At 38.4% G+C, this 72089-nt stretch overlaps 2 protein-coding genes across 3 annotated transcripts; one reads left to right on the forward strand and one right to left on the reverse strand.

Annotated features, from left to right (window-relative positions):
- Positions 1–32842: 32842 nt before the first annotated feature.
- On the reverse strand, positions 32843–38861 carry PLK2 (polo like kinase 2). Of its 2 annotated transcripts, XM_069491943.1 has the most exons (15): positions 38574–38861; positions 38466–38531; positions 37768–37875; positions 37508–37624; positions 37191–37320; positions 36869–36956; positions 36308–36403; positions 36001–36199; positions 35764–35911; positions 35329–35426; positions 34874–35003; positions 34381–34621; positions 34124–34253; positions 33760–33870; positions 32843–33628 (listed from the first exon to the last, which is right to left on the reverse strand). In XM_069491943.1, exons 1-15 carry the CDS (start codon positions 38733–38735, stop codon positions 33437–33439), a joined length of 2016 nt encoding a protein of 671 aa, XP_069348044.1. In that variant the 5' UTR covers positions 38736–38861; the 3' UTR covers positions 32843–33436. The 2 variants fall into 2 exon arrangements, with proteins under 2 accessions (XP_069348044.1, XP_069348043.1); XM_069491942.1 differs by having other exon boundaries at positions 38466–38861.
- Positions 38862–65649: 26788 nt separating this feature from the next.
- GAPT (GRB2 binding adaptor protein, transmembrane) lies at positions 65650–66120 on the forward strand. Its single transcript, XM_069491934.1, has one exon. The coding sequence runs from the start codon at positions 65650–65652 to the stop codon at positions 66118–66120; it is 471 nt and encodes a 156-aa protein (XP_069348035.1).
- Positions 66121–72089: the final 5969 nt, after the last annotated feature.

The raw sequence follows: 72089 nt of genomic DNA on the forward strand, positions 1-72089 counted from the left end.
TTTCTTTAGTTAGACCCTTAGAATGTGCCAGCATGTTTCCTGCTCCTTCTCTCTATCACAGGAACTCTCGAATCCACCCCATCCTTTTCTTTTCCATTGCCACTCACGTCCTGTCTTCTAAATGTCTCTGTCCTGATCTCACTCCTTCAATCCTCCTCAGATTGCTTGCAGAGTGATCTGATCGTGTCAGTCACTTCCACCCAGACAGAATTGAGCCATATATACCAACTACTGCATTTCGCCTCTACCCACCTCACTGCCCTTATGTCTCTGAGCAGCGGCCATGCTGAACTGCTTGCAGGACCAACACTCCAGGGCTCATCTCACCTCCAAACCTGCACTTAAGCTGCTTCATCACCCTCAAAATCCCTCTACCCCATCTGAGCAAGCTGCTGAACACCTCCTAAATATTTGAGGACTCAGTCAGGAGTTATTTTCTTCATGACAACTCCTTCCTTCCTACCTTCATTCTTTTCTTTTTTAGACACAGAGTCTCACTGTCACCCAGGCCAAAGTGCAGTGGCACAATCACAGCTCACTGTAGCCTCAAACTCCTGGGTTCAAGCGAACGTCCTGCCTCAGCCTCCCAAGTAACTGGGACTGCCGGCGTACGCAGTCCCAGTTAATAAATCCTGGCTAATTCTTGCCAGCCTGGTTCCTTGATATCTTTCTTGACCCTTCAGCTTCTTCCTTCCTCTTACTGATTTTTGTTGTTGTTGTTGTTGTTCCATCCCACCTTACTACCCTTTTCCAGTAACCTGTAGCAATTCTACCAAAACACCTGTGATATTTTATTGTCCTTATTAGTTCACTTGTCATTTTCCCCCACTATCCCTAAAATGTGAAGACCCAAAACTTCTCAGTGCAGGCAAAATGTAGTCACTTAGTAGCTGAAAGAAAAATAAATAAATAAAGGAATCCAGGAAGACTGGACAAAGAAATTGTCTTGTTCATATTGTAAAGTACAGCACATGCTTTTTTGTGAAGCATGGAGTCAGAGTGACTTTGTGAGTTACACAAAATATTAGCATTTGTTCTCTCAGAGATCTGGGGATGTTTACTAAGTCTGGCCAAAGATTTTAATAGTATGCAAGGATGAGGGCAAATAGATTTCTTATTTTAAAATTTAAAAAATAGAAATGTATAAAAATAAAATAATGTAAGAGTTTTAAAAACAAACAAATTCAGAAAGAAATAAGGAAAGAACTATTTCTGTAACTTGAAAAAATCAAATAAAACTTAGTCCAATTAAGAGTCAGGATATCTAAATGTAATTGCTTTTTGGCAGCCAGTTTTTATTATTGCTGTATCAAAATGGAATTCAAGATGCATTAGATGGACAGTGGCATCATTGAGAATGTGCTAGAAATTTGTTCAATAAAAAATTACAAGTTTGGAGTTAAAGAACCCTGTGTTTAAAAAAAAAATGACAATTTATTAAACTAGTACCCATTGGAGATCTTTTCTAGATGCCCGTAATACAATTATGAGAACTATTAATAGACAGTTCCAGTTCTTGCTATAATAGAGTTTATAGTTTAGTAGAGAAAGAAAAAATCAACTAAATTTACTTAATATTTATATATTTGTTACTTAGCATGAGCCAGTCACTGTTCTAAGAAGTTCACAAAGTTTAGTTCATTTAATCCTCTTAACAAGTCTATGGGGAAATTGCTATTACCACACTCATTTCCCAGGTTATACAACTAAGCCACAGAAGTTAAGAAAATTTCCCCCGGGTCATGCAGACAGCAAGTAACAGAACCAGGATTCCAATCCAGGCATTTTGGTCCAAGAATTTGTGCTTGTAACTGCCTCACTACGCTATAGCATCTGTACAGGAAATGATCAACTATAAAAGCACCCCCAAATTTATTTTGATGTCCATCAGAGGCCTGAGTCAATGGTCTAGAATGAATTTACTCTTTTTCCAGATCTGAGACCTAATATACCATTGTCATGTTTCCTGTCTGAACTCATTTGTACCATCTATTGAGCCAACATTTACTGACAGCTGGTACGTACCAGACACCGTCCTGAGTGCTGGAAACACAGAGGAAAGATAGTCCTTGACTTTAAAGTGTGTGGAAAGTGAGGAGAGTGTGGCAAGGGTCTAACAATACACAGCCGTTGACTATTATATGCCAATACAAATTTGCCTTTTCTGAGTCCCCAAATTTCTTTTTCACTAAGGCCCTAACCTGCTTTCAGTGGCCCTGCTGATAATATGGATGGAAACAGACAATTGCAAACATAACCAGTTCTGTCCTCTCATGTGCACTGCCAGTTAGAGAAGCAGAGAGGAGGGACACTAACCCAGTGGGTGAGTCAAGGAAGGCTACAGAGAACCCAAGAAGATTTAAGCAGCCTCACAGAACAGGCAAGATCACTCAAGAGAAGTGAAGAAGCAATACTGTTCTCAGGTTCTAGATAAACATATCCCATCTGACTTTTTAGACTTCTTAGTAGGTTCGGACACCATATCAGGTGCAGATACAACCTCAGTTTTTGTGGCTCATTTTTCCAATGATAGAGAAACCATTTCACTGGAGGCATTGTAAACAGCGGTTCAGAGCTTGGGTTTTTAATGGTCACTTGTATAATTCACTCTCACAGCTGTAGCACCTTTTAAATCATTAGACTAGAAGGGAAGATGATGAAAACTGCTACCAGTTCACCATAAACTATTTCATTTCATTTTTTCCACTGCACATATTGAGATGATATTTCATAGCATTCTTTGTGGTTATCTGTGGCCTTGTAAACTGATTTCTGGCCTATGACATGCAAGCAGAAATTATGTGTGCCATTGAGAGGTTAAAAAGTTTAAGACCAGACGACACATGTACTCACCGGCAAATTGGTTTCCCTGATCATCACCGAAGTGCACATTTGGGAATAACACCAACTGGGTATCGGACAGAGGTGGGGGCTGGGGGGAGGGGATGGGTGTATACCTACTTGATGAGTGCAATGTGCACTGTCTAGGGAATGGACACGCTTGAAGTTCTGACTCGTGGGGATAGGGGGTGGGGGGCGGGGATGGGTGTATACCTACATGATGAGTGCGATGTGCACTGTCTAGGGAATGGACACGCTTGAAGCTCAGACTCGGGGGGATGGGGGGGCATGGGCAATATATATAACCTGAACGTTTTTACCCCCATAATAAGCTGGGAAAAAAAGAAAAGTTTAAGACCTGGGTATATGTTTCACACTCTTTCTCTCATTGTTTGCTGGTTCAGTGGAGATCTCCAAGAACCTAGACTGAGATAAAGCCACAAAAAGGAAAAAATCTGGGTCCCTGAATCTCTAGCATTGGACTTCTACCAGACAAGGGAAAAAATTAAGGATTTTTAACTTGAGAATAACGGGGAATCAATGGAAGGTCTTAAGCAGGGGAGTGCTGTAATTCCTGTGGGAGGGAATGGATTGTAAAAAGGTGTGGCAGCCAGTCTCCAAGATGAGCCCTAATGACTCCCACCTCCTGCAGTTCACACCCTGGGTAATCCGCTTCCTCACTGTACCAGTGTTGGGCTGCATGAAGTGATGGCATGGCATGTCCAAGATTAGGTATTAAAGACACTGTGGTTCTCATCTTGGTCACTCTCTCTTTCTAAGATCACTTATTCTGGAGAAAGCCAGCTGCCATGCCATGAGCAGCCCTATGGAGAGGCTCACATGATCTGGAATAATCACATGAGCGAGCTGTCTTGGAAATGGGTCCAACCCCAGTTAAGCTTTCAGATGACGTAGGGCTGCACAGCAACCTGACTACAGCCTCGTAAGTTACCGTCTGCCAGAATCACCCAACCAAACCTCTCCTGGACTCCTGGCCCCCACACACTGTGTGATGTAATCAATGTTTATTGTTTTAAGCAGCTTAGTTTTAGAGTAATTTGTTTCATAGCAATAAATAACTAATATAAGAGACAAGAGTAGAAACAGGATGATCAGGCAGTGATCCAGGGAAGAGATGGTTGTGATGTTAATGGAGATGGAGATAAATGAGAAGATCATGGATTTGTTTTGAGGACTTGCCTGATATTAGTTTGTGGAGAAGGACCTGGGAAACCTCAACCCTTTCAGCGCAAGATATTGAGGTGATCTGGGTGCAGAGAAAGTCAACTGAAGCTTCCCTGAAAAGAGTGACAATATTGATGGGAAAGTGATCCCTTTGTTCCTTGCACTAAGTAGGCCACTCTTGGAGCAATTTATCTAATTCTGAATGATACACTTGTAAACAGAAATTTAAAAACAAGACCTCATGCAGAGGATGTTCCAGAATGGTAGAGAAGTACAGTCATTATGGGAAACAGTATGGAAGTTCCTCAAAAAATAAAATAGAACTACCATAGGATTCAGCAATCCCTCTTATGGTGATATACTCAAAGGAAATGAAACCAGGCTCATGAAGAAATATCTGCACTCCCATGCTCATGGCAGCATTATTTACAATAGCCAAGACATGGAAGAAATGGAAGTGTCCATCAAGGGATAAATAGATAACAAAAATGTGGTATTCATACACAATGGAATCCTATTCAATCTTGAAAAAGAAGGAAATTTTGTTATTTGCAAAAACATGGATGGATCTGGGGATATTATGTTAAGTAAAATTAGACAGGCATAGAAAGACAAATACTGCATGATCTCACTTATATGTGGAATCTAAAAAAAAGTACAACTAATAGTAACAGAGGGTAGAACAGTGGTTGCCATGGGCTGGGGGTTGGGGAAAGCTGGGGTATCTTGGTCAAAGGATACAAACTATCAGTTATCAGATGAGTAAGTTCTAAAGACCTAGTGTAAAACATGATGACTATAGTTAATAAAAATGTATTATTTACTTGAAATTTGCTGAGTAGATCTTAAGTGGTCTCACAAAAATAAATAAATAAATATGTGAGGTGATAGGTTAATTAGCTTAATTGGGGAATCATTTCACAATGTATATCCAAACATCACATTGTACATCTTAAATATATACAATGTTTATTTGTCAATCATATATCAATTTTAAAAAAGAATGATAGAGTCGGGGGAATGGGAGAGTGGAAATATGACACTGAGAAATCATTCAGGGAAACAGCAATATTATGCTTGGGAAAGAGAATACAGATTGAACAAAATGGCTATTTAAAAACATTTTTAAAAATCCAGTCCTCACCAAGTCTCTTTACCTGAAGCTGTGGAAATTTTACTGAGTGCTAAAATTTTTAGTTGAAACTTCTTTCACCTGCTTTCTTCATTATGAAAAGAGTTAGTGAGGAAATCTTGTTTCCAAGATGAAGCCAGAGTTAAAATTGATTCACTGAATTGATAGTTGTACAATATCCACAGGATATAGAGAATTACAGAATTGTCTCTCAAGTTATATTTGAGAGATTAAAAATGTATTAGACAGTTGTGCTCTTTGCTCTAAAAAATCATGGTACTTAAACAGATATTTTGTTCTAATATTATGACCTCATTTTTAATTTGTGTTTTTTAGCATGAATTATGGCATGCTTTCTTTCTCTTATTATTTATAGAAAGTTTTAAAATTATTTTTTCTCAACAGACAAAGGTTTGTTGTTTTGTTTCATACCAGTATAGACTTCTAAGTTCCTGAGAGATAAGTATTCATTAATATAACTCCTGGAAGGTAACCAGGCAGCTCACAGCTGGGTGATGAGAGGGGTCACATGGAAAGAAGTGGATGGAGTTTTTGGTAAAGCATTCACTATTCAATGTGAGAAAGTGTCAGGGTGGGGTGGTCAAGGATGACTGAGCTTTCAGATTAACACAACTGGTTGGATAGGGAGGAAGGTTAGTCACTGACAAATGGGGTAATGAAATAGGCCTGGGAATTAGGGAGGAAGATCATAAATTCAGTTTTGTATATATTGAGTTTAATCTAATTCGAAGACTCCATGTTGACTTTTCAAATAGACAAATATGTGGGTATGAAGCTCAGAAAAGAGGTCAGCACTAAAGATAACTGCTATGCGTTATCTGCATGTATGTAATAATTGAAGCATGCATGGAGATGAGCAGACCTTGAGCTGCATCTTAAAGGACTCCAAAATGTAAAGATGAGACAGAGAAAAGTCTTGTAAGGAAGATTGAAAAGGAGTGGCCAAAGGGTTTTGAAAGTCAAGGAGAAAGATTGTTTTAAGGATGAAGTTGTCATTGTGTTAACCATGGTGAGAGATCAAATAAGGAGACACAGTGAAGAATGGATTCTTCTGTGCTAAATAGAAAGAATTTATACAGCTTCTCTTCCAGAGAAATTTGGTTCTACTTTATCAATTCCCTAAATCTCAGAATTATGGAAAGGGATAAGAAGATTTTTAACTTCATGGTATCATCATCAAAGATCAAATGAGGCTGAGTCTTATATATCCAAATTCAGAAAGATGTACAGTACTGGTTTTTCCCAAATGTAGAAAGTAGTACTTGCAAGTTATGATTTTACTCAATTATTTAAATTAGATTTAAATGGCCCCCATAGTTATCATGCTTATTTCATTTAGAAAACAGAGAGAAAAATGAGCCTGATATTCCTAAAAAGTTCTTCAGTAACACTAATAATGATAGAAACAAATTTAATAGTGTGTGTAGGAAAATGAAGAGGAGGGAGAAAGCTGAAGAATGGTAGAAGGCAAATGTATCATCTGAAGCTTCTGAATCATCTTTATTTATTTCCTTTTATTTGTTGTGATGTATTGGGATATACTGCAAAAGCTGAGCATATTACTGATGCTCAGTGCTTATGACACACTTAAATAGTGAAAGAGAAGATGGGAACTCGAATCAGACAAATCAGAATTTATATTTAATGCACTAAAAAATACACATTTCATCTTCAAAAGGAATATTGGCTCACTCTTCCAACTAAATGAAAAAGGATTGATATTTGGACATAATTTTTGATATTTTTCTAATTAAATAATGCATCTCCTGATCCTCTCCCTTCCTTTTCATTTATTATTATACCAATATATGTTAAAAAGTGATTTACTCTGTAATCCAGGGACAGCATCTCCTATGGAGGGAGGGGGAAGAGGGCAAGAGGAACCACGTTGTTTGAAAAGCTGTCCAACAACAAGAACAGAACTAAACACTCTATAATACACATCTCATTTATTTCTCATAATAAACCCATGTGAGAGTGAGTTAGTCAGAGTCTCCCTCATCTTATAGATACAGAAATTGAGTTCTGAATGGAATTCTCCTACTGCAGGATGCACAGTGAGTAAGTGTTTTCACACCTCTGAGCCAGCATCCATGCTCCTCACGATATATCATGCTACCCACGTGGAGCTTTAAGGCTGCCTGGAAGAATATCCTGTTCCCTCTAACACCATCTTTATTTGGCTGTGGAAGTCTGAGTTCTTCTAAACGAGGGATACATGTCTATTCTAAATTAGACTTAAAGAGGTAATACCTTTGGGTGAAAAAGTGTGACATTGGATTGTTTCCTATGAGCAGATTAAGATAAGATGTAAAAGTAAAACCACATTGGACACCTGAGAGGGACAGGACATGGGATAAGGGAAGAAGAGAGGGTCAAGAAGGACTAGGGGATACCAAACCATTTCCTTATAATTCTGCCTTCAACCGACAGCATTAAAGGCAGAGTCATTGGTTTGTTGCTGGAACATTCCTTCCACCTGGAACAATTAAAAAGTTCATACTAATATATTTTTCCCTTCACATAGTCTCAAAAATAACTTTTCTCCATTTCTGAAGCTAAAACTATAATCCAGAAAATAATGAGGACTCCTGGATAAGTTGCCTTTGAAAAGAATACAAGTTACACAGAAAAGTCCAATACACAATCCATTAATTAACTCTGAATTACATTGATTTTTCCAAGGTTGTGATAAAAAAAAAAATTAAAAGAGCAGAATAAGTTCATGACCAGAGGATGTCAGCTCTAGCTAGTATTTTTCTCAGAATTTTCAAATAGAACCTCCATAAATAGTCACCCCCTGCCCAGCAGAATTGGACTTGGAAATTAACAGCTGCATCAGGGAAGAGTTTTAGCCCCACAGGAAAAAAAATTTATTAAAGAAGCAGCTACAAATTGCAGTACTACGGTTCTAAGGTGTGTGGCTGCTTTTGAACTACAATATACTGTCCCTTCTTGTACATAGCATGGCTATTCCAAAAGTAGGACATTGCATCCTTAAAGTGACGTCAATGTTGTTTTAAAATGCAGTGTCAACATGTAAGTCAGTAAAGTTACACGGCTAGATACCTCATTCAATGACTTGTCTTCAGTGCTCTCAGAGTAATAATAGCCCTAGGCTTGTTTTACCAAACTCGGCACTTTACTTTTCCTTTATCCAGGTTTGCTGCTCATAGACTGAGAGATGGAGGCTGGAGGGGTCCTGGACATCTCCAAAGCCACAACAGGTGCTTGGGGAAGAGCATAAACATCCATACCTTCCTTACTTGGAAAGCCCTATTTTCAGAAATTCTTCCATGATTTTTAATAATCCCTTTTTGAATATATATATATAACATTTACCAAATGACCTATATAATTTAGCCTAGTGGTTTTTAAAGAGTGATCCAGGATCAGCAGCCTTAACAACACCTGGAAATTTGTTGGAAATGTCAAATCTTGAGCCCCACCTCAAGTAATTCAACTTACTGAATTTGAAACTTTGTCGGGGAGGCTGAGAGATCTGTATTGTAGCAAGCCGTTGGGTTAGCTGATGCATGCTAAGATTCCAGATCTACTGTGTAGCCCTTAACTACCTGGGCTATTATTTTGAATATGATTATCCTCTCCCTACAACTATTGCTCTGTGACATCTCTGCATACCCCTACCTGTCCAATTGTGATAAGGTCGTGACCAAAGGACAGTTATGTTCCCTCACCATGCAGATCCATTAGCTTCCCTATCAAAGTTCAGGTCGGAGAGCAGTAGATTATGTCTTGTATCCTAGTCTATCCTCTTCTCTCTAAGAACACTGCGGCTGAATGTTTCCACTGGAAGTTATCAGTCTTGTTTCCAGAGAAGTATTACATAATTAAGAAGTATTTATTAAGTAACTATTTCTAAGTGACAAGAGACATGACCCCTATGCTTAAAGAATTCTTTTTAGGGGATTTAGGGGGCATCTGAGATTTAGTTCAAGGAGGGAAAGATTCTTCTACCTCCCTTCCCTGTCTTAAATCACTGCCATACACAGTAAGGTTCGGGCACCCAGGAGTAGGCGATTCTTTTGTGAATGATACTGGTTTCCTTAAAGGGGTTCCTGGACTTCTTCACTGGGTGAAGGGGCAAGGCCAGTGGTTCTCAACTTTTTGTGTACTTGAGACTCACTTGGTAATATGTTAAAAATGTGCCTGGGTCCTTTGCAGAAATTCTGATTTGGGAGTTCTGAGGTGAAGCTGGGAAATCTAAAATTTTAGCAAGTTCCTGGGTTGACTCTGAGAATCTTGGAGAATGCAACAAAGTTTTATGCCTGGGTTTTGTGATTACTGATCATTTTCCTTTTTTTTTTTTTTTTTTCCTCTTCTCTGTATTTTTCAAATTATCTATAATAAATAGGTTTTTTTGAAATCAGATAAAAATATTATTAGAACAAAGCTAAGGCAGATTCTACAAGACTATTAAAGGCATTTATTTAAGGCAAGTATGGAAAAATATATTGAGCCAAAATACATTTATTAAGCATCTCCTATGTAAATACTAAAATTCCCAGAGCCATATCCTGTAGATCTTCCACTTTCTAGTTGTGTGATGTTGAATTAATTACTGTATCTCTGTGCCTCAGTTTCTTTATCTGTAAAGTGATTCAATCGCTTACATTTGATTGCTGTGAGAATTAAACAAATGAACGCGTGTTAGGTGCTTAGAATAGAACTTGACATTTCAGAAGCCCTCAATAAATGTTAGCTATTACTATTGTTACTGTTATTATCTAAAAAAATATTACCTCACCCCGTCTATGAATCATCAATCTCTGCTGGAATGTGATTTGAGATCAGGAGCTCCTTACTTTCTATGACAGCCTTTTAGATTATTGAATAGCTCTACTTATTGGCAAGCACTGCTTTATGCTAAGCCAAAATATGCTTCCTTGAAATTTCCCTCCATTGGACACTTTTCTTTCCATTACAGCACTACATCACAGACTACCACAATTTCTTATTGTTCCTCAAATGACTTAACAGCTAACACTTGCCTTACACTTTATAAAGCTCTATCCCGTATATTATATCATTTGAGCCTCTAAGTACATAGGATAAATATTATGTAACATCATCACCATTTTATAGGTCAATAAATTCAGGCTTGACAAGGTAATTGACTCATGAAATATCACCTCTAGTGGTGGTGATGCTGAGAATTACACACAGGATGTCTAGTGAGTCTCTTTCCTCTATGCCACATCTATTTTTAAATGCCTCACATTAAATTTATTTTAAAATGCCTCCAATCACCCACTGAAGGAATCACCCATGTCTTCAATTGCATTATTTTATTACTGTAATTTATGTTTATCGTCAGAATCCAACCAGGAAAATAAAAACCACTCCACAACTTCCAAACATGGGAACTATAATACAAGGAATTTGGTTATGCCTGTGATGAAAGAGTTAAGTCAAACAGGGAATGCAGAGACCACCAAGAGATTCACAAAGGCAGGAACTCATGACTATCCCTAGGACACAGAAGCCAAGTCCAAGAGCCAGGACTACACAATAGAATCTAGAAATTAAAACCTAGCATGGACTGCCCATGGGAATGAGGGCCATTAAGACACAGGCAGGGAGAACAGAAAAGCTCTTCCTCCTCATTCCTTCCTGCCTTATAGTCCTCAGTCAGGCCCTCCATTGGCTGAGCATAACAGGAAAACGGGTCCAGAAGGACTTAGGAAATACAGTTCCTGAATGGAGCAGAGGCAGGGAGGAGCAAGGTGTGGATCTGAGAACAACCTGGCTACTGGAGGCACAATTTCTTCGTGACCATATCATACTTCTAATTTATATTGAGCTCATTGTCAGGTTAGAAGACCCGGGCATTTTTCACATGAACTCTTTTAACTAGTTCTCTTTGTATTTGCCAGTTGGCTTTTTGAATGTAAGGATGGACTTGACTTTATCTTGTTTGATTTCATCATTTGACTTTGTGTCAGCCATTTAGATGTTGCAAATCTTTCTCATCCTACTTTGCCTACTGTAACATGAAAATTATTGAATATCATTTATATATCTATGTCCAAATTATTAAATATTTTGAATAGGGTAGGGCTTGAGGTCAATAACTGTAGATTGGCTAGGATGAGACAAGTGAGGTACTCACCTCAGGAGCAAAATTTAAGGAGGTACCAAAAACCCAGTAATCAAGATAAATATTTCAATGCAATATTTTTATAAGATCAAAATTAATGCAAAATTTTATGATGAATGAAATACTGAAATTTTAAATAAAGATAGGACCCACAAGTGATAACATTTGTCAATTAAGCCAGCTGCAAATTCTCTACTTTATACTTTCATCTACCTCATACTTTCCATCTATTACTGAAGAATATGACAAAGAACTTTGTCAAATATCTTTCTAACGTTTTGATACATTATGTTCTGGAATCTAGACCACTAATTTACTACCAGTTCAGAGAAAGACAGAGACAAAATTCAGGGCAGACCTGAAGCTTATATAAATTGGGGGAATGTGTTTAAGAAAAAGAATTCAAAGTTACTGTGAGCCATGTATGTGTATAAAACTGTTTTATACTATATGTATTCCTAACCTAACATTCCCTTTGCCAAAGTCCCCAAATGAGGCCACTCCAATGCCATCTGACAAGAGGGAAAGTGTAACACAGGGTAGTGGAGCTGGAAAAAGTGGTCTTAACTGATTGTGGTTAAAGTATTTTGCAAACTGTATAAAGCGTATGTTCTTATGATCACATTCTGCTGCTGCCAAAGCTGCAGAAGGGGCCCTTACAAGTGAAGCTTTATTATTAATTTTTATGGTAAATCCAACTCTGAATTTAAACAAAGCTTTAAGGAGAATTTCAGTCATACAAAATAAATCCCAACAGCGTCTTCCATTATGCATCATTACACAGATGTGATGTCTTCCTATATCAAATCCCACCTCCTGAACAAAATTCCTTGCCTGGACATGAATAGATTGGAGCCAATGGTTTTATGGTGCCTTAGAATTTTAACATCCTATCCATTTTGTAAACTAAGAGCTAGCAATTTCAGAGGTAGTACAGAACAAAGGTGAGAATCAATTTTCACAACATAGGTTTTGTAAAAGGAAGGCTGATTAAAAAGCATCTTTCTTTTGCAAAATGTCTCATTTATAAAAGTACTGTCTTAAATAGCAAGAAGAGCTAATTTCACAGTCAATTTTTACTAAAGAAGACAAATATTTTGGCATAGTTGTATCAACTAACTAACTTCAAATGAGAAAAAGTGCCTGAGTATTGAATTTCCAAAAAGTGGCCATACCATTGGTATTTGCTCAATGCCCAGGTCTCTAGATAAAGATTGGGGATTTTAAAGACACGATTTTAATATGCTAATATGGATGCTGTAAATCAAACCTATAAATGTCTTACATTTAATACTTTAAAATTAATTATCTTCTAAAATAGTATCATTGCTTTTTAAATAAATTAAACACAGAGAATGACAAAATTCTCCACAATGAACATCGTAGTCAATGTGTTAGCAGGTATAATAAGTGATAAGAAAACTGAACAACATGATTTATGTATAAGAAAGATAGTTTTGCTCTTTAATCTTGGAAGTGGTAAATACCTATTTTAGAACAAGAAGCACAGTCTGATTCAGCTAATCTAACCACTTTTCCTTATCACTCTGTTACAACCACCCACAGACAAGAGACAGCTCTTCTTTGCTCAAATCATAACTTCTCTTTAAACTTGTAAAATTGCCAGTTGACTCTAATAAAATACAATCAGCATAATTTCCTACTGCTTGATATTTATACAATGAATTTGATTATTTAATTGATACTTATTTTTAAACCTCAAAGTTTAAAAGACAATTTGAAGTATTAAAACTTGATCATTTAGAAGCGTGTATTTGACACCTACAATCCAGGGTAAAAATTAAAATAATGTAAAGTCTATGTCATTTTATAAAGAATGTGGTGTTATTTTGACAAGGACCTTATGTTTTCCAATAGTATAAAAACAGTATTTCTTTTACTTGTTTATTTTAATAAATGTTTTTTCATAAATTTTACAATTCTTCATTTGTTAGTATTATGTCTATAATTCAATATTCCTAGTTGTTTTCAGGAACATCTCTAAATCTCAATAGATCAAGTACAAATAAAATTTGATTTTATTACTTCTCTATAGAACTATACCTTCATGGGTAAATATCAGCAATTTTTACGTAGCTAATAATTTCCTATCTTTAAATCATAGAACCACAATTGTAGCAAAAGTTGGGAGGAATTTAAAATATGCTGAGTTTTGATATTAGCAAATACTATGCAGTGGTTTCAGCTGAGGGAAATGGAGAGAAAATAGACATTGTACAAATGTATTTATAACAACTTGATTCCATGTGCTCTTGTTTATGGAAAAGAGGTCAGGAAAGTCTGTAACAACCCAGCCAGTTCAGCACTCACATTGTGATAATGAACTAGTTCATATGCGGAAGATATTCAATTGCTTGTAAATAGAAACAAAGTTTATATTACCATATTTATCATTATACTTTGAAATAAGTTTTGGCACTCATTACTCATGAATAAAAGAATGTTGACGCACTGAAATGCTCTGAGGCAATTTTCATAACACAAGCGTTTATTTCTTTAACCAAAACCTTCCACTGTTAAGGCACATTTTAGAAATTGAACTTAATGCTCTAAAGTACCTATTAGAAAAGATGAAATTTAATTTGGAATTTAGTTTTATTTTTTTAAATAGATTTCCCCTCTAGAAGATGTAACAGATGGGAGTAAAGAGATAAAAAATAACCAGTTTGATTTGTGCTAATGAAATGTCAAACCAGTTTGATTTGTATTCTGACCACAATTCATATAATGTCTGGTATTCATGAAAAAGGATCATATTTCAAATCTGACTTAATCATAAGGTAATTTCTTACCTCCTAAAATATTAGTTTATTGGAAATGCTTATTTTAGGGGATAAAACAGGGTTCTCAATGTTATACCTACCATACATCATCATTATTTACAGAGCACTTTGCATTTCAAAATATTTTGATGAGTGTTACTAGTCATTTCTCATTGTATCCTTGAAATCGTTTGATTATTCTCATGATACATAAAGAAAATCTTAAATAGGAATATTAAGGCTATGGTTTACACTGTGCCAAAATTATTAATTTCATTCCATCAGTACAACTGATTTAGTCATGAAGGAAAAAAATAGCTGCTTAATCAAGACATTTGGCACTATATGAACAATAAGGAAAATCAACCAAAAATAAGTAAAGAGATTTGTAGAAATGACCTAAATGAATTGACTAGGGTTACACGATGTATAAGTGTGTTACAATGGAATTTCAGACCTAGCTCCTGCCCAACATATCAATTACTAATAACTAATGGGGCAAAGGTAGCTCTCTGAAGGCTACTTCCCCTACCCCCAGCCAAAGAAGATATATGTAATAAATTTCATCATGTGCATACAAAAAAGTTTCCACAAAGGGAGTTTTTATTATGTTTATTTGAAATTAGTCTACCTCAATGTCTTTCACATTAAGAATATTTCCCCCACCTGTGACTAGGTTGAAGAAAAATGCTAGCTAATATTTATTTGAGTCTTAATTCTGTGCCAGACACTGTTGTGGATTATCATATTGAATCCTTAGAAGATTCATTGTTCTATGGCATAGATTTTATGCCTAATTTAAAGGGGACATGATAAAGAGCCAGAAAAGGAAGTCAAGGAACTTGATCAAAAATCACAAAACTAGTTACGATATATCTGGGACTTGGACTCAATGATCTGACCTTAGAACCTGTGTGCTCGACCAGAGTTTGACATAATGTCCATCACTCAGATTTGCCCTCACCCCTGACCCCACAGACACTGTGAATAAAACTTGAAATAGTTATTTTCACTAAAAATTCACAAAACAGCAATACTTTGATGTTTATATGACAAAGTGACACACAGAATGGGGTAAATGGGCTTTCCTCCCCCTTCTGCATGCCACACACCATGTGCATCATGTCTTCAGCCACAGAAGGTTCTGGAATATATACTCTAAATTTGTCATCTGGAAGGTTACAGTACAAGAGCAGGATGTTGCTTAGGATGGCACCTAGGAGCAGTGATACTGAGTAGATGGACATCGTGGAAGTCTGGACATTTCTTCCACTGGAAAATCAAAAGAAACAAAATGGCCTGTGACTAAAGCAAGTAGAGGAACCGCATGACAATGCTAGTGAGATATCCCCTGCAGACTCCAAAAATAAGTAGGTAGAGAAGAATTTCAATGGAAGTTGAAGGTTCTGTTAATACAGTAACAGGTAGGGGTGAGATACCCAACATTATAACTGTTCATCTTACTCCACGTTTACCTTCCCCTATCTCTCCCAAGACTGGAGCAACTAAGAAAACACAAAAACTACATTAAAAATGGGTTTAGTCCCTACTACAGTCTGAAGATGTCCCCCCAAAATTCCTCTGTTGGAAACTTGGTCCCCAGTGCAGCAGTATTGGGAGGTGGGACTTCTTGGGAGGAGATGTTTAGATCATGATGGCTCCATTTTCATGAATGAATTAATGCTATTACATAAAGGGCTTGTGGGAGTGGCTATGCTCTCTTCTGCTCTTCTGCCATGTGAGGACACAGAATTCCTCCCCTCCAGAGGACGTAGGACTCAGCATTCAAGACCTCAGCCTGGAAGCAGAGATCAGCCCTTGCCAGATGCCACTGCCTTAACATAATATTGAATTTCCCAGCCTCCAGAATTGTGAAAAATAAATTTCTGTTTTTTGTTAATCACCCAATCTGTGGGATTCTGTTAAAGCTTCACAACATATATATTGCGTACTGCAGAGATACTTCAGGTTCAGTTCCAGACCACCACAATAAAGGTAGTCACCCAAATTTTTGATTTTCAATGCCTATAAAAGTTATGTTTATGTTATATGGTAGTCTAGTGAGTGCACAGTAGCATTATGCCAAAAAAATGTACATACCTTAATTTAAAAAACACATTATTGCTAAAAAATGGTAACAATCATTTTAGTCTCCAGTAAGTTGTAATATTTTTGCTAGTAGGGGATTTTGTTTCAGGGTTGATGGCTGCTGAGGAGGGTGGTGGTTGCTGAAGATTGGGGTGGCTGTGCAAATTTTATAAAATAAGACAATGAAGTTTGCTACATCAATTGACTCTTTCTTTCATGAAAGATTTCTTCGTAGCATGTGGTGCTGTTTGATAGCATTTTATCCACATTAGAACATCTTTCAAAATTGAAGTCAGTCCTCTCAAACCCTGCTGCTGCTTTATCAACAAAGTTTATGTAATCGTCTAAATCCTTTGTTGTCATTTCAACAATGATCACGGCATCCTCACCAGGAGTAAATTTCATCTCAAGAAACCACTTTCTTTGCTCATCCCTAAGAAGCAACTTCTCATTCATACAAGTTTTATCATGAGATTGCAGCAATTTAGTCATAACTTCAGGCTCCACTTCTAATTCTAGTTCTCTTGCTATTTCTATCACGTCTGTGGTGACTTCCTCTAGTAAAGTCTTGAACCCCTCAAAGTCATCCATAAGCATTGGAATCAACTTCTCCCAAACTCCTGTTAACGTTGATATTTTGACCTTCTCCCATGAATCATGAATGTTCTTAATGACATCTAGAATGGTGAATCCTTTTCAGGTTTTCAATTTACTTGGCCCAGATCCATCAGAAGAATCACTATCTATGGCAGTCATGGCCTTATGAAATGTATCTCTTAAATAATAAGACTTCAACGTCAAAATTACTCTTTGATCCATGAACTACAGATTGGATGTTGTGTTAGCAGACATGGAAACAACATTAATATCCTCGTACATCTCCATCAGATCTCTTGGGTGACTGGGTACATTTTCAATGAGCAGTAATATTTGAAAGGAATCTTTTTTCTAAGGAGTGGGTCTCAGCAGTGGGCTAAACATATTCAGTAAACTATGCTGTAAACAGATGTCCTGTCATCTTGGCTTTGTTGTTCTATTTCTAGAGTACAGGCAGAGTAGATTTAGAAAAATTATTAAGAGCCCTCGGATTTTCAAAATGTTAAATAAGCATTGGCTTTGACTTAAAGTCACCAACCGCATTAGCCCCTAACCCCAAGGGTCAGCATCCTTTGAAGCATTGAAGCCAGGCATTGACTTCTCTCTAGATATGAAAGTCCTAGATGGCCTCTTTTTCCAAGATAAGGCTGTTTCATCTAAATTGAACATCTGCTGTTTAGTGTAGCCACCTTCATCAGTTATCTTAGCTAGATCTTCTGGATAACTTGCTACAGCTTCTACATCAGCACTTGCTGTTTCTCCTTATACTTTTATGTTCTGAAGGTAGCTTCTTTCCTTAAACCTCATGAACCAAACTCTGCTTGCTTTAAACATTTTTTTCTGCAGATGACTCATTTTTCTCACCCTTCATAGAGAAGGTTGAGAGGCTTTGGCTTAAGGGAATGTTGTAGCTGATTTGATTTTATATCCCGGCCACTAAAACTTTCTCTATATCAACCATAAGGCTGTTTTTCTTTCTTATCAGTCGTGTGTTGGCTGGAGTAGCACTTTTAATTTCCTTCAAGAACTTTTCCTTTGCATTCACAATCTAGCTAACTGTTTGGCACAAGAGCCCTAACTTTCAGCCTATCTCAGCTTTTGACATGCCTTCCTCACTAAGCTTAATCATTTCTAGCTTTTGATTTAAAGTGAGAGACTTATGACTCTTCCTTTTACTTGAACACTTAGAGGCCATTGTAGGGTTATTAATTGGCCTAAGTTCAATACTGTTGTTTTTCAGGAAATAGGGAGGCCTGAGGAAAGGGAAAGAAATGGGGAATGGCTGGTCAGTGGAACAGTCAGAACACACACAACATTTATGAAATAAATTTGCCATCTTATATGGGCAGGATTCATGGCACCTAAAACAAATACAATAGTAATATCAAAGATCACTGATCATAGATCACGATAAGAGATATATTAGGTCATTAAATATGAAATGTCTGATTTTGAATCAAAAGCTTAGTTTACTTTTGTACCCCCACAATATTCTGAGATAATAATAAAAATAAAATAAAATAAAAAAAGCTTAATTTATTATATCTCAAACAAGAAGCAGTACAATTAATCAAAGTATGCACCTAAACTATCGACACAGTTTTGCCATCTTAACAGTAGCTTGTTTATGCCAGCAGCAAAGAAGCCTGCAGAGCAAGTGGCAGTGAAATTGTGAAATGTGTTTTCGACAGCTTGTTGAGAATTGAATATTTTTCCTTATAAGAAGTGGTCCAAAGCCTGGAAGAAGTGGTAGTCAGTTGGTGCAAGGTTGGCTGAATACAGTGGATGACAGAGAGTTTCCAAGACCAGCCTCTGTAGTTTGAGCAGCATTGTTTGTGCAACATGTGGTCAAGTGTTGTCTTGCAAGAGGATTGGCCTGTCTCTATGGACCAATCTTGGCTGCTTCATCACAAGCATTCTCATCACTGGTTGCAGAAGACATCTGCTGTCATTGATTGACCAGGTTTCATGAAGCTGTAGTGGATAAAACCAGTGCTGGACCACCAAACAGACATCATTAGCTTTTTTTGATGAATATTTGGTTTTGGACTATGTTTTGGCACTTCATCTTTATCCAACCATTGTGCCAAAAGCTTGTGATTGTCAAAAATCCATTTTTCATCACACATAATACTACAGTGTAGAAATTGTTTGCCTTTATGTTGTGACAGCAAAGAAAGGCAAACTTTGAGACAACTTCTCTTCTGATGCTCATTTAATTCATACAGTACCCATCTATCCAGCTTCTTGACCTTGCCTATTTTTTTATTATTATTATTTTATTTCAGAGTATTACACGGTACAAACATTTTGGTTACATAAATTGCTTTTGCACAGTTTGAGTCAAAGTTGTAAGTGTGCCCATCACCCAGATAGTGTGCATTGTACCTGTTAGGTGTGAATTTACCCAACCCCTTCTCCTCCCTCCCATCTGCTTGATTTATAATGAGTTTTATTTCCATCTGTGCACGTAAGTATAGTTCGAAAGGTTCCAATTTAATGGTAAAGTAGTATGGAGATACCTCAAAGAACTAAATGTAGAAATACCATTTGATCCAACAATCCCACTACTGGGTATTTACCCAAAGGAAAAAAGGAAATTTTATAAAAAAAGACACCTGCACCTGAATGTGTATAGCAGCACAATTCACAATTATAAAGCTGTGGAAACAACCCAAGTGCCCATCAATACATTATTGGATTAATAAAATGTGATATGTGTATACCATGGAGTACTACTCAGCCATAAAAAATGGTGAACTAATACCTCATGTATTAATCTGTATGGAACTGGAGACTATTCTAAGTGAAGTATCACAAGAATGGAAAAATAAACACCACATATACCAATTTGTTTCAAATGGTCCAATATTGTTGGAATAGTAATGTCAAACCTTGCTGCTAATTCACGTGTAGGTTGAGATGAATTTGCTTCCCCTAGGCTTTCAGTTCATCATTGTCCACTTTGGTCTCAGGTCGCCCACGTGGCTTATTTTCAATATTAAATCACCAGAATAGAACTTCTCAAACCATCTATGTACTGTGCATTCATTAGCCACATCCTTCCCAAACACTTCATTGATATTTTGAGCTGTCTGCCCAGCATTTGTTCCACAAGGGAACTCATATTCGAAAATAGCACAAATTTTTGACTTATCTATGGTTTCACAAATATTGCACTAAAAAAAATTTGAAAGATAATCAAAAGCCAAACTGTGCTCTTGAAAGAATGAGGATAATAATAAAAATAAAACAAGAATTATCAAAGTGAAATGTCAGAGATATCAACTATCAAACTTAGTACTTAAGGATATTGGATATTTCATACTTAACCTAATACTAATAATAATAAATGTTGAAATGTTGCAAGAATTACCAAAATGTGACACAGAGACACAAAGTGAGCACATGATGTTGGGAGAATGGCACCAATAGACTTGCTCCACACAAGGTTGCCACAAACAATTTTTGTATGTATATGTATATTTGATATATATATATCTCCAACATTGTCCTTTGCACACCGTCTGATAAGTAGTGTTTTAAACATTTCTCACTCTGCTTTTGATGTCTTTGTTTTTCAGTTTTTCATTATGTGTGGGTTCACTGTGCATTATCAGTAGTATGTCATACTTTGATTAGCAAGGCCTGAGTTTATCTCCTTAATACAGCATGTAATTGTCTCTGGCCCAAGAAGTCAACTGACATTGTAATTACATTCAAGTTAATACATAGTTTAGGAAGCAATCCAAAGAAAATAGGTCAACACAATAGCAGCCACGTAGGTGCCAGGAAGGGGCTAGACAGGGGCTGTTACTCGGACCTTATCATTTGTTTTCTGTTTTCTGTTTTGCTTTCTTAAATGTTATGCTTTTGACATCATTAGGCCTGTAGATGAGAAAACTTTCTCATTGCTTCTGGTGGCTATGACCATTTCAGGGATTCCTAATAGAAGGAAGAAAGTATAGGCACAGTCTGAAGGATTTTATCTTTAAGGCCAAAGTTGTAAGCTGATTGTGACAGGATATATTAAGGAGAATAATTGTAGCATACACAAACGCACACATACACGCACGTGTGTGCATGGTTTTGTGTCCCTTGGAAGAGGGACAGGTAGCTTTCTTTGTTCGGTGTCAGCAGTACCAGAGTTGTCATGTTGGTCATGATGGGCAGCTGAGACAAAGGAACCCAAAAGAGAGCCTTCTGAGTTCCCAGGAATAATGCCAAGGTTAGGACTCTCCCCAGGTGTGGAAGTCAGGCTCTGGGATTTGCCCTAGATCCACACCACCTGCCCTGGCCAATGAAGAGTGGTCCAGCCCCTCTTGGCCCAGTCTTTCTTTGCCCCTAACAGGAGCATGCACTTCGGGTTCCTCATAGCTCCACATGGGTATCCTCACAGTATCCTCCCTAGGTGCCTCAACATGAGAAGCTTCTGCCTACCTTGGCTTTGCTATGACACCCGTAACAAAGATTATTAACCGTACCTCATTTTGGTACAACACTTTGCATTCTACAAAAATATTTCAAGCCTGTTACCCAGTGTGATCCTCACAATACCCCTGACATAGAGTTAGTGTGGTTTTATCCTGATTTGCAAATGAGAACCCAGACTCAGGAAATGTCTTGTTTTAGGTCAAACAGCTCATGAGCGGCAAAGCCAGCTCTGGGGACTTCCAGCAACTTCCCTTACCACAGCCTATGCTGCCCTTCTAGCTGTGGCCACGCTTCTGAAAAAAGTTAACACCCACGCTGCTGGGGAGATTCATTTTTTAAGCTATGTTTATCCCAATGAATGCAGTGGAGGTATGGCCTCTTGAAATTTTTGGATGAAGTGAACAAAGACATGAACTCTCTATTTTATTTGCACTCTTTGTCTTCAGGTTCTGTTTACCACTGACTCCGCAATGATGAATAAATTGGTCACTTTCTGTGATGATCAATTTCTGTCTTTAAAATGGAGAGGATAATGCTTGCCACCCACTGCCATCACTACATGAAGGAACTAATGCTTTTAAAGTATTGTGACAGAGATGCTCTAGAAATAGAAATGTGAGATTTATATTGAATATATTTTAAATGTGATTTTTAACTGAAATTAAGATTTCACCAAAGATTCCTGCCACACTAAACTGACCACAATTTGTGTTATTATTATTACTATTTTTTTTTCTTTTTCACTTTAAGTGCCAAGACAGTAAATGGACTTTCTAACTGTATAGATTGTGCCATTTTACAGCCCGCTGCTGATGGTTGCAATCTCCTTACCCTGTATCCTCCACCCAAGAGTTCATCTTACTTGGTTTGTACCAGCTATAAACATAAACATTGCCTATCTTGCTCTACACAGGTAACAACATGTTCTTTAGACACTGCCTGGCTCAGAACAGAGTGCAAAATGATGAAGCAGGCTTTGCTTTGACACTAAAAGTGCCACATTGCTACATAATCCATCATGGCACAACAGTATTGCTGGGCCTGGTGACCGTCTTCATTAGTCAGGTTGGCAGGCCTTCTGCTCAGGGGAACTACAGGATGTGCAACCTCTCCAAAGAGAGCCTGAGGTGCAGCAGCCAGACAGCTGTGGCCTTTCTAATGAATGACTCCACTTCAACAAGCCAGAGTTACTAGGGATAAAACCATTAAGCCATGGAGACAGCTATGGCTTACGAATTTGATGTGGTATGCTAATGCTTGAGAGGACATTTTAAGATAAGAAATGCAAACTTTCACACTGGATTGGATTGTCTAAAGCACCTGAACCAACAAAATGTTTTCCATAAAAGTACTATTGACTATCAAGGTTGACTTTGAAATGATACAGAAGCATTGTAATCTGGGAAGTCCAAATGAAAATTTTAAATTGCTGTATAGTACATTACACTGTATTATCTACTTTACTAAAGCAAACCAGCTGTTATATGCCTGAAATAAAGCACATTCTTACTTTTAATTATTAGTTAAGCCCATAAAATATGTCAATTGAATTGCAATTTTAAATGTATCCGTAAATGTTATTAAGTCCAAGGTGAAATTCTTTTGATGTATCTAGGAACTCAGAAGAGCATTATTTTATAGCTTCCTTTCCTGGATAAATAACTATGACATCTTGTTATGTTTAGTTAGCATTGGCATTTCAGCTAATATTGACCAAAGAAGCTAGTGTGGCTATGTTTAAACTCTTATCTCCATAAGAGTTTCACTGCCACTCCACAGCATATTTTAGGTATTTTAAAATCAACAAGACCTATTATTCCCAGACCACAATTCAAATTCATTCATTTTTCCTCTCAAATTATTTTTCCAGTTGTGTTTACCTAAATTGAGGAAATCACTTTTATTTGAAACAATTTCTATTTCATTTCTATTTCATTTCTTCCTCTCAAAGTCAGGATGAAAAAATATTGCTGTTTAGTACAACCAACCATGTGACTCCAAGTTGAAATAACAAGGAATTTTTTTTTATTTTCAAAGTATTATGGGGGCACAAATGTTTTTGGTTACATGGATCATTTTTTTAATATTTGAGTCAGGGTTTTAAAAGTGTGCCCATTACCCAGATAGCATTCATTGTACCTGCTGGGTAGGTTTTCACCCATCCCCTTCTCCCCTCCTCCCCCCTGCTTGATTTCCATTGGGTTTTACTTCCTCTGTGCACATGTGCGCTCATCAGTTAGTTCCAATTTAATAGTGAGTACATGTGGTGCTTGTTTTTCTGTTCTTTAGATACTTTACTTAGGATAATGGTCTTCAGTTTCATCCAGAGTGTTGCAAAAGGCATTAATTCATCCTTCTTCATGGCTGAGTAGCATTCCACGGTATACATATAACACATTCTGTTAATCCACTCAAACATTGATGGGCATTTGGGTTGATTCCACGTCTTTGCAATTGTCCTACTGCCAAAAAAAATCTAGGCTTGCACTCCAACCTATCTGACAAGTTCAAGATCTTTTAAAGCTAAATTTTTCATATAGAGGACAAGTACTACATATATTGATAAACTATGATCCAAAAACATTCTTCGTGATCTTAAAAGTTATTCTAAGAAAAATAATGTACCAGCACAAGTAAGTTTGGACAAAACTTCACACTCTACTCCTTTCTTGGAGATTCATAATGCAGATAAAAGACATTAAAGTTGCTGAGCAGTCTTGACTTAAAGACATTTGTTTTATTTTATTGAACTCAGCATTTCCTAAAAGAATTTTCCAGTAAATACATTTTGATGGAAAATGTTATGATATCAAATAAATTTGGTATTCCTTGGCACACAGCTGGGGAATCTTTTTTGAAGATAGTTGAGAAGGGACTGTAACAAGAGAAGGCAAGTAAAAACAGCTCAAAATGCAAGAAATGTTTATGTGACTTTCCTTTGATTTTGTTAGTCATAACAGAATAAATCTCTCTCACTTTGGGACATTCCTTAACTTGGTTTTCTAGGAGCATAATGAATAAAGCAATTAATAATTGAAAATCTCCAACAAAAATTTAATTGTTATGTATGAGATAGACTCTTTACTCAATGACAACAGCATAATATGGTATGAATATCAATAACTACTGATGATATAAAACAAACCGGTAATATACACAGAGAAATGTTAATATAAGACATAATATTAGAGAAGGGAGAAAGCTTACATTGTCATTTGTCCTCTTTTTTATTTTTTTTCCGTAAGAAATGGGTTTTGTTGTAGGTCGAAAATGGGCAAGTACTATCAATATCATATTGCCCAATTTAATGGTGTCTAATATAATTTTTATTATCCTTATTTTACAGAAAAGAAAAATAAGAATCAAACAGTGTCTTGTTCATGATTACTCAGCAAGCAACTGGGCCAGGTACTTCAAGCTTGATATACCTGATTAACATTCCAAGCCTTTTCTGCTGTATTGTATATTTTCATAATTTGCTTAATTTGTTTTTATCTTGACCACATGTTTCTTATTTGGAGAATTGAATTTTTGCCATAAATTTTGTATCTTAAACAAAAAATATGATTAGCATATTTTCTTCAAAGTTAACCATATTTCTTCACACATTAGGACTTTTAAGAGTATTAATTTACATACTTCTATTCATATCAAACAATTTGGTTTTCATTGCTATTCCTGAATGCGTTTATAAAAGTCCATTTCCAAATATATTTTTAATTGAGTTTTTGAATTACTGTATCAAAGTCTTTTTTGCTATTGACTACATGGTTTTAACTTGAGCAATTATAAGATGATTGACTTAAAATATGAATATGTGTGTGCGGGGGGTGTGTGTGTGTGTGTGTGTGTACACTTAGGGAAGGAAAAACTTGAGAGAAATGTATCAGATTCTACAAAACTCAAAAGATTTTTTTTCTTTAATAGTTTAAGTAGAAGAGTTATATTTGGAGGAAGATTTAGTTGCCTCCACTCAAAGTATATTATTTTAATGAACCAAAAATCCTGGTGCTTCTTTTGGGCCTATTTTAGTCACTTGCCCTTCCCTATGACTAATCTATATTGGGAGTATTTTTTGGAGCTTAATCCTTAATCTCTCTGCAGCAGAACTGTCAGTCATACCTACAGGACAGTGAATAGAAACATGAAAATTTGTCACATTAAAGGATTCATGAGGTCAAGTCCACATGTGGCGGGTGCAACTTGCTGCCACACAGCTGCTCCTTCATCTCCATGTATGTTGCTTCACCTCTAACAATTATGTTACTCTGTCGTTACGGTCAAAGGAATGAAGAGATTAGCCACACCAGCCCACACACCTGATCCAGATATTTCAGATCAGTTAAGTGAGTCTATCAATAAGCCTAAAGATTATGGCAATTGTTAATGAGGTTTCTATTTGAACAGTCAGTATAATTAAGCAAGCAACAATCTCTTATTTCTAATCTACTAAACTTACACATTCACCTTTATCCTACATTTCATCATGAGTTTAAGAGAATGTTATGAGATGAATTTAATAACCTTGGGGGTGGGGGCAAAAAAAAAGAATTTAGTAATCTTATGTTGATTGGATGAGAATCCATGAAGAAAAAAAATCACCCATGTTTTGGTGGAACTTATGAAGACTTTGGTAGGTCTTCATTCGTCAGACTTACTCTTTCACTTCTCTTCAGCGCTACCTGGCCTTTGACACTACTTAAACCAGTAACACTTAAAATGCCCAGAAAGGAGCTTTTAATGAAGCCCATACCTTCCGTAAAATCACCCAAAATACACTTTGTAGAAATAAAACCAACTTTTGTAAACAGAATTTGAAAATAGACAGGTCCCCTGAAAGTTTCACCTGACGCTATGAAATGGATTCACGTTCAAATGGCTGGAGGAATCAGCCGAGCGAAGCAGTGGGGGGAAGCCCGTGGAAAGGCCTTGCGCCTTCTCTGAGAGCTGGTGCCTATCAGCTACAGCTGGCTGTTGATACGTAGAAACGCAAATTCAGTATTGCCTGATCATGACGTTTTTCAAAAGAAGTTGGAAATTTTAATTTTTTTTTTCTGAAAGTGCCCAGTGACTAAGTGATGACAATTACTTGAAAATGTTTTAAAAGCTTCTCTAAAACTTTTTGTACTCCAACCAGATGTCTATTCTCTGGCAATATCCAATCTCGGCTCTAAATGTTTGCCTTATTCTTTATTTGGATTCCACTTTCCCCTTTCATTTCTACTTACTTCATGTTCTCAAAAGCATATTACTGGAATAAAATTACATGACTGTATTAGAATATTATATTGAAATTCATCTCCAGACACAAATTCCTAGGAAAACAGTTTGCCAATGAGATTTATTGGTAGAAGTACATTTGGTTTAAAAAAAAACTAACTTTGGGATCTTTAAACCTCTAGTTCTTCTTTGCACTTTTAACTTTAGTATTAAAAATTCACATTCTATTTTTATATTTCAATAAAAAATTTTAAGGAGACTTTAATATATGATCCTAGTTATAAACTTAATTAAACTTTCTTAAATATTTTATATTACATGTATAATATATTTTACATTCTTTTAAAATACTGTATTGTAATTGTCAGATGTAGCAAATATTCCCAAGTATGTAAGCGTCCTTATTAATTAAATAAATTAAAATTATAGGCATGAGAAATTTAAATTCTTATACAGTATAATACTAAATATAAATGTCATAAGATTTCAATTTAAGATTCTAAATCTATATACCTACTAAAATTTCACTTTTTAATTTGGATTATAGTACAAATGCATTACTATGTATGAAGTAATAACATGCAGCTCCAATGTTGGGCCTAATATGTAGAGATTCTTTAACAAAAGTTATTAATTCCATGATTTTGATTATCTTAAATACTTATGTGCTTAATGCTAAATATTCTTGAGATTAAAAAGTACTTCACTACTAAAGAAACTATTATGTCATCTAAACAATTTGTTTGTAACATAGGTTGGCTGAGATTTTTTGTATAACCAGAACTATAGACCCAGATACTTACTGCAGTACCCTCTGAGATGTCAAAAGAAAGTATCAAGCCCTATTAATTATTCAGAATATAGGGGTGTTATCCTGGTCCACATCCTTGGGTTTGAGTCATTACTATTGCTATGCTGGAGCCGGTGTACACAGGTTCGTGAGAACTCATTGTTAAAATTTCAAGAATTGTGCAAGCCCGTTGTTAAACACAGCCATTATACAAATTACATAAACTTACAACTAAATAAATTATATTAAAAAAAAGCAATAAATACTCAAAACTCATCATTAATTGTTTTGCTACATTTTATTGTTATCTATTCCTTGAGGTTGTTTATGTCTGTTGTATCTGTGTGGTGGAAATACTTTATAATGGTGTACTACTGTGCATCACTTTCCAACTCTTCATTCAATGACATCAATCTGGTAGCTTAAAATCACTCACGGTAAAAGAATTTACACCACAGAAATTGGCAAATGCAACAAATAGTATTATCACCTCCAGAACAGCTGGTTATAAAACATTTACTAGTGTACCACTAGTTATATCATTATCTAATTCTCTGCCTACAATCCTTTACAGATGTTTAGATTTTGCATTTCTTTAGCTCTTGAAATATTTAAACATCTTCCATGTAGTTCCAAAGTTCTTTGACATTCACATAATCCTACATTTTTCACTTTTTTTTTCTCTTTGGTAGGATCACACAAATTATATAATAAATTGATATCTCAACAAAACTCTTTTGACATGTCTGACTATGTGATCATAACTTTTAAGGTCATTCTGCTGACACTTATTTCAAAAGAGTACAAAAGAAAGCCATTGTTCACTTTATTTCTTGTAGGCCTGTTGCCTGATTTTTCACAATACTAATTTTTTACAAGCCTAAAAGAGAAAATTTGTTCTAATTTGCATGGTTGGGTTAAAATATCATTCAGTGTTTCATAACAGAAATAGATCAGTAACTTTATCTCAACTTGGAAGTGAAGTTATTATACCTCAGTCATTAAAAGTCAATTTTGCTATATATATAAAGGTATTATAAGGCTAATCCCAGAGGAAAAATCCATATATTTTATTCAATTGAATTCCAAACATTGATGAACCATGATATTATATTTTAACACTGCATGTGGAAGTTTAATTTTTTAATTTGAGTTCACTACTATAATTAAATTGTAGTAATTCAAAGAGATGCTTTCCATTACAAAAATTAATAAGGCACAATAAAGAAGTGCTAAAACAGGCCGGGCGCGGTGGCTCACGCCTGTAATCCTAGCACTCTGGGAGGCCGAGGTGGGCGGATCGTTTGAGCTCAGGAGTTCGAGACCAGCCTGAGCAAGAGCGAGACCCCACCTCTACTAAAAATAGAAAGAAATTATATGGACAGCTAAAAATATATAGAAAAAATTAGCCGGGCATGGTGGCGCATGCCTGTAGTCCCAGCTACTCGGGAGGCTGAGACAGGAGGATCGCTTGAGCTCAGGAGTTTGAGGTTGCTGTGAGCTAGGCTGACGCCACGGCACTCACTCTAGCCTGGGCAACAAAGTGAGACTCTGTCTCAAAAAAAAAAAAAAAAGAAGTGCTAAAACAAAGCATGAATCTAAGCATGTATCGGCCAGAATCTTTTCCAAGTCAAGGAAAAACAAAGTAGAATCTACAGGTTTCTGTTTATAGAGAAGTTTATTACAAGCGTTAGAAATGTACTGACGCTCTCATATGTGGAATTGGCATAAAATACCAACATTGATTTTTCTGTGTACTTTGTGAAAATGCATCTATTCATTTTTAGTCACACCTATTTTCATTAGATCAAAATCTCTATAATTTAGAAAAGGTCTGAGGATGCTACAAATCACAGAGGCCTAAAGTGAGAATGACTCTAGCCTTAATGCCCCTCCACCCTACTTTGTTCCTTCTTCAACTTTCCACTTCCTGTCATCTTGCCACCGAGCAAACCATAGCTCTTAGCAATCACATCACTTTGAGATGTAACAGAAAGAGAAGACAGAAGTGGTACAAAATTAGGCTGGGTGCAGTGACTCACAAATCCTAGCACTATTGGAGACCAAGGCAGGAGGATTGCTTAAGCTCAGGAGTTTGAGACCACCCTGAGCAAGAGTGAGACTCCGTCTCTACTAAAAATAGAAAAATCAGCTGGGTGTGGTGGCGCATGCCTGTAGTCCCAGCTGCCTGGGAGGCTGAGGCAGGAGGATCACTTGAGCCCAGGAATTTAAGGTTACAGTGAGCTAATGTCACCACTGCACTCTACCTGAGGTGACAAAGTGAGACCTTGTCTCCAAAAAAAAAAAAAAAAACAAGAAATGAAAAAAGAAAAAAGAAAGTGGCACAAAATTAATGGAAGAGAAAAAATTAAGAAAGGAAGGTGGGCCATTCATTTGCCTGTTAAAGCTCAGAAACATTCTCTCCCCTTCTGCTTTGTTCTGCAACATAAGAATGACCCTTGAAACTACATTTCTCAGATTTCTTTCTACTGGCTTCTAGCTCATTTGGTCAGTGGAAGATTGGAGGACAAAGGAAAGAAGAACCAGAATATTTTGTCCTTTTTCTTTCTCACCAAATATGTACAGGGCCATCTCAAGCATTTGCTCTATAATCTCAAAATTCCGGAGAGCAGTGACCACCATGATTCCAGCTGCTGCCAGAAGACCCAAGTTCTGGATTCTGGCAACCACTGTTTCTCTGGGTCTCTCTCGCCATCGGGAGTGGCTTCGTGCAGCTGCAAATCTCTAGGTTGCCTCACCATCCAGCTCTATAACCAGTGATACCCGCCACGTTCCTTCTCTGTATAACCAATGATCTCCACTATCTTCCTTCTCTCTGAAAGTCTGCAACTGAGGCCTTGAGAGTTGAGGTATTTACTGAAGACTGCATTGTTAACACATGGCTCGACAGGAATTTGAACTCAGGACTGATTCCGAAGCTTTTCCACTGTAGTATGCTTTCTCCCTTGTAGACATAATATTACATGCAGAAATAGTTCTTGAAGGGTTGAGGGAACTAAGATATAAAAGTCATAAATATCAAATAATCTGAGATCCAAGCTTACCTGAAGATAGCTAGTCTATCTTTTAAGGATTGCCCTTTTTTTCTCAGCCTATACCCCGTTAGGGTTTGCGAGGACTAATGCATAAACACTTTGGGGGATCAAAGGTGTTCATTAAAGACATCTGTTATTTTGGGGTCATTTTTTTTTAATTCAGGATCCTTTTATTTATAAGGGTAATTTATTAGGGAATTTCTTATTCTCCTTCTCCTGTGGCAAACATTTATCAACACTGTTGTTTTATAAAGATGTCTTCTATATCAAAAAAATGCTTTTGAGTGGAAAAGATGACAGGAATCCACCCTTATGTGTGCTCATCTACTCCTACGATGTTATCCAAACCCTGGTTACTCCCAAATCTTGCTCTGTCTTGAGATATACACATGTATATCCAGCTGCTTTCTGGATATATTTGGATATCCTAAACTCAGTACATTTCCCTGAATATCAGGCTCCTCCATCTATATTCCTAATTATTACAGCCAATGGCCCCACGATACATACGTTTCTCCCACAAATCATTGCTTCAGCTAATCATCCTACACCTCGCCCTCTTTCTCAGGCTCTATGTTCAATCAGGCTCCAGATTCTGTTAAAATCAACTTTCTAAGTCCCTGCCAAATGTATCCTTATTTACTCATTCATTCAATATTTGCCCCATGCCAGGTCTGGTGCCCAGTGCTGGAAACACTGAATGAACCAGATGGGCCAAAGGAGATGCTGCCTAACTCTTCCTTAGCTCCTTTTCATCAAGTTTCAGGTCCTTTCTCACGTGAATCATGGCATGAATTTCTTTACTGTGTGAGCTCTCTCCATCTTGCTCGCCCCACCTCTGACCTGTAGCCCCAGAATGAATTTTATCAATCTTAAATGCTATGTCACTCTCCTCCTCAAAATTTTTCAGTAACTCTACAGTCTTCAAGATACGGCCTAAAAGCTTTGGGAAGCATCTCTTTCATCTCTTCCAGCCTTTACCTCCAGTACTGCAGACTAGCACACCCACGTCTGCTGTGAACTCTTTCATCTTCAGGCTTCTGTGCATGCTATTTCCACTGCTTACAACTCTTCCCCAGCTCATACTTCCATTTAACCCCCACTTATCTTTCAAAACCCAATAAAAAGAATTTTCTCCTCTGGAATCTGAGTCCACCCTTCTGAGAAGCCTGGGGCTTCCTCTTCACGATTCCTTGCTGTAGGTTCCCACAACACCCAGTACATACCTTTATCATAAAATCACTGCACTTATCAGACTAATAGGTAAATGAACTGTCTCCTCCACTCCTCAGTCACTTCCTTGAGGGAAAGGAGAGGCTTGGGTTTACTCTACGTCTCCAATGCCAGGCCCTGGATCTGGCACACGGCAGATACTTAGTACATACGAGAATGGGTAAGTGTGTATATATTATGAAACCATGGAGTAATCTACAATCTTACACTGTGAAACCCCACAGTGAAGTAATGAAGTAATATTTTTCACTATTTGCAAACTCCATTGTTCTCTGCTTATAAAAATTAGATTCTACTTTTGCACCTCCAGCTGCCAATTATTCAGTTTTCTTCAGCTATTACTATTAGCCATTTAACAAAGACTGAATTTGTATACATGGCCAGAGAATTCCAGCCAGCAAGAGTTAATCTGGATCTTGTGAAATACCCCTAACACTTTCCCCAGATTTGGCTTTTATTAATACAGTATACCAGGTAGAGTTTGTAAAAATTTTAGAAAAATGTAGTTTCTACACTACACCCTACTGTAGAGATCACAATGTAAACACAGCTTTAATAAATCCAAGCAATTTTCACAGGACTGTATTTTCCTTATAGTGGGATTATAACCAAAAAAAATTTATTTGCATCTTATACAGATCACCGTAAGTTCAGAATAACAGGATAGGCAGCTTTTCTTTACACCTGTCAAGAGTAGATCCCATTGAATGAGAAAACTTCAAATTTGACTCTGGGGTAATTTAGTATTAATAGCTTAAAAGATGGGTCCCACACCATAGCTTGGTTCCCATACCACTCCTAAACCACCATGCATCAGAAGGAAAATAAAATGACTTATTTACAAAGTATTTCCCACTACTGGAATTATGTGCCAGTACTGCCAGAGGCACTGGAAGTGTTTAGGCAGGTTGGAGCTGAGTAATGCATTTAGGTGGTGCACATATTCTAATTCAGTTTTGCCCATATTAAGATAAACTTCCTGTACCTATTGACACTTAGTAACAGAGGTCTGTTTACACAGAATTACTCTGGCTTTCAGCTCCAAGCTAAATGAATGTTGAGGAAATACTCCAGAGAGAAATTGGTTTTGGATTTTGTAGGATGCCTATATTTTGGTTGTGACAAGAGTGGTCTCCTTAAGCTAGATTCACCCAGAAAGTTTATGATTGGACTTCTGGTACTAAAGACTGACTTCCTAGCAACTACGATTAGAAAAATTAAAGATCTAAGTGCCTAGTGTGCTTCTATATTCAATGTCATGCCAAACAGTGCCAAGAATCCATTGTCGAAGAATGCCATGATGTGGTAATGCATGGTACTAAAGACAGGAGACAACCACCATTTCCACTTTTTCATACTCTTTATTGCCAACAGTTTAAAATGGTCAACATAAAAAAAAATCTCATAATAAATACTGCTCTTTGGGCTGTAATAAATAAAAAGTTTATTAACAAGGAATGCACTTTTCCAGCCACAAGTGTCTTCAAAAACTAACGAAAAAAAAATTATATATGGCCATAGTTCACAGTTAAGCAGCCAAAAGCTGCTCCAATTACAGCCTTTAAACAACATGGGAGCTTCCTCCCTTCTCCCTCCCCTTCAGGAAGTATATTCACAGTTCCAAGTCCTCTGGCTGAAATGCTCTCAACAGAGAGAAGTTAAGAGTCAATGCACCTTTCTGCGATATTGTCCGAAAAGCCTCTTAAAACAAGTATCTCAAGGAAAACTGCATTCTGGTTCACTCTCGGATTGTCCGAAGTCAAGAACGTATACCTCAGCCTGGTCTGGTTCCACCCAGTCCAACAGGCCACAGAGGAATTGTTTTCGTACCACCACCTGTCCATCTTCTTCAACATGCTCCAGATCGTTCTACTGGCTTCCCTGTAGATCTCACAGTGGAAAAGAGGAGTCCCATAGGGTCCATTCAAAAGTCTTTTAGTTGCATCTCTGTAAGAGCATGTTCAGGGCATATTCCATTCGATTTTTTAATTCTAATGAACAGCCAGACATCAGCAGAGTCGTCAGTCTGAAAGTTGTAGATATCCTATCCTCATTGATGTAAGTGAGAAGGTATTCTTCATTTTGGCTGCAGATGATTATTTTTGTATGATCGTGGTAGAAATTCACCTTAAAAAATAAACGTAGCTATTAGATCTCTCTAAATATTGAAGAATAAGAAAAGTTCAATGACTAAACTGGTTAAGTAAAAATAATTTTTTTAGGACCTAAACATGCACTTTGCTGAAGGGTTCATTTACCTGAAAGGTGCCATCATTAAAGAGCATCATTAGGGCCTTATCAGATTTTAGCCACTGAAGGAGGTAGAGCCGAGGTCTTCGAATATCAGTAACACTAGGTAGATCTCCACCCTGGAAGAGATGAGCAGAGTCAGTTAGTGCCTATGAAGATTTTGCAATGTGCACTCTATATTCTTCAAAGCAAAGGCCTCTCAAACGTAAGCAAGCATCAGAATGGCTCCACCTCCCAGAGATTCTGATTCAGTAGCCATAGGGTAGGACATGAGAATCTGCACTTCTAACAAGCTTTAGAATTACTCAGATGCTACTGGTTTGTGGGCTACACTTTTTAAATATATCACTGCTCTACAACCATAGTACTTACATCCATGAGGTTCTCCTCCATGTAATGAGAAAAGTATTTCAGCACCGTCACTTGACTAATAAATTGCTCAGGGGCATCTGTTGCTGGGAAAACAGAGCATTGGCCAAGCTCTGCGTAATAATGAACTGTTCTAAAAAACAGGAATGATAGGGAAAGAGGAGAAAAAAAAAAAAATAAAAGCAGTTAGTCACTGTTTTTAGATTTCTTTAGTGCAAGACTAGAAAACTGACAGGATTTCATTAATTGCATACACCTACTTTTTGTCTGGAAGGAGGCTCATGTGAGCACCGTTGTTGAAAAGGACACCAACAGTGTGGTCTGAGAGCTGGTACCCAAAGCCGTATTTGTTAGAGTAATCAACCCATTTGGTGACCCACTGAAATGATGTGCTCAGCTGCTCTTTGGGAATGGAGTCAGCTTCTGGCATGTTTTCTAGACATCCCCGAAGAACTCTTGCTACTGTGTCTGCAACACTTCCCATGGTACTGTCTTCGAGGCCTGAAAAGTCAAAGAGAAATGTAAGTTATAAAATATTTAGCAAGAAAACTTCAGGTTTTGGCAGATGCCAAGATTCCCTCCACTAATTCTAAAGACATAGAACTCAGGATTATTCCTTATCTTTTTCAAATTCCTCTAATCTTGCTTCTTCTATGTCAAATTAAGCTTCAAAATAAATTTATTTCAATTACTTTGTATTTAGCACCAGGATTTATAGTTTCATTATTTAAAATATGATTGACAACCACTTACATTCGCTGCTACTGCTGCAGCTGCCAAGAGTCCCTCTGACTATCATTCGAATAGCATCTCCAATCTGCTGTTTGTTTTCTACTGCGGGTGTTCCAGATCTGGCAACGGTAGTGGTAGGTGGCTGGAGCTCCTAAGAAGAGAAAAGAGTCATGCAATGAGTCAAACGTCTAAATTCATTTAAGGTTGAGAATTCCGGGTTATGAAAAGATTGGAGCAATTGCTGGGAAAGGTTATCAAAAAGCAATGGACACAAGCTAGACAAAAGATACTACAGTAACTCAACTGCATGCATTTTAAAACTAAAAGGCACTATCTTTCCTTTTCAAAGTGTTCGAAAAAAAGCTTTAAGTAAATACAACATGCTTGAAGCATGATAATCACAGTCCAAGTGATTACCAACAAAGAACAGAAATAATATAAAGTGTTTATATATGTTTTATTCTTTCCCAACATACCTCATCTGTCCTGTGTTTGCTGGGTTGCTGAGTTATTGAAGTCTTTTTCAAATCATGCCTAAGCTTGTAAATTTCTTCATCTTCTTTAGATACTCTATCTGTAAATCAAGGAAAAGAGTTATAAGTATTATTAGTCTATCTCAACAAGGTAGGAACACAGCTAGCCACATTTCCTCCTTTTTGCATTATTAACCAGCTTATGAGCATCCAAGGCAAAAAACAGCATTTTATCCAATTGCAACTATCCAAGAAGCACACTTAATTGTTTACAAAATACTATCAATCACAAATTCAAGGTGTGGGTTTTGTTATGTTATAAATGTCAAAGTTCAACAGTATGCAAAAATACTGGCTAAATTATACTAATATAAAATCTTTTACCAAATTTAAATATAACATTAGGTACAGAAAAGGGGGAGAAGTCTTGTAACTTACTATGTGTGTCAATATATCTTGCTTTGTCTTTTTTGCCACCAAAGAGAGCAGCAGCTGCTTTCTTAAAGAAATTCTTAGCTGGGCTTGATAAATGGAAATCTGGAACTGTATGACAACAGCTAGAAGAAAGTCTGTCTGGAGTGAAGCCCTGTGGAGTATAAGAAAAGGTCTTCAGTAACCTGTCAGATAATTGGGATCAATAGCACGCAATAAAAAGATGTAAGATGGTGCACCAACCTGCAAAAAGAAGTCATGTCGAATGATGTCATCCAAACTGGGACGATCCTCTGGGTTTTTGGACAACATGCTAGCTATTAGGTGCTTGGCAGGCGCCAGCAATGAAGATGGCATTGTATACCTTGCTTCTCTTATGCACCTGTAAGTTTCTTTCAGATTTGTAGTTTCAAATGGGGGCCTTCCTAGTAACATTGTATACCTGTATGCAAAGAAACATATCTTTAGCAATGGCCATAAAGCAACTCTTTTTGAATGTTAAAATCTAAATTCAAATTTGTTTTTTAATCATTGTGGTGCATTTACTTACATTACACAGCCTAAAGCCCAAATGTCTGATTCACAGCCATGTCCTTGTTTATTGAGAACTTCAGGAGAGAGATAATTTGGGGTACCACATATTGTTCTGGAAAAACAAAATATCAAGAGCTCCTTAGGAACGATTCCAGTGTTTAAACTTAATTCTCTTGATGTGACTTGATGAGAAATAAAACCTTAAAAATACTATATTGAATTTCTATTTGAAAATATTTGACTTTTGGCATTTGACCAAGTGACTTATAATTTTTTAAGCATGTACAATATTTTAGCTCACATGATAAAGTGTTTTCATCCAACTGAGACCAGGGACATTGTGGTATTTTTATATATTTCCAACAAAGATAAGACTTGACTGCTTTAATAATCAACTTAGAGGCATAAGGTGTTCTTTCTAGTCCACAGTAGGTACTTAGTGAGTGTTTGTTTAAATTAACATTGTTGTGGTTTATAGATTTTTAGTATCAACCGACCTCCAAAACATTAACTGCAAAATAATAAAGGTATCTGGTCTCCGCAAAACCCTAGTAGGATGCATCTTTCTGACTCTTACCTCCTTCTGTGTTCCAAGGGTTCCAGCCTGGCTGCCAAACCGAAGTCCCCAACTTTTAGTTCCATGGCTTCATTAATAAAAAAATTCCCTAGATGATAAACAAAACAAAACGTGAATCCTTTTGCAAAGATGTTCTAACCAACTACACACACATTCACTTGGAGGCAGGCAGCCAGTTGGTACATTAAAGTCACCCATTAAAAAGCAAGATTGCGTAGGCTAGATCCCAATTAAGAATATTAATATGTAAAAAGGGAGAGAGAGAGAAGAAAAGAACGCCTCTCTCTAACACAAAACTCAGCATCTGACATCAAGGGCTTACCTAGTTTGAGATCTCTGTGCAAGATTTCTTGTTCATGAAGATACTTTAGTCCAGACACAATCTGCCTGAGGTAGTATCGGACTTCTGGCTCCGTCAACACCTTTCTTGCCTTCAAGATATGAGCCATTGACTAGGAAGAGGAAACGGAGAAAAGAGAATCTGTCAAACAAAGTTACCAAAATTCAGGATGAGCCACGAAAGTTGATGTTGTCGTATAGTAAGTACTGCCACAGCTAAAAATCCCAGATTAAATGCTGTTTGACTACCATGTTAAATTTGAGGGAGGTAAACGGTCTCAAATAGGAGTTAAGGCTTACCCTTCTACTGCAGTATTCCAAGAGAATGTAAATGTTTTCTTTGTCCTCAAAGTAGTGGTAAAACTGCACTACATGCTTATGATGAAGAATTCTGTGAAGCTCTATTTCTTTGTCAATCTAAATGAAAAAGCAAGATAAGGCTTATTAGCTTCCCATCCCCTCTAGAAAGCTAGTGCTTACACATGCAGAAGACATTTTCCTAACAGGGAAGGGCCATCCCTGCACACAAAGAAAATACTTTACTCAACAGTCATACACACCTTTTCCCTTTGATGAGGTTTAGCTACTCTGCTGTGAGGAATAATTTTTGCAGCGTAGACTTTGTTATTCGTCAAATCTGTCATCTCGTAACATTTGGCAAAGCCACCCTGAAAGGAAACAAAGCCAAGACAGAACTGAGTATGGCAGAAAAAATGGACGGCAGAGATTTTAAATAAATAATTAAATAAATAAAGCCATCAAAAGAAAGCATAAAAGAAGCAAAAATTTGAGGAATGGAGGGGTGGACAGAGGGATGCAGTCTACTTTGTAAAAAGCTCCTTCATAAAGGAAAACGCATTCCTGAAAACAGCAAGTTCAAACAGTTTCCCTCCTTCCTTTACAAAGGGGAGCTTTAAGGAGGGAGTTGGGGTGGGGAGAGATGAAAAATAATGTCTGAAGAGACTTGGGAAAATTCCCTGGGGAGCAGGTGGAGAGAGCTAGGTCTGGCACAGAAAGCCCCTGCTGCTAGACTCGGGATGAATTACGCCGGGCTTCGAGAGGCGCACAGATCCGCGGCTACGGATGCAAGCCGATCCCCGGCTCTGCCAGCGCACAAAAGCCGGAGGCGGGCAGGTGAGGCGCCCACGCCGCGCCGGGATCGGACCCCCGAGAAACCGACAAGCGGCGGGCGCTGGGACCCGGCTTGCCCCGGCAGCCCTCCCTCCCGCCCGGCAGCCCGGCGCCCGCCGCTTGTCACCTTTCCCAGCACTTTGCCCCGGCAGTAGCGCTTCCCCGTCGTGGGGTCGACGATAATCCGCGAGATCTCGGGTCCCGAGTGCGAGTGGTGGTGATGGTGGTGGGGGGCCGCCGGTTGTACATGCGCCTGGGGCTGCGGGGCCTGGGGCTCCTCGGGGGGCTGCTGTGGCCGCTTCTTCTTCGAGTCCCCCCCGCACGACTTGCCCAGCGCCTGCTCGCACATCTTGGTGCTGGCAGCTGGCTGGTAGGTGATAGTCCGCAAGAGTTCCATCGTCTCCTCGCCGCCTGGCACCGCCAGCTGCCCCCTTCGAGGCGCGGACACACGTCCGAACCCGGCCTGGACCTCGAGCCGGCGCCTCTGTCCCAACCCGCGCCCGACACCCCAGTCCACTTGTGCGAGTGCGAGCGCTCGGCGACGGCTTATATACGCGCGGGCGGGGAGGGGGCGGAGACGCGAGGCGGAGTGCGGCGTCACGGGCGACGCCCCGCCCACCGCCCGCCCGAACGCGCACGGCCAAGGGCGAGACCGCCCGGCCGCTGGGGTTCCTCTTGGAAGCGGCGGGGCTCAAACGCCCGCGGCCGGAGCGCTGGCTGCCACCCGGAGGCCTCGGGCCGGCTTCGGGCCGTCCGCAGGTCCGTCTCACCATTCCTCGAGTGCTCCGAGCCTCGGCGTTGAAATCAAAAACCCGAAGGCCGAAGCCTGGCCCCACCCCTGCCCCGCCGCCCGGTGGCGGGGCCGTGGAGTGACCCGAGCCCGGTGGGCGCCGGTGTAGAGGCAGGACCATCCCCCCGGCCCCCCGAACAGTCCTTCCTGGCCGCCCACGATCTGACGCGGGGTCAAGGCGCGAGTGTGCCCGGAGCCCACTCAGCCCGGCCATGTGGAATGGTCGGGCGCTGCTGCCCGGCGGCGCGGCGTCCGTTACCGAGCTCGCTCGCGTCTAGGTGGGGGCAGTGCGGAGACGCTGTGCCCGGGAAAGGCCAGGGTCCCCGAGCGCGGAGTTCGAGTTCACCGCCGCCTCCGAATGAGGCGGACTTTCGCTCGGAGGGTGGGGTCCCGGGGGGCGATCGCCCGACCCCACCTGAGGCCCGTCTGGCATCTCCCGGCACCCTAGCAGGAGCCTCTGCCCGAGGTCGGACCCTTAACCTTGGAGAGGGAGGTCGGTGCCCGGCAAGGCTTAGTCCTTGGGTGGCCAAGGATCGGAGAGCAAGGGCGCCATCTCGTGAAAGGTTTCAGAAGTGCGGTTAGCAGTCTGAGGGGCAGTGTTAATAATGTGGGCCCCCTTTGGGAGTTAGTGGTGTTAAAATCGATGCTAATTATGATTTTTGCAATCGAAGTGATCTAGGACTACTTCCGAATGCGTCCGTTCAAATGGATCATTAGATGTCCTGGTGCTGGGAGAGTCGATGCAAGACTTTGTGGGATAGGGGAATCGGTAGGATGAAGAGAGCAGTTAGGCAGGTGAGCTAAAACATGGCTAGTTTCCTACTTGCAGATTTTACTGTGCGGTTTTACTGACGTGGGAGCACATTTTTTTCTTGCTCGAATTACAGTAGCATAACATTGAGTACTGTTCGGTAAGTGACTTATTTAATCTTACAACAATTCTGAGTGGGAAATCATTGTTATGTAAGGGAGGAAAAATAATTTTATGCACTTTTAAATTTGGGCCTGGGTCCCTGTAACCAGGCGGATTAACAAGAGGAAAGCACACAAGTTCATTAACGTGTATATCTCATATGTACATGGGAGATAACCAGGGAAATGAGTAACTCAAAAGAGATGGCTTAAAATTGGGGCTTAAGCACCATTTTTAGCTAAATCAAAAGAAAAGAGTGTGAGGAAGGCCAGTTAAGGAAAGGTGACCAGGAAAAGTATGGTAAATAGGAGTACGGTTTGTATTTCTCCATTGGTAAGAGGCTCTAGTGATTTAGAGTCACCCTTTTCTGGTACAGAAGAGACATTCTTATAATTGGAGATTTTTTTCTTTCAGTAAATATCAGTTTCCCTTACAAAAGGGTAATATACCATTTTCAGAGCTTCTGAACTGTGTCTTTTTTCTCAAAATAATCAGCTCAAAACAATCCTTATCTCAGAGCCATATTTGGGGTGGCACACTCTGGTCTCCCACATTATTATTCGCATTTAACAAATGAGGAAACTGGGGCTTGGAGAATTTAAGTAACTATTCATCATGCATTTTTTAGTAGATCACCAAGTTATGTTAATTAGCAGCATACTTGACTCTTTTCACCTAAGTTAACAAGATACGGTAAACAGTTTTTTGATACTGAGTTCCAGAGACATTTATAATATCAGATTAATGAACCCCTGGAAGGTACTTAGAAAAGTGTTGCTACAATCCACTATCAAGTTTAGGTCTCTGTGGTGTCAACACATCGACTGCCATGTGAGTTGTATTTAACTTAGGCTTGTTTGAAGCCTGAGGCCTTCTGAAGCAAAACCCTGCAGCTGGGTTATGGAAATCTTACTTGTTGATGTTCTTATGTTATAATTAATATTGACAATTTAATTCTAAAAATGCGAGTTGGGTTGCATATAACTCAAGCACAGAAAACAATAAAAAAAATAACAAATTAGAAAGGATTGTTTTGTTTTAATAAAACACCATGGCCCCAGGGAAAATTTTCTTTTTCTAGTGTGGCAATGTGTTAATCAAACGTTTACAAAGATATTCTGTCTCTAATACTTCCTACAAAATGTAGAAAGTCTTCATTAGCATTACAGAGTAGAAAGGGAAAGTGTTTTCAGTCTTTGCTGCTTTTTTTGGTTCTTTAAAGAGTTGAAGGCAAGTCTGGGCATGTTTCTCAGAAGTGACAGTAGACTTTAACCCCAAGATTATCAGGGCTAGACTAAGGGGTGGTGCTGGGGGGTGGAAATTAAGAATTACATAATCCTCCCCTTTATTCATAAACCTAGGAATGACCTTTGCTCCCCAGATTTATGCAAATCTATTCACTAGCCTGAAGAAGGCTTGCCAGTTTGGAAAATACTACCTGAATTTCCCAGAGCTAATTTTATACACCATGTCTTTTATTTTATTGGTTTATAATTATATACATACACACATATACATGTATATAATTATATATGTGCATTTGCTTATGCCTAAAAGGACTGTGAAGCATAGATTGTCATGAATTTTTTAATTAATTATTTGATTATCATGTAATATGGTTTATATTATTACCAAATAGGCTTCAATATTTAAACTATTGAACATTTCATGTGCATTTCAGGTTTATCTTCCATAGCATGCAGGCATTTAATAAAGTATTAACACTGCGTTAAGTCTTAGTGTGTCTTCTAGCTGTGAAAATATGATTTTTCAGGTTGTGCTGCCATCATGTGGACAGAACCAAAATTGTAATCCCTAGAACAAAAAAGGAAATAAATGTACTTTTTGTTGGTGATAAATCTTTTACAAAATATTTCTCTGTGAATCTATAAATTTAATGCAGATGCAGTTGAAATCTTAATGGGATTTTTAGTGAAACTTGACAAGTTGATTTTAAAATTTATATGAAATTGTGTAGGGAACCAAAAATAGAGTTGCTTTAAAGAACAAAGGGAGGAAGATCTCTCTACCAGGTATCAGGACTTATAATGAAGGTACAGGAATTAAGAAAGCAATTGAGAAGGCCGGGCGCGGTGGCTCACGCCTGTAATCCTAGCACTCTGGGAGGCCGAGGCGGGTGGATTGCTCAAGGTCAGGAGTTCGAGACTAGCCTGAGCGAGACCCCGTCTCTACTAAAAATAGAAAGACATTATATGGACAACTAAAAATCTATATAGAAAAAATTAGCCGGGCATAGTGGCGCATGCCTGTAGTCCCAGCTACTCGGGAGGCTGAGGCAGTAGGATCGCTTAAGCCGAGGAGTCTGAGGTTGCTGTGAGCTAGGCTGACGCCACGGCACTCACTCTAGCCTGGGCAACAAAGTGAGACTCTGTCTCAACAAAAAAAAAAAAAAAAAAAAAAAGAAAGCAATTGAGAAAGTTTGGTCCTCCTGCAGAGATAGACAACCTGACCAGAGGAATAGAAAAAGAGCCTAGAAGTAGATCCACATGTATATGGAACTTTGATAAATGACAGAAGAGGCATGAGAGATTAGTGAGGGGAGGAGGGACTATTCAGTAAATGGAATCAGAATCAAATTGTTTTTCTATATAAAAAAATGAAATCCACATCTCACACCATTTCAGTTTGCTAAGACTGTCATTACAAAATACCACAGACTGAGTGAACAACAGAAATTTTCTCACAATTCTGGAGACTGTAAGTCTAAGATCATAGTGTTGGCCGATTTTGTTTCTCCTGGTGCCTCCTGTGTGTTCAAATTTTATCTTACAAGGACAGCAGTCAGAGTGAATTAGGGCCTACCCATATGACATCATTTAACCTTAATTATCTCTTTAAAGGCCCTATTTCCAAAACAGTCCTCTTCTGAGGTACTGGGGATTAGGGTTTTAACATATGAATTTGAGGGGGACACAGTTCAGCCCCTAACACACACCATATGTAAAAAAAAAACCTTACAGATGGAGTAAGAACTTAAATGTCAAGAGCAAAACTTTAGAATATTAGTAGAAAATATAGGCAATTAACTTTTTGACCATAAAGGAAAGATTTCTTATGCAAAAAGCACTGACAGTATAACAAAAGAGTGATAAATTTGACCAAATTAAAATTAAGAGCTTTGATTCATCAAAAGATATTTTAAAGTAAAATGACCAAAGATAGGCTATAACTTGGTAGAACATATGTCTGTTAAAGGATAGACTTGGGCACATTAAAATTTTAACGTTTATTTGAACATCCAATGATTCATGAATCAGGCACCATCAGACTGCAAGCAGCTCTGCACTCTGCTGATGGGTGAGGGGAAACTTACAAGTGGGCAAGAAAGGAGAGAAAAATATATATCTGATTGGTTAAGGTGGAAAGTCCCTCCTTAAAGGTTGGTTGGTGGTTTCTGATTGGTAAAGTCCCTAGTTAAAGGTTAGTTGGTGGTTTCTGATTGGTTAAGCGTAAGTTTCATTCTACTGTTTACATTGGGCTTTGGTTTGCTTCTGTAGGAGCCCAAGGTGCTGAAGCCCTCTCAGCCTAATAGCTTCCCAGTTTAATTTTATTTTTAATACACGTGGCCATAAAATAATTAATACAAGAATATATAAAGGTCTCCTACAAATTGATTAGGGCAAAAACAACCCAATAGAGAAATGATTGAAAGACATGAACAAGCATTTCATAGAAGAGTACCTATTTATAGTCAATAAACAAGAAGAAATTCTCAAAGCCATTAATAATCAGAGAAATGCAAATCAGGACCATTTAAACTCATTCTGTTGGTAAAAATTAGGAAGCCTAGTAATATCAAGTGTTGGAGACGAAGTGCATCAAGAATTAACTTCTACAATTATGCCAGGAGAGTAAATTGATCATTCTTACATTCTACAACTCAGCAAGTGAAATCTTTACATACGTACACCAGAGATATATACAAGCATAGTCATGGCAGGACTGGTAGTAATCCCCAAAACGGACACAACACAAATACTTATAGAAAGTAGAATGCATAAACAAGTCATGTTGAATACACATAGTGGGATATTATGTGAAAATCAATGAATTACAGATATCCACATCAATATGGATGAATCTTAATAATGTTTAGTTAAAAAGGCAAATCAAGAATTAAAGGCAAAATTCAAGAACTAAATTTATTTTGTTTAGACAGGCATATATATCTAATTTAAAATGCTACTTTAAAAAGACATTTTAAACACAAAATTTAGGATGCTGTTACCTTGTATAGATGAGGCAGGGGAAAAGGAGAGGGAAAGAACATACAGGTCCATGTGTATTGTTGGTGATTTAGCTCTAGGGTTGGATTTTGGGAACACTCAAAAGGGGCATGCATACATGTAAAGACCAATGACAACTATGCGATGAGCTAAGGAGTATGGTTAATCCAATTTTGTGTGCCTTAAATATGGATTAAAAAAGTAATTATTTCTGATGAACACATGACTGAGGGAAGTGACCCAATGAGAAGAACATTTTGATTTATGAGTGTGTTGCCAAGAAGTTGGGTGGGCAAATTTGGGTAAATTAAGTCTGAGTTGAAATATATATCCTGGGTGTCTTAATCCATTCCTGTGGTTGTAATAAAATACCTTAGACTGGGAAATTTATGAGCAAAAGAAATTTATTACTCAAAGTTCTGGGGGGTAGGAAGTCCAAAATCAAGGTACCAGCAGATTTGGTGCCTGGCAAGAGTCTGTTCCTCATAGATGGCACCTTCTCACTGCATCCACACATGTAGAAGGACAGGGCACTCCCTTCAACATTGTTTATAAGGGCACTAATCCCATTCGTGAAAGCAGAACCCTCATGACTTAATCACTTACTGAAAGGCCCTGCCTCTTAACACTATCACATTGGATATTAGTTTCCAACATATGAATTTTTTATATTTATTCAGACCATTGCACTGGGCATCTAAGGCTTCAATGTAAAATGTGAAAAGAGCCCAAACCTCATTTTATATTTATCACAATATATGTAATTGATTGGACGTTTCAATTTAATATCTAACTATTTTGAAAAAGAGCTTAACAAAAGTAAAGCAAAGAGTTAATTTTAGGATTTACACTTAAATATTAAATATGTTTAATACCTTTTGTGTGATGCTCATTTTGACATACTGGTATTTTGTACAAGAATAAAACCCTGTGGCAAATCCTACCACTAATCTTCGATGAAGGATTATATTATACAGTTATCAAAATATTTGGCCAAAAGTTTGCCTTCTTTCTTTTATCCATTCATTCAACTATCTACTTATCTATCGATCTCTATTTTCTACACATAGTATAATAATATTTGAGAGCTTTTTCCTCCATTCATTTTTGCAAACTGCTAATTTATTTCAGTAGACTTAGATCTCCCTCTGCTGGTGGAAAATGATAATGCTAATCAATGCTGTTTAAAATGCAGCTATTCCTGTAAGTCATACCTACCATAACATTGTATTGTGTAGCATCAGCATAAAAAGTAATCTCACTTTTTGAATCTATCTTAGGGGACGCAATTATTTTCTAAAGTCAATTCACTTAAATTTTATAATTACAAAAATATGTAAGTGAATATAAAACAAAAGAAAACAAGCCATAAAGGTAGGTGTTTTAGCTTTTCTTCATTCTTGGAAGTGAAAACCTTTTGTAAGTATTAATATGAAAAACCTGACATCTTAAAAATATTTTCTACATAACATCCTCCTCTGTATTCTTTTTGGATTCTTGTAGTTTGCTACCTACATACTTCTGAATTTCCTCTTCGTTTAAGACCATATCTTCAAATGCTTGAACAATAATAGAGGAGAATTTTTTTCCTTATACTATACAGTTCGTTTGAGCCTAGACTTTTCAGAGTATTAGCCCCAGTCTTTACAATGAAATCCCATTCAATTGGAATTTTATGCACAAATCAAAATCAACCTATATAGAGACCCTTAAAAACAATTTCTTGAAAATAAAGAACCCTCTTTTGTTATTTCTATTTTAGTACTGACCTTTTATGATAGCATGTTTTAATATATTAAAAACTATTTTAAAAGATCGATCAATTATTGTTCATTAGCCTTGAAAAATTATTTTATTGGGAAACATATGGGTGTGGTAAGTGGTAAGTCAAAAACCAGAGGCAAAAAAATCTGGCTAGATTTGGTTTTAGCTTCCCACCAAAGTCTTCAACATAACACAAAGACACAGGTGGAGATTATTAGAACTATTGCAAAACACTGCTCTTAACACAAAAGAAATAATTAAAGTAATTACGCTTATAAATGTAGAGATCAAACTCAAACTTTTATTAAACAAAGGATACTGAGCACATGATAACAAAGCGCATGCCGTCTCTTTCAATGGATGGATGTTTTGTTAACTAGTTCTATTCAAAGAGTGCCCACTTTGGTGGCTTCTGTAACCTCAGGGACTTCTTCCCCACTAGAGGAAGTGTTTTCACAAAGGAGGGCTGGCATACGTACCTGTGAAGCTGTTCTTTGTTTCGAATGTCCTACTCCAAGGTGCTGTTTTGTTCCTCCCAGTGAAGCTTCTTCCATAGGAGGCAGGGAGAATTACAACTCAAATTTGCTAAAATGCTTCAGACACAGGCCACTCTGGAACAACCAGAGTTAGCAAAGAAAAAGAATCCACCTGTGCTTGCCTCACTCACCAAACCAAACACTGACCTTACATTTTCTCCTTCCCTTGGGAACTGAGCTGTGTTTTTTAACTAAAGGCTTTCTTAAGAAATATTTATGTTCTCCCTGTTATCTATGGGCTCTTTGGCAAGTTATTTTGATCCTGCCTAGAAACTGGAGATAATAATACCTACCAAACAGGATTACTAGGAAGATTAAATTAAATAGTCCAAATAAAATGCTTTGAAAATGCTGGAATATATTGTGTTCAGCAAATATTAACTATGAGAAACTTTCTATAGCAATGGCTATTAATTTAGCCTTTTTTCCTTTCTAATCCAGGATACCATCTGAAAGAAGAATGAATAACAAAACAACAAACTCCATTTTTAGTAAAACTAGGGATTAAGACTTCAAAATACTTATATGGTCTGTTGAAAATAATGATAGCTTTTCCAGAATTTGCATTTAAAAGTCTATCTTAAATAACAAATGGATCACATAAAAAAATTTAAACCCAAACCTAAATTTTAGAACACATAAGAAAAAAATAATGAAAAGTCACTCACTATCAGGATCTATGGTATACAGCAGTGGTTCTCAACTGAGAATCATGTCCCTCCCTGCCCCCAGGACCTTCACAAATATCCAAAGACATTTTTGATTGTCACAACTGGGGAGGAAAGTACTGTTGACATCTAATAGGTAAAGACCAGGGATGCTGCTCAACATTCTGGAATGTGCAAGAAAGCCCTCCGAACCATGAATTACCTGGCCCAAAATGTCAGTACTAAGGGTGAGAAGCCCTGAGCTAAAATAATGCTCAGAGGCAAGTCGATGGCCTTAAATATTTATAAGTATTTACTTATAAGTAAATAAAAAAGAATCCAAATAATATGTGTATTTAGGAAATAGTGAAACAGATAAACTGTTAGCTAACCCTGACTCCCCTGCCTGCCATCCGCCATCAAAATAAGAGGGAGGCAGAGAGAGAGAGAACATGTATTTAAGCAAAATAAACATAGAAAAAAATTAAAGAATAATTGGAGATTGTTCTATATAAATAACTTAAATCTAAGATAAGATGAATACTTTTCTACATAAATATTTATTAAATCTGATCCCAGAAAAATCCAAAAATCTAAATAGATGAACTTCCACAGAAGTAGAATAAATTATCAAAAAACTGCCACGTAGAAAAGACATCAGGTCCAGATGGTATCACAGTGCAATTTTGTGAAACTGTTAAAGTTAAAATAATTATAAAGTAAAATAATTGGCATTATTTAAGTGGTTCCAGATCATGGAATAAGAGAAAATCTTTGAAAAATTATTTCTATGAAACAAGCAAAACATTATCATCAAAACCTGACAAAGATTACATAAACACATAAGACAACAGATAATCTCACTTATGAACATTTGGAGAAATTTTAAAATAAGACATGAGCAAACAAAACCCACCAGCATATTAACAGAATATTACATCATGATCAAGTAAAGTTTATCCCCAAAATGCAAGGATGATTCCATATTAAGGATTTAAAATCATTTATCTATAAACATAATTCAAAATTAATGGTTTCTATTAATAGACATAAAGAGAAAATAAAATAATCATTTTCATAAATAGTTAAAGAGCATTTGATACAGTTAACATTTATTCTTAATGCAAACGTTCAAATTAAGAATCAGCAGACATTTACTTAAAATGATAAATATAACTCTTTTAACTTAAAAGCTAGCCTCACGCTTTATAGGGATACACTAGAAACACTAGAGCTAAAGTTAGGAAACAGCAAGCATGTTCATTGTCATCACTCTACTGGAAGTATTGAACCTAATAATTACAGAAGAGAGATTACGAATATTAAAATTGAAAGGAAATAAAACTATCACTATTTGCAGACAATGTGACCATATTCGTGGAAACCCTAGAAAATGAACTCAGAAGGAATCACTACGAAGAGTAGAATTCACTGGCAGAGTACAGAAATTAATATACAGAAATCAATAGCAGTTAGAAAATGCAATGAAAGAGATCTTTCATTGCATTCATTCACAGTAACAAAAAGTTAACATGGTTAGGAATAAATAAGAAATATGCAAGACCTATATGAAGAAAACTCTTGAAAAGATATGGAAGAAGACTTGCACAAATGGAAATCTCTTGGATGGGAAGACTCAATATTTTAAAGCTGTCAATTCTCTTCAACTTAAATTATAAATTAAACTCAATCCAAATAAGATTGCTAGCATCTTTAAAAAATCTAGGCAAAGGGATTCTAAAGTTCATATAAAAATTAGTAAAAATGTCAAGGAAAACTCTAAAATAAAGAACACTGGAGGACATTAGTCCTACCAGGTACTGAAACACACCATTAAGTTCTAGTAATTAAAATAATGCAATCCTAGCACAGAAATGGTCAGGCAAATCAATGGAACAAACTGAAAGTCCAAAAATAGGCCCAAATATATAGAACATTTTAATATTTTATAAAGGTATCAACTGAAATCAGTGAAGTTTGCCTCACTGTTTAGGCAGAGCATACTACATTCTAAAGTCAACTAAAATAATTCTTTCCTCTGTATGGTTATGTTAAATTTTGATATATATAGTGTCTTTTAAAAAATTCAAATTCAGGGATTACTTTTTTGAATGTGTAAAACATTTTCATGATTAAAAAGTCAAAATTGCATAAAACTATACTCCAGGAAGCCTTCCATTTCTGTTCACTTAACCCTGTTTATGCCATCCTCATCTCAAACCAGTAAGTATTTTTGTTAGTTTCTGGTCTACCTTTTAGTGTTTTGTTTTGAAAATATAAGCAGATCTCTTTACTTCTACTTCCCTACCTACCAACCCATATGCATGTATTTAATATATGCATATCCCCACACTTTTGCTTCTCCTCTTTTTTCACACAAATTGTGTGAAATGCCTGCTAGTTACTCTGCACCCACATGCTGGTCTGGAATATGATGGTTTCTAATGATGAGCTGCATAGAAGTCATGTTTTTACAAAGACAGTAATAACTGGGCAAGCATACAAAAAATTGGGTGTAAGAAAAAAACACACACACACACACACACACACACGCACACACGTTACCAAATCAAGATTTTACACCAGTAGAGAGAAGCCTTCTCTAGATTTTTGGTTTTAGAGCATTTGCTCCTGAAATGTACTGGCACTTCGACAGTATTTTTTTTTCCTACAGGTGATATCAATGTCAGTGATAAACAAAGCTAAAGTGATAAGGACAAATTGTAATCGGATTTTCATTAGGCCTATTTTTAATACTATTGCAATATAGAAAAGAGCCCAGAATGAACTGAACAAAACTTTGGTTTGTACAAAGTTGACTGAGCATTTTGGAGAGAAAGAAGGAGGGAGTGGGGACTCAGTAGAATCAGGGAGAGTTGGTCCTGGTGAAACCCATCTGAGGTTGCTGTTGGTGCTTATTGAAGTTAAGCTCCGACCCTCCCACAGAGACTGAGAGACCGAGGCCCTGTCTTCAGATGCTGGCTGGAACAGACAGTCAATTCTTCTGGCAGCCTTGAGTATTTTTAAGCAGTATATATTTTTTTACTTTAAGAGGTGGAGGGTAGGGTCATCCTAGGGATATGGCCTTGTTAGTGTTTGTTCTTGTCTTTATAGGTTGAGGTTGATGCCTCATTGAGAAAATGTCCAGAGAAGCCTGGCTAGAGTTTGGTCAAGAAAAGTGTCTTGGTAAGAATGTCAGGCTTGGGAAAATGGTGGGTTAGTGGTGGCCTCCAGGCTCACTGCTCCCAGAGAAGGAGGTGAAGAACTTGGATGGCTACACATAAGTGGATCAATCCCTGCCCCCACCACCCAAGAACAGCGTTGTGAATCTGCACAGAAACAGCGTGGGACACGCAGCACAGAAAAAAGGGTGAAATGGAGATACATTCGCAAAGCCTGGAGCGTGCAAGAAATGCAATAGGAAATAGAGTGCAGCGAGAGGACACCCGGGGCCCCCCCAGACCTCCACACCCACCCAGACAGCGACGTGCCTGAAGTCAGCGCAAAGTCATGGCTCGGGATGACAGGCTCTGTGGAAAGGAGACAATTGCGGGAAACATTTTGAACTCCCCGGTGTTCCGTGCTGGGACCACACTGGGCGGGGGAGGGACCGGTCTCAGTGGTTACTCCCGGTGACCACAACCACAGGAGGGCGTTTGGAGACAGGCACCTTTCCTCTGGTGGGCAGCGGACCAGCGCACAGGAGGTGAATTGCCGAAAAGGGGGCTCTGCCCCTGGAAACCACTGGCGATTCTGCTGGCTCAGGGCAGGACAAAAAGAGCAGGGTCCTGTACTTGACAGACGTGAGGCTGCGGGACTGTGATGCAGAAGGAACAGCTGGCGGACCGTGGTTCAGCCCACTGGACCGGCCTCCGCCAGGTCTTGAGTGGCGCCCCCAACGCTAGCTCTCCAGCGGCAGGCGGCCTCCATCTTTGGGTCCCCAGCCAGGAGATGCGGCTGCATACAGGGGTTTGGGGCAACACCCCTCCCCCAGCCCAGGCACTTTCATGCCGGGCATGGTGGACTCCACCCTTGGAGGTGGGGAGAAGAGAGAAAAGCTGCTTTCTCTGTGTAGCTCGCACGAATCTGTGGGACTTTGGTACTGAAAAATAGTTGGCAGCCTGTTGATTCCGCCCACCGGATCAGCTTAGGTCATCTAATAAGAACATAACTCCAGGAATTGCTCTCCGGCTCGGGTGGCCGCCAACATTGGGGTTTCCAGACAGGGAAGGAAAAACCTGGCCAGAGACCTCAGCAATTACACCATTGACCCCTCCCATCAGGAGCAGCCCTCCAAGAGTGGTGAAAGAGCCCTGAAAAACATTTTGATGGCTTGCCCTAGCGGCAGATCCGGCAACCATAGAAGCACACTCACCCAGGCTTGCAGACACCAGCTGCGATCTGTCTTGCTCCTTCCCCCACCTTAAGGGGGAGCAGGGTCCAAGCAACCCTCGGGAGTGGCAAGGCCTCTCCCAAAGATTGGGGCATTCGTATACCCCATCCGGGGGACCAGAGCCTACCACAGAGACATCAGAATACCTGGATAACTGGCTCCTCCATGCAAACTACAATCAACGGCAGAGAGTGTAATCCAATAGCTTAACACAGTGCCTTCCATCTCAAGTTATTAGAGGGCAGTGGAGTCATACCCACAAGGGCAATCCACCAGCTTGGAGCATAACTCACTGGTCTCCATTGGCAAAAAGTGAAAACAACAGCAAAAAATACAAAGCAACCTCTGGCTCTGACCTTGTCTCCACTGGCCATAAAGTGTCTGGTTCACACAAGAGCCCTGCCAGGTGCCTGACGTGCTGTGTGTTTCTCATGGCACTTTCCAGATCTGTCCCACTGACCCCCAATTCTTCCAGAAATGGCTTTGTAAGGTCTCAGCAAGCTGGGACAGCCTGTGGTCCCCTGGCTCTACGTGGCTTCTCTTCCTCTGAGAGCCTCATCTAAGAGAGGGATGTCACTATTTCTGCACTAGTTGAGCCTGTGCTTGCTCTCCAGTTTTCCAAAACAATTTACAGACACATATTTAGGTGTAAAACTATAAAAAAGGTGAGAATGATTAACAAAAATCCTAGATGGTGGTTACGCTGGAGATGAGGGATGATAATGTCATGGGGTGGGCAAATTGGCTGTTCAAAAGTAGTGGTGATTTTCAATTTCTTTACCTGAAGGTTGATGCATTGGCACTTAGTTTAATATTCTCTAAACTATATATATGTACGTTTGTGTATAAATATGTGATATGTACATACATTTCATATACTTTCTGATGTGTATTTATGTTTAACACCAAAAAAATCTATTGTTTTAGCCCAATGGTTACTCTCTCAGAATAATCCCTGTTTCTTTCATTTGTCAATAAACAAACATTGAACCCCTTCCACCTGACGTTCCAGACACGGGTGAAAAATAGAGCAGGGAACAAGAAAGACATGGTCCCTGTTCTCATGAACTAAGTTCATGAGAGACAAAAGAGTAAACACAAGATATCCAAGTACTAGATACATACTATTATGAATATAAAACAAATAGTATGAAACTGAGCATCAGCGTGTATGGGGTAACAGTAAGTGACAATCTGTGTCTTTGTGACAGTGAATGAGAATGTGTGTATGGGTGATAGTGACAATGTGTGTGTAACATGTATAGAGTGAGTAACATGTATAGAGATGACACAAGGTGACAATGTGTGTAAGGGTGACAGTGAGAGACAATTTGTGTAAGAGTGATAGTGGAAGCACGTGTCAGGGTGACAGTGAATGACATGTATGGGGTGACAGCAAGTGAGAGTGTGTGTAGGGGTGACAGTGACAATGTGTGTGATAGTAACATGTATAAAGATGACAGCAAGTGACAACGTATGTAAGGGTGACAGTGAGTGACAATGTGTAGGAATGATAGTGACAGTATGTGTAGGAGTGACAGTGAGTAGCAACATGTATGAAGTGACAACAAATGAGAGTGTGTGTAGGGTTGACAGTGTGAACATGTGTTTGGGTAACAGTGATTGACAGTGTGTGTAAGGGTGACAGTGAGTGACAGTGTGTGTAGGGGTGCTAGTGAGTGACAGTATGTGTAGGGGTGACAGTGAGAGCATGGGTAGGGTGACAGTGAGTGACAATGTATATAGGACTGACAGCAAGTGAGAGCATGTGTAGGGGTGACAGTGAGTGACAGTATGTGTAATGGTGACAGTGAGAGCAAGTGTAGAGTGAAGAACATGTGTAGGGGTGACAGTGAATGACAATGTGTAGGGTTGACGGCAAGTGAGAGCATGTGTTGGGGTGTACCTCAAACTGCAATGGTCAAGGAAATCATCTCTGTGGAGGGGACGTGGAAGACAGACGCAGGCCTGAGGGGCTGGAAGAAGAACATTAGGGCAAAGGGCACAGCCAGTGCAGGGCCCAAGACAGGAGAGAACGGGTGCTCTGGCAGAGCAGAGAGCAGCGGGTGTCTGGAGGCTAGTGAGCTAGGGGAGAAGCAGGAGGAAATAACAGCAAGAGGCCAGGGCCAGACCACGGGGAGCCTTGTAGCCTGTCGTAAGGGTTGGGGTTGAATTCTAAGATGATAGGAAGCCACTAAAGGATCTTAACACATTAACTGCCATATGAGTTGTATTTAACTCACACTGGTTTTGAGCTGGGGGCCTCGTGAAGCATATGCAACTGCAGCTGGTTCATGAAAATCTTACTTGTTGATGTTCTTATTGTTACAATTAATATTGACAATTTAATTGCATATAACTCACACAGAAAACAATAAAAAATAACAAATTTTTTATTAAATTAGAAAAGATCATTTTGTTTTCAAAGTTTTTATTCTATTTTCATTATAAAACACCCCAGGGAAATTTTTTGGCAGTCAATGTGTTAAGCAGGCAGGGAGCTGATGCGATATGACTTATAGTTTGAGAAATATCACTCTGTCACCTTAAGGATGCGGTATTATAGGATAACCAGGGTAGGACAGGAGCACCAGTAAGAGGCTAATGCAGTTGTTCAGGCAAGAGATGGTGTGGTCTGGGGTATAGACATGCCTTTGCATATGCAGAGAAGAGGGCAGCCTCTATTTGGAGCAGCTCTCTAAGTCCAGTCAAAGCTAAACCTGAGGTGATTTTCATCATTCTGCATAGTAGTTACAAGGGTTACCATAATCCGGCCCCACTTAGAGTGCACCACCCCCAACTGTGAGCTGTACAGAAGAGAGACTCATAATAATGATCTTCATGATCTTACAGCTCAGCCTCTCATTTTTATATCTCCTCAATTACTTACTGAAATGCTCATACTTCCTTAAAACCCAGGCTAGAGTTCTGCTCTAATCTGTCAAACTACAACCCTTCACAGTCAGGGCTATTACCTTTAGCTCAGGTCAAATATTCTGAAATAGGTAGGGATTCAACTGTACACCCTTTGGAATAAAGTGGATTTTAACCTGGACTTCATCACAGGAATTTGGATATATCATTTAAAAGAAAGAGGGAAGTTCATAGTACTGCACAGTTTAAAAGCACAGGCTGTAGACTCCAGTCACATGGTCTATATTTGAATTCAATCTCTGACATAGGCTATAATTAAACCTGTCTATGCCTCGGTTTCTCATCTTCAAACTAGTAAATAGTACTCATCCCTTTGTCTGTTGTAGGGATGAAAAAAGAAAACTCATTCAAAAGGTTTAGAGAAATGTCTGACATGTTCAAATGCTCAATAAGTGTAAATTATTAGTGCTACTTTAGCCAGTATGCAAATTACTGGGGTTTTTTTTTTTTTTTAGTGCATATTCCTCTGATGAACTTCAAACACTTTGCAGATTATTTGCTTTCTGTTGCAAAACTGTCTCTCAAGTTCCCCTTTCACAGTGAAGAAAACCAAAGTAAAGAGTTAAGTGGTTTACTGAAAATGATACAGCAGAGAGTCATAGAATATTCGTTCAAAAACGCCCTCAGTGCTCAACACAGGCTTGCTGGAGACTTTTGAATACCTGGGGAAGTTTTAAACATAATATTAATACTCAAGTTGCACCCTCAGAGATTCTGCTTTAATTTTATTTTTAAAAGCTCCTCCGGAAATTCTAATGAGCAACTAGACTTAAGAATCATTGACCCATTAAAATCCATCTTACAGATGAGGAAGTTGAGTTGCTCTGTGACTGAATGACTGGCCCAAAATTAAATATCAGAGATAGGGAAAGACTCTGGACAAGGAGATAGACTTAACATTCTAATAAAGTAACTAATACAAGGAGCATATCGTGGTGAGAGAAATGCCTTTTAAGAGAAGAGAGAACGATGTCACTTTAGCCTAATCTATTGTTGATGTATCTATAGAGAAGGTGGGGGTCTACATGGATGCACCAAAGCAGGGGTAGCAGGAGCATCACAGTGGCTTTCTCAAGACTATTAACCATTTAGGTCCCACACTGACACTCTCGAGTTCTGGGTGAATGTTTACCAATGTTCATCTGAAGATGTATTGGCTTCCCAAGCATGTTTCCCACAGGGAGAATAAAGGGGACTGTGATTATCAGGGCTGTTTTAGACAGGTCCCTTGCCCTATCCACTCTGTTAGCATTTGTTTTCTTATTTCCTTTACCCTCTGCTACCCTATATGGGAAGAGAGTTACACGGGGCACCATCTCATTTTGTAAAAAGAGTGGATCTAAAACAGTTACTGCTCTCTGCCTTCCCTTCACTGATTCTCACTCAGAAGCACTTTACAGCTGAGATCACTCAGGGTCTTAGAGTAAAGGGTTTAGATTAGTGCTTTCCCCTGATAAAGCAAGTCCCCCACCTGGTCTGAAATGATAATAGTGCCTGACACTGTCCAACGGAGAAAGGTCTCTGTGAATCAAGTAGCTCTCACATCTGGCCTTACTACAGTGTGCAGTTTCAAAATATGCCTAGTCATTTTTAAATTATGATATGTTAAACTATGCCTTTCAACAAACATTGAAAATGTTGGCAGAATCTAACGATGACTGATTTGGTATCTATTATTAATCGTAGTTTACAGTACTTTTTCCCTCAAAATAAAAAAAAAAACCTTGTAATAATTTAATGGTTATATAACTTGTGAAATTGTATACACAGTCTGAGATGAATGGTGTATCTGCTATAGTAATAGTAAATTGTGCAATTTTCAATTTTATTCATGAAGAAGTAAATTGCTTCAAACATTTTTTCATATTCGATGGTTACACAATTTTTTAGTATCCACTTATTTTTATCTTAAGGAATAAAAGGGGAAAGAATGGGGGAAGACGAGGGTGTGTTGTTCAGCTGAAGTTGAAGCAAGCCTCATGTTATGTTATCTGATCTACATAGCAATTAGGAAACACTTATGATGAAAAAAGGGAGTTGGACTAAAAGGAAGTATATATTAAACATGAAAACCAATTTCAAACATTCTCTTCCAAATGACCAGTTTTATATTGGTCTTTTGTACTTAGTAGAATTTGAAGGAATCTTAGGGACAACCCCATTCATTGTTATCTTATGGATGAAGAAAGAAAGATTCAAAGAAGTCGTGCTACTTGAGCAAGATGCCAAAAAAAAAAAAAAAAAAAAAAATTGTGTGTGTAAAATTGCTTTATACCTATGTGTTTTTAGGTTATATATTATTTTGAGGGGAACACATCCCTTGAGTAAGTGAAGGTATGCCAATGAGAGACCATATTCATGATCTCAGAAAGTAGAAACCCCCAGCTTTGACTGGGCTGAAGCCCAAAATTCATTAATAACTCCCATCTTCCTTAACACCAGCCTCACCAACCTTAAGGTCCAGGAAACTTCAGATAAAGTTAGAAATCATTTAGCTCAAAATCTACCTACAATTTAGCAAAGAATTTCTTCACTCAAACTAGTAGACTAGCTTGCCAAAGAAGATGGTAATCTGAATGAATAAAAAAAATCTAATTATCTCAATTTGCATAACTTTCAAAAGAATTTTCTTCCTGTTCACTCCCCATTTTTTATAAATTAAGATACAATGTACATAAAGTTCACAAATACTAAATATATAGCTTAATGAATGGTTACATATAGATACATCTTGTAACTACCACAAAGATCAAAATGTAACATTAATCTGAGATGATTCCCTGATGCACCTCCATGTCTATGGTAACCACAACTCTTCTGATCTCTATCATCAAATATCTATAGATAAGCTTTACATGATTTTGATCTCATGTACATGGAATGATACAGTATACACTGTTTTGTGTAGGCTTCTTTAATATTACATTGTTTGTGAGCTTCATTTGTGATGCTGTAAGTGTAAGTGGTCTGTTCTTTCTCATTGCTATGTAGTATTCTATTGTGTGAATTTATTATATTTTACTCACCCATTTTACAATTGATGGACCCTTGGGTTGTTTCTTGAGCCTGGGGATAGTATGACTAAAGCTGTTGTAAAGAGAAATGGTACTCGTTTCTGTTGAGTATATACCTAGGAGTGGAATTCCTGGGTCTTTTTACTTTGTTTTACTTTCAGTGTCTTTTTTTAGCCCCGGATCATAATCTACCCTTTCTAAGTTGTCAAATGAGCCATTACAAGGTGCATCATTTTAGGCCTGAGAGCTGTTCTGGTTGGCAGATTCCCCAGATTTCTCGGGGTCCATCAATAGGATTATACCTTTCATGGTTCATTGCCCATGGCACCCCTAATGGGTTTTGCTCTCCCTTATCCTTCTCCCCAACTTGTTTTATATACACATCTCCTGACAATGTGTGGGAGAGAAAGAAGACAGACTGCTGAAGGGGACATCTAAGGACTTTCTTTCCATCTATTCTTCACTGAAATACTTTGTGGCATAGCGGAGAAGTGCTCGGTCAGTATGACGGTACTGGCTTCTCATTAGTATATCTGGACCAGGTTTCCACTTCCTAGGCCAGAAGCTGTGGAGTAAATAACATCACTTATCTGCACCTCAACCAGAGGGTTCATTTGCATCAATGCTTCCAAAACCTGGCTGCAAATCAGATTCATCTGGGGAGATTTTAATATTTGTTTTTGTTGCAAAAGTGGAACATGTTAATCGAAAAAGATCGAATAGTACTAAAAAGTGTAAAATGAAAAGTAAAAATCCTTCTCCTCACAGTCTGTGTAATGCCCCATTCTCCTACCTAGAAATTCCTTGGTGCTGTTCTTAACTTTTAAAATAAAGATCCCTGGGCCCCACTCCAGACCTAATGAAGCAGAATCCTCAAGGTCCTAGGAATTTGCATTTTTTTAAAAAATATTCATGAGTGATTTTGATAGACTTTCAGGTTTGGGAATGAATCCCTTGACTGATGTCTGAGATCCCTTCCAGTAAAATTTATTCCCTACGCTCCAAAAACTATGTGATTGAAGTCTGTCAGCCACTAACAGGGTTGGCCCTATGCATAACTTGAGTAACAGTGGTTTTGTCTTGACCTCTTCCTATTTATGGCTTCTCTCTTCACCTTTAGCTGTTCAATTTTCTCACTTTAAAACTTTTATAACTCTTTGGCTCACATAGTGAAACTTTATTAGTTAGAAGGTAGTAATACATTCTATTAAATCTCTAGTTCCTTTTTGGTTAATCCCATAAATCAATCAGTATTAATGAATTTGTTAGCTACTAAATGTATTATCAGTTAACATAATGTTGCTAAAATGTAAACTCCCATAATGCCCTTAATAAGTAGCATGGGATCTGAGAGCTCCTTCCAGAGTATCCAGGAAGATGCTTTTAGCCTCCAAGTTTTCAAGTAAAGTCCACACATACAAACATTTGCCCATGTCTACTATCACTAATGTTATTCAGTTCAAGTATGTGAAAAAGGACATGTTTAAAATCAACAGATACTAACCACACAAAAGAAATTGCTGGAATTTAATTCACAAGTAAAGTGGTTGCTATCATCAGTTAATAGGAGAGGAAGATTTACTTGGATAAACTATCCAGTCCAAATTACCCTATAGAACATAAATTACTTCCTAAGCCCTTTACTATCAAAACTATATAATTGTAGAAGAAAAAGTAGAAAAAAGAAACCAAGACATAAGTGCTGTGATGAAAAAGGAACTATAAGACAAAAAGAAAATGTGCCTTGGTAGGCCAAAGATTAGAAAGTAGGAAAACATAGAATTCAAGACATAGAACTTAATTCATACTAATGCTAATTATATAATAATTCTATTTTGAATTTTGATAGCATTTCTACTATAAATTAGAAGAATGGTCATATTTATTATCTTAAAAATTTCCTATTTGAGTAAGGTGCCAGCCAATCTCTCTCCATTTTATTTATCCATAGAAAAACTTAAGTAATAAGGGGTTGAACAACTTTCCTAAGTTCAAAGGGCAAAATCTGGATGAACACCCAGTTGTCCTGACTTCTAGAGTAAATCCCATAATTTTACACAGATATTATATTTATTGTATTATGTGTAGGTTGTGTGCACAGGCAGGGGTATGTGTGTATGTGTGTGTGTGTATGTGTTATTCAGAGGGGTGGCTAATATTGCAGTTAAATACACTGGTGAGACTGTACAGCACATCAAGTTCGTAGCTTCACAACTTCATAACTTCCTTCACTATGGGATCTTTTCCTAGAACATTCCTATTCTGTCTTGGTTAACTCCTTCTTATTCTATGAGGCTTAGCCTGGGTCTCACCTTCCCCGAGTGCCCTGAGCTGGATGCCTCTTTTGCTTGCCCGCACTGTCCCTGACCATAACCATGTCCTCCTTAGCCACATTGATCTGAAATGATCTGTGGGTGCAGCAGCCCCTGTTAAATCCGGTTCCCCTTGGCCCCAGGAACAGAGAGGCAGAGTCACTGAGGCTGCAAAAAGGCAAAGGAGTTTATTGACTAGCCCGAGCTAGGGTCCAAATTCCAGAGCACCAACACAGTGGCCTCTCCAGGAACTAGGACCCCGCCCTGGGGTAAAGGTTAAGCTTTTATACTTTTCTATATGCTAGTTTTCACATGACACGTTAGTCTGCACACGACACGTTAGTCTGCACACAACACGTTAGTCTGCACACGACACACTAGTCTGCACACGACATACTAGTCTGTACTTCATCCCCCCTTAGTTTATTTGTCCTTTTTTTTAGAAGTGGCTGATCTCGTTGGCTCCCGGTTTGTTGACTCTAAGCTTCGGGCTTTTTGCACTGGCACCAGTTGTAGTTAACGTCATCCAGGGGAAGAGGAGGGTCTCCAACGGGGGAGAGGGGCTGTTGTTGCATACCTTCTAGTTTTTGGTTACAAGCAATACTGGGAACACGCGCCCTGCACAAGCCATTCATGCACTGATCATGTCTTGCTCTTCTTATCTGCTTAGTTGGTTGGAGGGCCCCTGGACTATCCAGCCCTTTATCAGGAAGTAACTTGCGGTTACCTCCCTGGGGCTTTGTTTTCCTTTACTTTAGTGAAGCCTGCCATGGCTCCACTTACGCTAAGCACCAAGCCAGCAAGCCATATCTACAGAAGCAGGACTAGGCTTCTCACATCCAGGAAGCCTAGCCTATCATGGAGTTATCTTTGCTCTTATCCCTGTTTTTCATTCTGATTAACTATATTTATCAAACAATTAAAAGCAAGCATAGTCACAGAAGTGAATAGCATCAGTTAGAATCAAAGAGAGCACACATTTTCGTACTATCAATTCCTGTTCTTCACCCCTCTGCTAGACTGCTTGCTCCAGGGAGCTTATTCATTGTTGCATCCATGTCACTTAGCACAATGCCTGCCACAATGTCAATGCTCAATATGCATTGATAATATGTGCCATTCTTCCAATGCCCAGTAAGTATTTCAGCAACTAAATCCTTTTATTTTAAATCACCTTATACAAAGCTAATCCTCTATGGTTAAAAATGTTCCAGCACAATTTAGAAAGGCAAAATTTCCATTGCTTTTTCATCTCATCTGTCCAATTTATCTATGCTCTAATTCAGCATCTCCCACTTTTGTATTCCATGAAACTTGACTCTGAGAGATGCTGTCAATAAGTTCTATGTGGTTCCATGTGGAAAACATGTTATTCAACCTAGCAGGGCAGGAGGTATAGTGGTTTGGGACACAGGTGCTGGGGGCAGACTGCAGGCTGTGAGAGGCAACTAATTATTTTATTTCTCTGTGCTTCCATTTCCTCCCCTGTAAACCAGGACTAATAACAGAGTTTCTCCCTCCTAGTGTTTTTGTCAAGATTTACTGAGTATTACACAAAAGGCTTAGAATATGTATTAAGTGCTAAGTACCAGCTGACTAGTATTATTAAGCAAAATTGAACAGTATTTCTTTCTTATTTAGTTTGATTTTGTTTGCTTGCTGTAGGATCGCTGGGACTTTAATATGCTGATAAGCCTATGAATCTCCAGGTAAGCAATATTTCCCAAATTAATTTAATGGAAGGCCTACTAGCATATCCCAGAAGTTATGAACCTCAGAATACACTATAGGAAACTCCTATTTAATAAATTTGAAACAACATTAACATTTTCTAAACCAAAATTAGGACATTGGTTTGACAAGCATGGATGTAACTTGTGGGCATTGGTGCATGACATTTGAAGCGAGGACTGTTGTAGCAATCATACTAACAAACAAAAAAAAACAAGACCTATGTATGACTACACTTAGAAATATTTCTTTACTAAAAAATTCAAAGTGCAAGGGAAATGACTTTTATTGATTCTAAGGTGAGGACTGCAAATATTGCTCAAATAAAAATCCATTTTCTGATACAGCTGAAAAATTATTACTTGTTAAAACATAAAGGGCCAAACTTCCTTATTCAAAGACTCCTGCCAGTTATCTTACTTCTGGTGCATCTGATAAGAACTTCCTCTAGAGTCAGGAAACTTTGCAAGTATTAGAAAACCTGAAAGAAGGAGTTAAGAAGGAAGTGACTGACCAAAGTGTAAAAGAGGAACAAGTTCTCAACCAGAGCAGGTTTAAAACATAAGCAAAAGAACAAAAGGGCGAGCTTGGCACATCAATCTTGTGGTAAGTTACAACCTAATTTAAGGTGTTTGGGCAATGAAAAACTTTTAGAAACGTGTTTGTCTTTAATTGATCAATGATTTTTTTTTTATCTTGTCAAATACAGTTTTCAGAAAAATTGCCTTAAGTAGCCATAGGGGAAAAAGCTGATTTACAAACTGAGAATGATATTACTGTTTCTTTATGAGTATATATGCTCATAAGTATATGATTATGCTGTGTTGTCACCTTGTTTCCAAACAGAAAGCCATTATCTTATTTGAAAGTTTATCAATAATTTGTGATTTTAAGAAAAATGGTTATTAGGTAACCTGTTGTAATTGCTTTCCAATATGAAAACAGAGTCTTACTTGACATTGGACAAAATGAAACTTATTTAGGTGTTAAGCCATATTTGAAGGGCTACTATTTAAAATACACTTTTCATTATAGTAGGTTTTTGTTTATGTCTTGCAGGGTTTTCCCTATAATGTTATTTTCAAGAAAGGGAAAGGATGCATTTCTTGTCCTGTAAAAAGTCTTCTTGTCTTTATCTTATTGAACACCTCTTTTTTTTTTTTTTTTTTTTTTTTTTTTTTTTTTTTGAGACAGAGTGTCGCTTTGTTGCCCAGGCTAGAGTGAGTGCCGTGGCGTCAGCCTAGCTCACAGCAACCTCAAACGCCTGGGCTTAAGCAATCCTACTGCCTCAGCCTCCCGAGTAGCTGGGACTACAGGCATGCGCCACCATGCCCAGCTAATTTTTTTTTCTATATATATTTTAGTTGGCCAGATAATTTCTTTCTATTTTTAGTAGAGACGAGGTCTCGCTCATTGCTCAGGCTGGTCTTGAACTCCTGACCTCGAGCGATCCACCCGCCTCGGCCTCCCAGAGTGCTAGGATTACAGGCGTGAGCCACCACGCCCGGCCTGAACACCTCTTAGACAAACAATTTTAACATTTAATGTCTACTCTAATAGGATAATATAGACGGTAAAAGTAAATTCTTCTCTTGGAAATTAAGAGGGCAATTTATTACCTTATCCTCAGTTGCACAGGGGGCCATAGTTAGCGGCTTTCTCCAACTCTCACCCCCACTTCTGTTGCAGCCCTAGTGCTTTTTAAAAATTTCATTAATTTCCATCAATATTTGAAGTTTCTTTTGTAAATTTATTTCAAGTATTCTGATAAATAATTGCTGAAATAAATAATCATTTATACCATAAAATATCTTATATAGTATTCATTCTTATCTGTTGCAGAAAGGAAATGGGTCCTAATGGTTAAAGTCATTTGCCAGAGTTTTGCCCTTGAATGCAAGCATAGTGTCTGGCCTTCTAGAGGAGGGACCCTACTGATTGTAAATCTTATGTGGTGGGCAATACCATTCTCAACCCCAACATTACTCCCAAAAGTTTCAAGAAAATTAAAAGGTGTCTAGATCTGGGTTGCCTGTGCCAATATTTTTATCAAATAAATTTTATAAATTAACTACATATCATATTCAGTTTCATTATGTGAAATGCCAAAATGAAAATTTGCATATTGATATATTCTAACCTTGAACAAATTCATAAAAGTTCACAAGTGTACATGAATACTCAGTGAGAGCAGGGCACCACTCTGTGGGTTTTCGTTTTTTCTCTTTATCATTTCCATCGCTATCCTGTGAGCAGATTGCTCCATTCATTAACAAATATTCAATAAATTAGTTATTCTGTGCCTAGTGCTGATGTTGGTAACACAAAGATAAATAATATATGGTTCCCAGCCCTCAAGAACCTCAGAGCTAATCACACTGTACAAATTTAGTGATAGACGCACCTGGTAGCCATTTACAGATATTTGGGTAAATATCATCTTGGGGAAAATTTTACTTGAATCCTCATTCAGTCACAGCTTAATTGTTGAGTAAGTTACCTAACCTCTTTAATCCTCTCTTCTCATCTATAAAATGAGGATAACAATTGTACCCACTTCATATGCCAGCTATAAGATTAAATGAGATAACCCATATAACAGTGTTTAGAAGTTGGCCCCAAATAAGCTCTTAACTAAATATTATTGATGACAACATTTAGTAGATGGTAATAGCCATGCCACAAGCACTATTAAAACTATTGGTTGTAACTATTTCAGTGTCTAGGCTAAAAACATACAGTAATAAACTTTTGTCGATAAAATTATAATAGAACATGCAGCCTAGTTGAACAATTCTCCCTTTTTCTTCCTTGCTATCTTAAAGCATCATCAGAAAACAATCTAAAATAATCTTGAATGAAAGTAAGTTGCTGAAAGTTGTGAGAAGACCTGTGATAGAAAGGCTTTCAAAAATATTTTGTTTTACTTTAAAATTCTCTTTCCATATTTTAAGTACAAACTATATCCTTTAGAAGATATATCTTGAGTTTTAAACTAGAGTCTTAAGAAATAAGATGCTGAAATTTGGAGTCATTTTTAAATCTAATCCTTCATTCAATAAATATTGATTGAATGAATGTCTTTTCTGTGCTGGGTGTTATGCTATCTTCTAAATATATAAAAATGAAAAGACCTGATCCCTGCCCACCATTTAACCAAGTAAGAAGACATACAATTCCCTGTCATTTAGGTTACCATGTTATAATACAGAATGGACTCTTTAATATGGGATTACAGAGGTAGGAGTGAGTAAGAAAAAGACATCAGTCTCTGTCCCCTCCAAAGAAGGGTAGGCAAGGCTTCACAGAGGAGGTACAAGGTAATGGAAATGTTTGCACGTGTATGCTCTTGTTCCATTCTTTCTATTGCATTCAGAACATTATCTTTCACTTGAAAATTTTTATTCTTATTGTCAAAAACCATGTTGAGATCTAAGTAATAAAAGCACTGAGACTTGGGCAGAGACAGATTCTTCTAACTCTTTTTCTTTTTTCACAACAGCTAGTGTATTCTATATTGAAAGCAGGAACTCACTAAATACTGGTGTTTAGTGTATTGGTGGAAATTGGTAGATTTTTAGTTATGCTATGTAATAAATATGCAATTAATATATTTTTAATTTTAGCAGGTTTCTGAATGGCAGATCATTCAACTTCCCTTTTCTTGAGTTTTCTACTCTGCTATTATCTTCCACTCATTTCTGCTTCATTTTGTGATTCATTGACAGAAAAGGAAGTGGAACGGAATCAAATCCCCCCTGATACGGTACAATTATACATTAATGGTTGTATGGTGAACAGCATCACTTACAAAGAGAGCCATCTTCCAGAAATAAGTTTACACAATCTCTCCTCCAATTGCATCAGGAGTTTACCAGATAATGTTCTTCCAGATCTGAAAAAGAAATGCCTACAAGAGCTTCCAAACTCATTTTTGAACAATACTAGGCTACAAGGAATGACACTGGTCTGTACCTGTGAATTCATTAAGGGCAACACCAAACCGCTAAACAGCATCATTTGTGCAGAAATGTTGAAAAGCTGTGGAAATACTTCAGCGGCCATTACTGTAGGAATTTCTCTTCTTTTACTTGTGATGATCTGTGGAATTGGGTGTGTTTGGCACTGGAAACACCATGAGACCACACGATTTACCTTACCGAAGTTTTTGCAAAGAAGAAGCAGCAGGAGAAAAGACTATACTAAAACATTCTCCTGGAGTCCCCACATTATTGGCTTAGGGCGTAAAACCCCAGCTGCAACCCGAGACCAGAGATCTGCTGCTGCGGGAACTGACATGCAGGAGAACTATGAAAATGTGGAAGCAGGTCCTCCCAAAGCTGACACAGAAACTGATAAGGAGCTGTATGAAAACACACGGCAGTCTAACTTCGAGGAGCATATCTATGGAAATGAGACATCCTCGGACTATTATGACTTCCAGAAGCCTTGTACTTCTGAAGCTCCTCAAGAGGAAGATATATACATTCTCCCAGATTAATGTTAGCTTTTCAAAATACCGAGTGTTGTTATTAGAGGATAAATATTCACTGTGACTTTTATTGTACTGATGCCTTTAGCAATCAAGTTCTGATGAAATCAGATGGTCTCTCCTTTATCTGCACCTTTTTCAATTCTCTCTGTATCACTGCGGATTAATTCTAGATCTCTTCTCCCCTTCCTTGCCCTGGATTAAATCTGCATTATGTTATATTGATTCTTCCTTCTAAATGTTGCTTGTTATCTCTTTCTTTTATCTCTACCTTTACTATCTGTTTCTGACTCAGAACTATAGTCACAGTCTCCCAAGTGGTCATCCTGTCTCTAGTTTCTACCTACGCAATCAATTTCCCATGATACTGCCAGATTTATCTTCAGAAAAATGGCCACATTACTTTATTGCTTAAAACCTTTTAATACCTCATCTTTGCAAAAGACATAACACTTATAAATCTAACTCTGGAATTCATGATTTTCCACAGTTGGTTCCAATTCACTTTTCCAATAACTTCTCCTACTAATCCTTGACTTCTCTGCTTTCATCAGAATAATCTGGAAACCTGCCAAAGCCATCCTTCAGCCACCCTACAGCTGACACCCTACTCGTCTGCCCCTCTTTCAAGCCTGCCTAAGATCAGAGCTTCTTCAGCAAGTCTTTTGAATCATTCCAAACCTGCATTTCCCTTTTTCATTTCTGATATCCTATAGCTTTTGCTGCCTCTTCAATCTGTAGGGCATTTAAACATTCGAATGTTTTTGTCATGACATTTTATTACTTAACTTCATATGTCTTAAATTACCAGCTAAACAGAAAGGAATTGCCTCATAGTCATATTTTTAGCCCAATGCCTACAATATTTCATGAGGCACTAAGTACTTACTCAATTGACAAGAATTGAATTGTGCATTGTCCTAAGTAGTTTTGAGGAAAAAAAATCTAATAAATCTATCCACTATTCATCCATCCCAGGAATACTTACTGAGTATCTTCTATCTGCTTGTGCACATGGGGGCCAGGGTTTGGGGGTACAAAAGCAAAAAGAGAGACATGGTCCTGAACACATACCATCCATTAGGAAGGAAAAGACAATAAACAAACAAACACTATGCTTTTTATGAAGCTATGATATGTCCTCTTTAAATCCACTCTTTTATATGCAGCTCTGAATTGCTGGGCCTGAAACTACAAACATTTGTTTTGCCAGGTGGATCCATTTTAGGCTCTACCAATAGGGGGCGCAAAGGAAGATCGGAAGACAATAGTGAGCAAAAGAGACTTGTTCCTTCTTGTTTTCCTTGTCTCCAGCTGGTGCTGTTGCCATGTAATTCACCCCAGCATCACTGGTTATTTGCAGTTTTCTAGATTCTTCCTTCACTACCAGAACCAGCTTCATTGCATCTTGCCAGGAGTGCCAGCACGAGCCAGGCAGCACCCTCCCTTAGACTCCGAGGACCCGCTCCTAGACCCTGTCCTCCAAGCTCTCCGGGTACCAGCAGGAGACAAGAGTCCTGTGTCGCAGCTCTGCAGGGCTCCTCCTCTGAGGTCTGAAAACTCTGCCCTAAGGATGGCAGCCGCTTCCCACAGTAACTATCTCTTGGTACCTGTGTCCCCTTTTTGATTGTCAATACCCATTTAGCTAATTTTCTATATGAAATTATCTCTGTTAAAACAAACAGATGGTTTCTATTTCTCCAAGTGGACCCTGTATAGCACATATAAAAATGGTAGTAGGTGCTTTAAAAAAAGGTAAAAGCTTTGTGTTTTTGAGAGCAGTGAGGTTGGGTAGGGAAGAGGATTTTAATTTTAATAAGCTAGTCAATGGAAGCCTCTCTAAAGACACACTTAAGCTGAGACTTGAGGGTTAAAAAGGAGCAATCTGTGTAAATGACATGGGCCGGGTATTAATGATGGGACCAGCCTGTAAAAGAACCTGAGGCACAAATTTATGGTGCTCTGGGAACTTAAAGAAAGCCATTGTGGCTGGAGCTTCCCGAGAGAGGATTGGAGTGACTCCTGACGGGTTGGTGAAGGAGGGCATAGAAGACCATGTAACTTCTCACAGGTCTTTCTCTGCTCTCTTAAAGTCTCAAAAGTAAAAATTTTCTGTGAGGGATAAAGATAAGAAAGTTGGTTTGCATCAACCGAGAGTAGCAGGTTGTATTTGGACTACACTAACAGCAAAGGTAACCATGTGTACCACAATTAAGAGGGGAAGGGTGGTGGTGGGAGAAGGACAGTAGCATCAGATACACTGAGTATGACTTTGCCATGTACTCACAGGAATGTGGGAGTGGTCACAGCCTGTGACTCGTAGCTAGCCTCGGTAAGCCTCTGTGCCCAGCATTTAGCAACAAGGAACACCTGGCTGCCGGACCTGGCTCTCAGCCTGCAACTTGAAACATTTTACCGCACTCCGCCTTCTACCTCACTTATCAACCTATTATTGATCTCCACAGCAAATGGACCCTCACTTAGCCCGTTGGAAGCCCTGCTTTACAACTGCCCAGTTACTGCTCAGGCCAGTAGAATAGGAGTAGAGAAGACCAAGCACTTAGGTCAGTGGGAAGGTTAGGATATTGGGCTCCATGGAGAAGAGATAAAAGAAATAAATGAAGAATCAGGAGGTGACGCCTATATCCACATTGTTATGGACAGGATGTTCGTGTTCCTTGAAATTCATATGTTGAAGCCCTACCTCCCAATGTGATGGTGATTAGAGGTGAGGCTTTTGGGAGGTAATTAGGTTTAGATGAGGTCATGAGAGTGGGCTTCTCATGATAGAATTAGTTTCCTTATAAGAAGAGAACAGAGAATTTGTGTCTTCTCAACCTCCAGAACGGTGAGGAAAAAACATCTGTTGTTCTAGGCACAATGTCTGTTGTTCTAGGTGGTATTTTGTTATATCACCCAAATAGACACATTTTTAACTGCTATTTTAGTAAGCCATAATAACTGCTATTTTTTAATTCACAGGATGATAATTTCAATATCTACTATTTAGTGTTTATCTTACGTGATCACTTTGTGGCATTGTACTCTCGCTCCCTCTTCTTCCCCCTTAGGCACCTTGGAAGCTTCCCTTTACCTTGTACAGCCTTTGGTGTAGCTGCTCTTGGTGGTCTCTCCTGGTCTCCCTGCTGCTTTTCATATCACTCTTTCCCTAGGTGATCTAGACTTTCATACTGGAACTCTCCTGCTCCAACGTCTTTTTGAAGCATTTCACCCACATAGCTCAGCATCTACTGCTAATTTGTATCTGATGTCCTTCAAACATATGAAATTCAACATCAGCCAAACTCAAGGATTGGGGTCAAGGTTGAGGTGTCACTCAGGAATAGAGATCGAATTAGTGGTGAAATAGAAGACTCAGACATGAAGGAGGCTACTGATTTCATAGATTACTTGCTAATAATTTTTTTAAAATGGACAGTTCAAAAAATGTTCCAGTGTCAAAAACATTGCCCTCAAATTATTATGTTATCAATATACCATGTACAGTAGTCCCCCCTTAGCCATAGGAGATAAGTTTCAGCACCACCAGAGGATGCCTGAAACCACAGATAGTACCAAACCCTGTATACATTATGCTTTTTTCTATACATGCATACCTATAATAAAGTTTAATTTATAAATTAGGCACAGTTAGAAATTACCAAAAATAACTAATAATAAATGGAACAATTTTAACAGTACACTATTCACAATTTCACAGATAGAAGATTCCTTCTTAGCGTAGATCTTAGCAACCTCAGCATATGATTTGTTTTTCTCTCCTTATTAAATCAAGAACTTTCACCTTTCACGAGGCATTTTATGCCTTTTCTTAGGCATATCCAAATTGCCAGCATCACTAGTCTTGCACTTTGGGGCCATTATTAAGTAGGGTGACTTGAACACAACCCTGCCAAACCCTGACAGTGGGCCTTACAACTGAGCCTGCTGTTAAGCAAACAGTGGGCGAGGCAACACCGGCAGCGTGGGAACAGCGGACAGAGGATGATCCACATCCCAGGTGGGATGGGGCAGGACAGCGCAAGATGTATGAATTGTTTATTTGGAATTCTATTTCATATGTACAGACCATGGTTGACTGCTGGTCACTGAAGCCTCAGATGGTTGAAACCACAGATAATGGGGGAGAGGGGGCTGCTGTACTGAGTAGCTGTGTCTTCAACATCAATACCTGGCCCAAACAAATAAGGTTCATCCCTGTGATTCCCAGTGCCTGAAGGTGTCACACTTGGAAAACATGTCATTCCTGCTCTTCCCTGCTTTCTGAGTGATGAGTTCTAAACCACAACACTGTATGTAGTAGAAAGAAGGGGCCCAGGGCCCCCTAGACAGAAGCTAGAGGACTTGTTTGATAACTACAGGTGAATGGCTTAGTAGTGCCATTTATTTTATTTAATTAACAGTTTTATTTACTACTTATATTTTAAATCTTGTCAGGATAGCTACATTGAGCTAGACCTAAACATCAATGTTTAATGTAACATATCATAAAAAAAAGAACCAGACCAGGGATTTTAGAATTTGTACATTTTCGATGAATGACTGTTCACTAATATTCTTCTGAAAAATGGGAAGATTGCAAATATACCTTCAATGAGAAGCACCTTCTAGTAGATGTCTGTAGCAGGATAGACAAGAGGTCGCAGAACATCAAGATCATGAAATTTATAGTAAGTGGCTTAAATGATCTTGTAAGGTAAAGCGATTTTAGTCCTCTAACAAATAGTTGTCAAATACCTATGATGTTTCAAGCTCTGGGAGGGCACAGGGAATTCAGTAGTGGGTTTGGTGGGTGAAAAGTGGAGAAACAGACACTGTTCTAGCACTCAGAGGGCTCACTACAAAGGAATTCCAATACTTCTAGGGGCTACTAAAAGGTGTTGTGATAATGGTATGACAGGAACACTCATGGTGTAATGAAACACCAAAGTCAGGGGTGAGCGTTGAGGAAACCTTTCCTGCAGAAAGTGACACCTACAGAGACCTGAAGGACAAGTAGGAGGTAGCCAGGCAGAGAGTGAGGGAATGGTATTCCCAAAAGAGGAGAAAACATGTGAGGTCCCGGTGCACAGGGTGTGTTCAAGAACCTGAAAGAACAGGAACACCACTTGAGCACAGTGTGTAGAAGGAAAAGGACAAGAGGAAGGAAGTACCTTCTAGGAAAGGTCAGATAAAACAGGGCTTTATATAATAGATTAGGGAATCTGGACTTTATCCTAAGAAATCTGATATTCATGATGTCAGAATATGATCTTAGAAGGCAGAAATAATGCTGATTTTTCCAAAAACTAAAGGGTACTGCAAGCAAAGAATTTCTAAGCTGCAATAGGATATGGGAAGCAAGATTCTGAAGTTGAGGATAAAGGACTTGATTTTAAGAAGCATATGTCAATGAATTATAAGATAAACAGTGCTCCCAGCATTTTACTAAAGCCTCCGCAGCTTTTAATTTAAATTCAATTCCTGTAGTTTTGCATTTTGAGAGTCTCCCAACAGAGAAGGGAATTAAGCAAATGAGAGAGACTCAAACAAAAGGAAGCACAGGAGATGGTACATTGCGGAATGCAATCAAGGCTGGTGGAGGTGTAACTGTAGCTATTGACCTGTGTTGTTGCCATGGAAACCAAAGCTCAGTGGTCTTGAAGTGCTTTCCCTTTTTAAGGACATAGACTGGCTTTAGTGAATAGCTCAGTCTCCGCACATTATGGCAGTTGCATCATCCATTGCTACACGAATTCTAAATTCTTGTTAGTGACAGAGACAATGGCTCCCTGGGTCTGAGGTAAACTCCCCAGAAGCTGAGAGGCTGTCAAAGACATAAGATTGAAGCTCAATGAAGGGCAGAGTTTAGCTGTTGCCTCAGGCCCACTTTCCCAACTCCACTCTAGGCTACACTGACATATTAATTATAAGTGATAGCCAGAATTTAGGAGAAGGAATACAGTCAACTAGGTTTG

Source organism: Eulemur rufifrons, chromosome 17 (genome assembly GCF_041146395.1).
Source record: "Eulemur rufifrons isolate Redbay chromosome 17, OSU_ERuf_1, whole genome shotgun sequence".
Taxonomy (NCBI): Eukaryota; Metazoa; Chordata; class Mammalia; order Primates; family Lemuridae; genus Eulemur; species Eulemur rufifrons.

Excerpts from the sequence above, each read along its gene's own strand:
- PLK2 (XM_069491942.1), bottom strand. The coding sequence starts at position 38,735 with ATGGAACTCTTGCGGACTATCACCTACCAGCCAGCTGCCAGCACCAAG. Across the intron at positions 37,625-37,767 it reads AACCTCATCAAAGGGAAAAG|ATTGACAAAGAAATAGAGCT; the intron begins GTGTGTATGACT and ends TTTTTCATTTAG. Across the intron at positions 33,629-33,759 it reads TTAATGATGGCACCTTTCAG|GTGAATTTCTACCACGATCA; the intron begins GTAAATGAACCC and ends TTATTTTTTAAG.
- GAPT (XM_069491934.1), top strand. The coding sequence starts at position 65,650 with ATGTTGAAAAGCTGTGGAAATACTTCAGCGGCCATTACTGTAGGAATT.